The sequence below is a fragment of the Vicugna pacos genome, chromosome 30 (assembly GCF_048564905.1).
Source record: "Vicugna pacos chromosome 30, VicPac4, whole genome shotgun sequence".
NCBI classification, from domain to species: Eukaryota; Metazoa; Chordata; class Mammalia; order Artiodactyla; family Camelidae; genus Vicugna; species Vicugna pacos.
In genome coordinates, this window is record NC_133016.1 from 35,496,730 (window position 1) to 35,568,818 (window position 72,089).

The window sequence follows — 72,089 nt, forward strand, 5'->3', positions numbered from 1 at the left end:
ACACAATTGGTGGTCCATAATTTTTCTAGATGTATTCCTTTCTTTCCTCCTAATGGTTTTGGAAAGTGGATCAGCCAGTGTGACAAGGGCATTTGTATATAATGTAGACCAACTTAACTTGTCTTTATTTGGAATAGCCAATCCTTCATCTATGCCTTCTAAAGAGGCAGAGTTAAGTAAAGGGTCATTTTGGTGGTTAGAGGATGACTCACATGTCATACCAGAATCTTGTTTAAAAGTTTTTTCCAGACCTCTAAGGGTAATCTGAAATTGAATCATCTAGCCTTTGTTTGTATTGTTGAATAACCAATCTATGGCTTTTGGAAGAAACTCTGGGATAAATTGAGTAATTTATAGCTAATATTTTGCCTCTTATTCCTTGTTCCCAACTTCATATTTAGTAGATACCCAACAACTCCTCTTTTTTTTTTTTTTGGAAACATTCTTTCTTTCAAGATTGAGAAATAGTAAGAAATATTTGATTTTCAATAATGACATTTAATAGCAGTGTGATCTCATCAAAGTTATGTCTCAGTCAGATTCAATCTGAAAATGAAAACAAATATGAGTATTATGTAAAAAAGGGTTAGATATGTGATAGCACTTCCCCAAATTGTGTGTATTGCTGGGGTCATAAATTTCTAAAAGGGAGAATTGGAGGATCAGAGAAAAGACAATAACCAACCCTTTGAAATAAAGCAGTTTGGGCTGCCCAAGTGGGTCTGCAAAGGAGACCTGGTGGAAAAGATTATGGAAAGCTGCTGTCTCCACTTATCTGTTGGGTCTCAGTGGCTCTTGGTCAGCAAGATTTTCATTTGGGAAGATGATGTGGGTGTGGAGTCAAAGACAGCAAGAACTAGCTAGAATCCACATGTATCTCTTTGTTTGTTACTCATACCTCTAAAATAACAGATTTCAGATGAGCTGCTTTATTTTCCCCTTCCAAAATTTGTAAAAAGAATTTCTTATTTGGGCCAGTTAACAAAGTATAATACAGGATAGGGGATTCTTGTAAACTATTCTAGCTTAGCCAAGATGACATTGCAAAAAATTGCTGCAAGTCAATTAATTTTCCTGTACTTTAATTTCCTTATTTCTAAAATGTTTGATTTTGCTTCAGCAACTTAGTGTCATAGTTGTTGGAATCACATGTGAATATACACTGAAAATTAGGATAATGATAAAAATTATTGTTGTTTCCAAAGTAATTGTGACAACATATTTTAAAACAATTTGCCTAAACACATCAATCTGTGAAAATAAATATTTAATATATTTTAAAAATAGGAGCCTCTTGAAACAGTGTGGGCTTAACTTGTCTTCTGTATATCTGCTTGTTCTATAGTCTATGATTGTAGATTTCAAATTTTTACAGTGCAGTACACAAAATTTACATTAAAAAATCAATAATCATCTGTTAACTAAATCCTTACTTGTGACTTCTAAGATAATTTATTAATAATTTAATGTTCATGACACATACAAAGAGGTGGATAGCTTACAAATTCTATTACATGGAATTCTAAAGTTCATGTACTACCAAGAAAATTATAAATATAGATTTGTATCTTATGTAACTGCTGCTCTGATAAAATTAGTTGGAAGAAAATTCAGAGCCTTGAGTTTTTAATTGTTATTATTTTTAATACTTATTTACTTCAATTTTAGCTAATGAAGAGTGGAAACCAACACACATTTAAGCCAGTAATTTCTACTTCTAGACAGAAACACATAGGAACTGTATATAAATAAATGCAAATGCCATTAATATATAGATTTTTAAAGTTCTACTACATTTTTCTTGGAAATGAAGAGAACTTTCAAAATTATCTTTCTTAATCCTATCATTTGATAGCTAAAAATAGAAAATTACCCAGATAAAGTAAGAAAAATTATATAGATCATAAATAAAAATTTTGCGTAATTTACTGAACATTTCATGTGCCTGTTTTATATTATTATTGTTTTTTGTAATACAACTGACTTCTTACACCAACCACAGTGGTATATATTTTACCAATTGTGCACATATTTCTATGATTCAGTCATACAAATGTTGATTATGGTGTGCTCCAAATTCATTTGGGTTTGCAAACCTAATCATAACTAAAACAACTGAGGAATTAGAAATTCACTTTAAGCAAAAATCAAAAGAGACTTTGCAAGAGATTATCCCAATCAAACCTATGGCCCTATTGCAGAAAACAGATTTTAAACAAATCTGGACTAGGCCTTGTTATGTACATGGTATATAGACTGAGGTTCAAACCACAGTGCCTGACGTTGGGAGTATGTGGTCTTATTAAGATAGTGAAAGACATGTAGTCAGTAGTTACAGAGCAGTGCAAGTATTTGACAATGACTGTTTCATAGGAGAGGCAGTGAAGAATTCATTTCTGTGTTTTCATCAGAGACATAGAGTTCAAAACAATGACTTTGGTCCTAAACTTAGATTTTATACTACAATAAATAGTAGTAAGGAGGACGTGTAGATATGTTGTGTTGTGCATGTGGGGGCACACACACACATGCCTGTTGTGGGCAAAGATAATGTGTTATAGGCAGGGTTAGCTCATTTAGCCGATACTAAAAAAAAAGGGGGGGACATAGATCCCAAGTGACTTTGTGATTTTTACTACTAATAATTATAAAGAAAAACACTGGCAAAATAAGTAAAAAGTACAGAATTTTCCTAGTTTTTTTATTATTTTTTATTTTCTTTTTTTAACATTTTTTATTGATTTATAATCATTTTACAATGTTGTGTCAAATTCCAGTGTTCAGCACAATTTTTCAGTCAAAAATGGACATATGCACACTCATTGTCACATTTTTTTCTCTGTGAGTTATCATAACATTTTGTGTATATTTCCATGTGCTATAGAGTGTAATCTTGTTTATCTATTCTACAATTTTAAAATCCCAGTCTACCCTTCCCACCCTCCACCCCCCTGGTAACCACAAGTCTGTATTCTCTGTCTGTGAGTCTACTTCTGTCCTGTTTGGTGCAGCCACTATGGAAAACAGTGTGGAGATTCCTCAAAAGACTAGGAATAGACTTACCATATGACCCAGGAATCCCACTCCTGTGCTTGTATCCAGAAGGATATCTACTTCAGGATGACACCTGCACCCCAATGTTCATAGCAGCACTATTTACAATAGCCAAAACATGGAAACAGCCTAAATGTTCATCAACAGATGACTGGAAAAAGAAGAAGTGGTATATTTATACAATGGAATTCTATTCAGCCATATAATCGACAACATAATGCCATTTGCAGCAACATGGATGCTCCTGGAGAATGTCATTCTAAGTGAAGTAAGCCAGAAAGAGAAAGAAAAATACCATATGAGATCGCTCATATGTGGAATCTAAATCACAAAAACAAAAACAAACAAACAAAAGCAAAGAATTTTTCTAGTTTTTAAATCCAAAGTCTGTTTTTTTTTCAAGCAACTGTTATACTCACTGAAGGGGAGTAACAGTTCCTGCCTTTTACAGTGAAGGAATAAAGAGTATTCATGATGTGACTTTTCATTAAAATATGAAATTATCCATCCTAAGGTCCTAGAAAATGAGTTATTCTACCCTGATCAAAAATGGTCCTCTGGGCATTGACTCATATGGGGTAATTTAATGGAATTTCACATTCTGTAATCGAGACTATATGTTCATCTAATGATGCCACACATATTTTAAAAACCCCTCAAAGCTGAAGTTTCAGTCTCCTGCCATGATTGTTCATACCTCTCAGTTGATTAGTGATTCTAAATGACAATGCAAATCAAAGTGAATTTTCATATTGTGTTTACACCATTAGTGAAAATCTAATTAAATATCTAATAATTAATGCAACTTCTTCCAGGAGAGTTAATACATCAGAGAATGTCAATGGGGAATATAGTGGGAATATTACCTTCATTGTTGTGTTTCATATTGTGAATTGAGTGAATTATAGTGTATATTATATTTTATATGCATATTTTTTAAAAGCTGCGTGGGCAAGACAATCCAGTTCTTGGTACAATAATGTAACTTTCTTTAGTTGGACATTATTTTATTGATAACATGTCTATGTGTCTGACACCAGGTCACCAGCCAGCTAGCCAGTAAACATTTAGAGAGTGCCTAATACGTGACCAGCACTGTGTTAAATGTCAGTGATATTGAAAGTGTTAATATAGAGACCATTTTCTAAAAAAGATCTTTTTTAAAATTACTAACCATTATAAATAAGCTTCTAATTTTCAGTGGGGAACTTTTGAGTGGAGGTCAGAGAAGGTTATGGTGTGTATTAGAATATCCTTTGGCATTATATTTCCACATGAGGAGTATTTATCTTCTACTTTTGGGCTTGAACTTGTAACTTGCTTTGGCCCGTAGGCTATCAGCAGATATGATGTGATGCAAGCCAAGGCTTGAAATGTGCTTATGCACTTGGCTTTCTCTCTTGTACTCAACCTCTACCATGAAGACATGCTGAGTAGGCTGATTGGTCTCAAACAAATCAAAGGCACTTAAGATAAGACCTGAACTGAACCCATGTCCTAGAACTAAACAAAAGTGAGGGCATCAGAGGTCTCAGCAGAGCTGGCCCAGTGGGTCAGCAGTTTGAGGTAGAACCCCAGCTGAACAATTAGTCAGTGCACAAGAATATTTATCTTTATAAGCCTCTAAGTTTTGGGATGTTTTGTTGCAGACCCATAGCTGACAGACACAAACGAATCTGTGTTTTATAGTGATTGCAATAACAGATATGTTTTTCTTTTTTGATCTTGTATTTAAAAATATTTACAGGAGTATAAATATGTGTTCTCGGTTTTAAGGAAACAGAGGCTTCATCATTATTTAACTGTAATTTAAGAACCAAGCATCAAAGGCAGAAACAGTGAAAACATCAATGGTATAAATGTAATAATATGAATGATTGTATTCTACCAAATGTATCCATGACAACTTCTTAAGTGATCATCAAAGTATAGGCAAATTATTCTCCTCAGAAGGCCCTGTAAGCTCCCTGTGTAGTTAACCAGTTTACATAAACATGGAAGACAGAGATGGAGTCGCTTCTTGGTTTAAAAAAAGTTGTGTCAGTGTGTTTAGGTAATTTTTTAGAGTTGTGTTTGTGTTTCATCTGAGTTGGCTCAAAAAATGACAAATAGGCAACGTAAATATAAAAATTCAAGGCCACTAAGAGAAAGAAATGTATGCTAGACATAAAGCCATTAATATGTAATTGTTAACTCCTTAAAATAAAGCAGACTCTTATTTTATATTATACACCTCTAGTCCTTAGAGCTATATCTTTCATGATGTTGGTATATCATGTATGAGCAATAAATAGTATTACGTGATTAAAACAATTATCACACAGAAATATATTACTAATGAAAAGTTAAATGTTTAGGGACCTTTGTATTGTTAGTCCTTGTATAATGTACTAAATTTACTAAAACAACCTTTTCATGTACATATTACATTAATAATAGAAAGTCATTTAGCATAAATTAACTGTGTATTTTCAGTGATTATAGTCACACCTCAAATCTCTGGAAGCAGTTATTTGGTACATTTTGACATGGACCCTTTTAAAATTAGATTAAATTATTAGTAACTCTAAAATCTCTGACAAGAATATGCTCCTTCCAGCACATTTTATATAAATATAAAATTAAAGGAAGGATGTACCAACCTGTGAGAAAAGCAAATGTAAATATCCAGTTATGTGGATTAGGTGAAGCAAGGACCTGGTGTTCACTTTACATAGTTTTATAGTGGGCATTTTTTCACCATGACTCTTTCATCACAGGTTGAATAAATGTGACTTGTTCATAACTCACAATTTAAATAGTTTGAGCTCATGTACCCCTTATGAAAAAAGTGAGATTCAGCATTGCATATTTAATTCTTAAAGCGTAAACTGTCTCATATTTATTATCACACAAAATAACAGAACAAAAATAGGTAAATACAGTAGAAAAATATGAATCTGTAGGCAAAATTGACCTGTAAAAATAAATGGGATTATTTCAACAATGCAAATTAGTTTGCCTGTATACAATAAATTAATGTAGTATGGCACATTAATAGATTACAAAACTACAAGGGGAAAAGCAATTGATCATTTCAGAAGATGCAGAGAAAGTGCATGATTAAAGTCCAATACTAGTCCTGATAAAAAGCTCTTAGAAAACAAGAAATGAAAAACTTCTTTATTCTGACAAAGAATATCTGAAAAAAAAAACACCCAAAGTAAACTATTGTTATCAATACAAAAAAGTAAAAACATTAACTTCAAAATTAGAAACAAGTTAACAATATCCTCTATGACCTCTTGCATTCATCATTTTAAGGGAGGTACTTAAGAACTTAGTAAGAAACAGAATCAAATGTATTATTTACTAGAATCTGAAAGAGATAATCTAAACTGTTTATGTTAAAAAAATAGGTATAAAAAGAGTAGTTTACAGAGACTTAATATCAGGTGTATTTCTATGCCTAGAAACAAAATGTTTGAAATGCAATAAACAGATACAATTTTAACTACAGAAAATATGAAGAAAAGAAATTCACCAAATAAAAGTCTTGAGTGCCATCAGAAAAAAAAATATGACTGTGTGGAAATGCATTAAAGATACAAAAGTAACTGGAGAAATATAGCTTCTACATGAATATGGAAAGCCTATATTTTAACCATATAAAATCTTACCAAAGTGATTCACAGATTTAATCTCTATGATCAAATCCTGGCAGAGGTTTGAATGGTACTCAACAAACTTACTCTAAAATTTATATGGAAAAAGACACAGCCAATGATAGTCAAGTTATTCTTGAAGAAATTTAGGTGAGTGTAAATTCCAGCCATAAATATTAGACAGTAACACTTAGCAGAAAAGATAGAAAAACACTTACCCAAACGTGAAACTTTAAGTTTAAACTTTAAACTCTAAGTACAAGAGATGTGGTGTTGGGGCAAGGAATAGCGACTTTATTTGGAAAGCTGGCAGACCGAGAGGATGGCCGACTAATGTCTTGGAGAACCATCCAGAGCCAGTCACAATACAGGCTTCTTTTATACAAAACAAAAACAAAAACAAACAAGAACAACAAAGAAACAAGAAATAAGGGAGGGTGTATGGTTGGTTGCTGCAAACATCTTGTTGTAGAAATTCTTTGTTCTTGCAGCTGTCCATGTGGGTCAGTTCATGGTGTCCCTGTAAACCTCCAACAAACAAATGTTATTCTCTATTCTACAGCTGGTTATCTTTATGTGAGTGCAAAGCAAGCACGACTAAGCCTCGGAAACAGGGCACAGTGGTCAAAGCTAAAGGAACAGATCTAATAAAGAGTAAGATTTGTTCTCCTCTATTACATTAACTTCAGAAAATTATAATACCCTTATAAATTAAAGGTGTCAACACACGAACTCTAGCAATTTCTTTCCTAAGTTACCTTCAACCTTCTGCCTGTGTTCAGTGTGCACCAAGATAATTATACAAGTATGTTCATAACATCATTGCTTATAGTAAACAAACATTGTAAATAACTCAAATATCCACTTTTTGGAAAATGGATAAATGGAGTAATTTTTAAGTTTCATTCTAAAAATTTCAGTTTTATAAAAATTAATAATTCTAAATATAAAAATTGTAGTAAAGAGATTGTCTCAGGGGAAATTGAAAAAAATATAACATTTAATAAATATAAATGGCAACTTAAACTAAATGATATCATTTTATTGATATATATGTGTGTTCAAGAAATTATAAAGAAAAGCAGAAGAATGCATTTTAAAATCTCAGGATACTCCGTAGTGAAGAAAGAGAGGTAAATAGGATAAAAATAAAAGCACATTAAGGGCTTTAATAATAAAGTACATGTGTTAGTTAACGTCAAAAAGAAGGTTCATAAATTTCAGTTAGCCAGACAATTAGCCATTTTTGTTGTTTAAATTTTATCTTACTTATTTTTATGAAAATAGTACAAATTTAGCATCATGAAATTTGTGGACACTTCGTTTCTGACTTACTATATAGTTACTTTTTGTCATTTTTATATGTACATATAAAAATAAATATTCTGTGAGGTGTACAAATTGTTAGACAAAGGTTGGAAAGTCTATAAGAAAATCCTCTCTGTACATTTTTTGTCTAATTACTCTAGAAATCTTCAAGGGATTAGTTGGTTTTTATTATTGTAAATCTTCTCAATTTAATTTTGAGTTTCTCAATATCCAGACATTCTTTTTTTTATCAGTCTACCCTATATCTACATATATGAGAGGACCAAGACCCTGATGCAACAATCATTCTTCCCAGAGAAAGCCCATGTCCTGGGATATATAGGACCCAGCAGCATGTATAAATATATACTTATCTACACTGGCACATTATCCTCTGTGCTTTACCTAATCAATCTTCCCTTTCTCATAACACTTCGCAACTTTTCTTCTTTTTATTATCTCCATACTATTGTTTTTTCCAGAATATCATGAGGTTGGAATCATATAATACATAGCCTTTGTAGATTGGCTTCTTTCACTTATCATTATACATTTAAGGATCTATATTATCTTTTTATGGCTTAATAGCTCATTTCTTTTCAGCACTGAATAATAATCCATTGTCTGATTGTACTATGGTTTATCCATTCTCCTACTGAAGGATATTTTTGTTGCTTCCATGTTTTGATAATTACAAACAAACCTGATGTAAATATCCTTGTTTAGGTTCTCATGTGGACATAGTTTTCAGCACCTTTAGGTAAACTGCAAAGAGTAGACTTGAAGGATTTTATGGTAAGAGCACATTTAGTTTTGTAAGAAACTGCCAAACTGCCTTCCAAACTGTTTTAATCATTTTGTATTTCCATCAGCAATAAGTAAGAGTTCCTGTTGTTCTACATCTTGGCAGGATGTTTGGTGTTGTCAGTGTTCTACATTTGGTTAGTCTAATAGGTATGTAGTAGTATCTTCTTGTTTTAATTTGTAGTTTCCTAATGGCATATAATGCTGAACATATTTTCGTATGTTTGCTTGCTATCTGTTATCTTCTTTGGTGAGGTATCTGCTCAGGTAATTTGCTCATTTTTTAAATCAGGTTGTTTAATGTTCTATTGTTGAGCTTTTTAGAATTCTTTGTATATTTTGGCTCATAGCCTTTTATCAGATATATCTTTTGCAAATACAGCCTCCCAATCTGTGGCATCTTATCATTCTTTTGACAATGTCTTTTGCAAAGAAAACCAATTGTAATTTTTTTTAAAAGTCCAGCTTAGAAATTATTTCTTTTGTTGATCATGCCTTTGGTGCTATATCAAAAAGTAAAGTGAACAAAGTCAAAATATGGACTAGATAATCCTTTAAATAGCAGAACCAAATTTCCAAAGATGGAGCGAAATACCATAATGTACTTATAATATAAAAAATAGTTAACATGACTATTTTCTTGATATAAAGTAGAAAATATATAAAAAATATATAATTAGAAAAAATTTAACTATCCTTGTGTAGGATAGAATAATAACTATGAGAAAAAAACAATAAACAGGCTGTTTTTTATATAATATTGGCAAAACTGGATTAAAGAAGACAGCTTCTTGAAATTTATGTTTTATAGAAAAGTCATCCTGAATTTTAAATTCTAGAAATAGCCAAAATATTATACAATAAATTAATGAAATTATCTTCAGTGGTATAAAGAATGAGGTGTTTAATGCCTGAAAAACACATCTGAAGGAAAAACAAAAGAAAGTCACTCAAAAAAATGAAAATTAATGAACAAAGTTATATGTGGAAAACAAATAAAGTCATAAATAAATTAGTCAATAATACATATGGATAAGCCTAAATTGAGTCAATTTTCCTATTAAAAGACATTAAAATGCATACATTCTCAGATATTTGGGGGGAATCTCTAGGATATTTGCAAGAGGAACAATTAAAAATGCTGCAAAAATTATTGAAAATAAAAATATAGAAAAAGAAACACCAGAAACAAATACCTATTTCTATAAAATGTAGTTATAACAATTTTAGTTTTAAGCAACATAAAAGAGCAAGGGTAAATATATTGGAAATGTCATGTTTTACTTCTCAGTTTGGGTGGTAGAGTAATGGATATATATTTTATAATAATAACCTGTATGTATCAAAAGTTTCATAATTTAGAAATGAAAATAAAAACTATAATCAAATCTTACTGTAATGTAACAAATGAAGAATTAAACATTCTTTTTTGTATGTAACTCCTGGGTATTAGTTATGTGTGTGTATATTATATATATGTATGTTTTTGTCCTTGAATCAAATTATGCACACAATTTTGCTCTATGAACATTAGACATTCTATATTGAGAATCCCTTATGTTTTTAAAAGACTGTAAATACAATTATTAATAACAAAATAACTTTTTATTTGTGAAAACCATAAGAAATATAATTACTCAGCTTTACTGATGTTGTTACATTGTTTTTAATGCTTCACACTGTCATTTTTCTATTAAAATAACCATTCTAATATCTCTTTATTTATACAATTGAAATGATTTTAACTTTGAAATTAAATTATTAAAAATTTTTAGTGAATAATATAGGTTATGAAATTTAGAAACAAAAAAAATATTACTCAAAGCCCATAATTAACAAAATTTAATCTTAGATATAGAGACTTCCAGAATGGTACCATTAAAAATATACTCAGTATTGTAATCATAAATTTTGCACAGAAATTTTAAAATGTTTTACATATCCAAGAAGTCATTAACTCTCTTTTCCTTTTCTTCTTTTTCCCCACTACTTATACCTGATACGGATCAGTCTTGAAGGGATCATCAAGAGGACATGACTACTGGAATGTGTTTCGCTTGCCTTCCCTGCAGAAGCCCCACCAAGTACTCAGCCTTGTGACAGTAATGTGCTTGTTGCCGAGACCATCGGACAGTATTTTAAGGCTTCTATATAAACTTTTAAGATTCTGGTGGGGTTGCAGGGAGACTCTTGTGGCTGCTCAAGACAAGTCTCATAAGTAAGTTATCTTGCTGATAAAACCTGCCGCCCACTAAGCTGCAGGGCTCTGCTTCTTTCTATGGTCTCTCCCTCCCCTCTGTGTTGGACCAGTTCGTGGATCATCAAGCAGACTGGGCTGAAGTACATCCTCCAGAAATTCTCTCTGTGAAGATGTCTGGGTGTAAATTTTTTTTCATCCTTTTTATTTCTAGAAGTATATTTGGTTATTACTCTCACAACTGCTAATTTGTCCAGATGCATAGTTATAAGCTTAGAGTGATTTATCTTCCCTTCATCACGCTGAAAATATCTCTCCTTACACAGATTCATTATCATGGTGGCCCAGGTTATTTTTTTTTATTTCAATTTGAAATTATATAGGCAGAGGTATCTTTTCACCAATTGTGACATCAATGTTTTGAACTAATTTAATATACATGCTGTTTACTGAAATAAAATTGTATAACATGAGAGTTGTGGATTAAGTTTTATTTGGGGCAAAATGAGGACTATAATCTAGGAGACAGCACCTCAGATGGCTCTGAGGACCTTTTCTGAAGAGGCAGGGGGAAACTCAATATTATATATGTAATTTTAGTGAAGGGGAGTATGTGCAGTCAAACACACATTGAGTTCTTTTGCCAGTTATGAGGAGCAGATGTCACCATTAATGAATTTAGTGCTCTTCTAGATATAAGGAGATGCAAGAATAGGGGCTTATAAAATCTTCTCCTGAAAATATTTATCTGAAGCTCTATTTTGTCAGTTTTCCAACAGCACAAAGTGCCCCATTCCTGATCTCCACTGTGAAATTTCAGGGAGTGTTGGAGGTCAGCGGCTACAGTGGCTTGTGATTGGTTATAGTACCAAGCAGAGGTAGATGGCAAATGTTATAAACGATTATTCCCCTTAGCATTTTTATTTGAATCATTTTTTGCTTACTTTTTCTCCATTATAATTTTCTATTTTACTGAAAATATAAAGACTTATGATTGATAAAAATTCACTGTTAAATCTTTAATATGTAAATATTAGAAAAAAGTTATTTTTTCTATCTCAACTTTTTTATAATATTCTTTTAATTGTATCTGTGTTATTAAGCATATAATAATCAATAATGCAAATTGATATAAAGTAACATGCACTTACAAAATCAAGCAAGTTAGACGGAAGTATCATTTTAAGAATTATTTTTATTTATTGGCATTTATTTTGAAATATTTTCAAAATATTTTCAAAATAGACGTAATCCTTATTTTGTCTACCTGTAGATTCAATACCCTTTAACATAGCATTTACATAATCATATCTTACTTCTTAAATTTTAAAAAAATGTATCCTTTTCTTAGTATTTATTTTTATTTTTTAGGATAAATATATAGTTACCATTCCTTCTGATTCTTTGAATGTCTTGGTATTACTTTGGCTTAACTACAAACATAACAACCTTAGTGGTAACACAATTATAGAATTATAATATTTTTTCTCAAAGCTTTATAGCTATTTCCATAATATTTTGTGGCTAGTCAGTCTTTAATAGAAGAAGACAAGGCTATTCTTTGTTTTCTCTATAGAAGTAATTTTGTTTATTTTTTTTTCTGGTCCACTTTTAAATTTAACATTTTGAAATAGATATAGATATATATCTATTTTGCATTATAATTAAGCTTTAAACATGGTATATTCTTTTACTTATCTTGATATGCCTATTTCCCTGCCCTGGGAACAAATCTGGGTATCCAACAGTTTGTCACATTTTCTTGGTTCTTCTCTGATTGCTTAGAGTCAGGTTATACCCATGCTTTAGATACTGCACTGGATGACTGAATTTCTAATGCTATTTCCGTCTTTTGAGCTGCACTTTCATTAAATTTATGTATAATTTATTGTAGAAGCAAATAAAAGCTTATATTTGTAGGTAAATGGCATAAGTTTTAGTGGAATGTGGAGGTCACAATACAAATGTTTAGTTGATATAGATCTTTACTCTAAATAATGATGAAATTTTTGCATGTTAAGTTGCCTTCCTGCTTTCCTTCCCTCTTCTTTTCTTTCATTTTGATTGGTATTTTTGGCTCTAAAATTTATTTTTTTGGCAAAATCTTATTTGAATTGATACAGAGATGAAGGATACACACACACACACACACACACACACACACATAAATGTCTATATAAACTCTGCTAAATAAATAATCATAAAATCTCTGTTTCTCGAATCAATTCAAAATATTTTAAGAATGCTGCTTTCCTTGAATTATACTTAATTCTTCTCACTTATTTATTAAGCAGCAATCCTTTGTCATGCAGTGACTATAGCCTTGTTCTTCCACTAAGTAATTGTGTTTTATAATTTGTAAGCAACCAGAGTGATTTCAGAATTTGTTAAAGATTTACAAGAAATTGACATGATCTTAACCACATGCTGCTATTGCCAATATGCCCTTTAGAGTGACGATTTTACTAAAAGCAATGTCTAACTCCTTCACATTCCTACAATAATGGCCTTATTATTATACTACAAAAGATGACATCTTCAAATAAAATTGTCTAACTCTATAACAATATTCCATGAATTCACTTATTACACAATATTAACAAACTACTTAAAGAATGAATCAAAACCATGTAAGATATTATTTCTCATGTATTGGAAAAAATAATACGATGAAGTAAAGGAAATCTAATAGTGTTAAAATATTCAAAGCCTTTCTAATGATAAAAACTTTATATATAAAATATTCTACTTCAAAAACGCTTTCAGAGATGTTATAAATGGTGAGATTATATATCATATATAGTTTTCTGTTTATGAATTTGATTATAGCAATGGAACAGTGTAATATTAAATTTTAAAAAATGCATATCAATTGAAGATATAAATTAACCTCAAATTTGGGTTGTTAATAATTTTATATTTAGCTTTCAGTTTTCTTTATGTGTTTTTATATAATTTCAGGAAAATAATTATCATATACAAATGTACAGATCTGAGCCTTAATCTAATATGTCTCAATCGCAAGACTTCTAAAACCCCTCCATTTCCTTCTTTCTTTCCTTCCTCTTTCCTTCTTTCCTTTCTTGGTATAAAAGTTAATTGTTGGCAATATTTTATCAGAACTTATAATGTGAATGAAGGATGAAAGATATATACATATATACACACACACATATAGTGATGATCCAACTTGGAATAAATATTTCCATATATCTATGAAAAATTTTGAATGAATTTAACTATAGTATGTAATTCCTTAACATTTTTCATAATATACAGTATATGTACTTACAACTTTATACTGTGAAATTAATTGTTTAATATCTACCTTCATGCATGGAAGAGTTTTTATGTTATTATAAAGTATACTTTAATAAGTGTGATAAAGGAGAATTACATGGTGTTAAGGAATTATGTTAATGTAATGGGCTTTATGAATTCACAAATTAGCTGAACACTGAGAGTGATTGGAATTAGATAGGCAAATTTCTTGAGGGGAGTAGGGGATTGATGTGTAAACGATTATTTCTAAGAGTGAGAATAGCATGTGTATGCCCCTGTAGCATGAGGGAACATAGTTAAGTACAAGGATTGTCAGAAGTATATCTATGGTAATGATCCTGAAGGTGAACAAGGAGTGATTTGAGGCTACTAACAAGGGTAAGGCCAAATATGTAACAGTCAGCATATTATAGCAGGCTGTCCTGCGAGCAGGCCCTCCGCCCGCGTCGCGGGGTGGGCAAGCGCCCCGCGGGGGTCTCGGGCTCCCTGCCACATGCTATGCGTCATCCGGGGACGCCCCTCGCCAAGAGAGACCCTCAATCACAAGTCACCCGCCCTCCCCACCCTCCTGTCCGTGCCTTGCAACCCCGCCCCCGAACCGCCCTCCCGATCCCCGTGCAGTACCCCCCGTCCATCGCCGGGAAGAACGGCAGTAACTCCAGCAGCCGTGGCGGCTCTTTGAGCCCAAGGGGCGAGCAAGGCAGCCATTGGCGGAAGCCTCTGCCTCCGGCTGTGAATCCCGCGGCCCGGCCTCGCCCCACCGGCCTAGTGTGGCAGGACGCAGGGACACGGGGACTGTCTGAACGGCTCCAAGATGGCCGCGCGCTTGGGTCCGCAACTGCTGGCGGCCCCGAGCCCCGTTCACTGCCACCGCTGCTGACCAGAGACGACGGTCGGATCGGCGACTCCGGGGGCTGTCCCCGCGTGGCGGGAGGCCGCCATGGCGACCCTGGAAAAGATGGTGAAGGCCTTCGAGTCCCTCAAGTCCTTCCAGCAGCCGCCGCCGCCGCCTCAGCCCCCTAAGCCGGCATCGCAGACGCCGCCGCTTCAGCTCCTTCAGCCGATACCGCCGCCGATGCCGCCTCAGCCCCCTCAGCCGGCACCGCCGCCCGCCCAGCCCCCTCAGCCGGCAACGCAGCCGCCGCCGCCTCGGACCCCTCAGCCGGCACCGCAGCCGCCGAACCCCCAGCCCCCTCACCCAGCAACGCAGCCGCCACCGCTTCAGCCGGTACCGGCGCCGATGCAGCCTCAGCAGGCACGGCAGCCGACGCCGTCTCAGCCCCTTAAGCCGGCATCGCAGCCGCCGCCGCCTCGGCCCCCTCAGCCGGAACAGCCGCCTCAGCCGGTAACGCCGCCGATGCCGCCTCAGCCCCTTCAGCCGGCACCGCAGCCTCTACCGGCACCGCCGCCCGCCCAGCCCCCTCAGCCGGCACCGCAGCCGCCGCCGCTTCAGCCGGTACCGCCGCCGATGCCGCCTCAGCCCCCTCAGCCGGCATCGCAGCCGCTGCCGCCCCAGCCCCTTCAGCCGGCACCGCAGCCGCCGCCGCCTCGGCCCCTTCAGCCGGCACCGCAGCCGCCGCCGCCTCGGCCCCCTCAGCCGGAACAGCCGCCTCAGCCGGTAACGCCGCCGATGCCGCCTCAGCCCCTTCAGCCGGCACAGCAGCCTCTACCGCCACCGCCGACCGCCCAGTCCCCTCAACCTCCACCGCCGCCCGCCCAGCCCCCTCAGCTGGCACCGCAGCCGCCGCCGCTTCAGCCGGTACCGGCGCCGATGCCGCCTCAGCAGGCACGGCCGCCGACGCCGTCTCAGCCCCTTCAGCCGGCACTGCAGCTGCCGCCGCCTCAGCCCCTTCAGCCGGCACCGCAGCCGCCGCCGCCTCGGCCCCTTCAGCCGGCATCGCAGCCTCAACCGCCATCGCCGCCCTCCCAGCCCCCTCAGCCGGCACCGCAGCCGCCGCCGCCTCCGCCCCCTCAGCCGGAACAGCCGCCTCAGCCGGTAACGCCGCCTCAGCCGGTAGCACCGCCGCCGCCGCCTCTGCCCCCTCAGCCGGAACAGCCGCCTCAGCCGGCACCGCCGCCGATGCCGCCTCAGCCCCCTCAGCCGGTACCGCCGCCGCCGCCGCCTCGGCCCCCTCAGCCGGAACAGCCGCCTCAGCCGGTAGCACCGCCGCCGCCGCCTCGGCCCCCTCAGCCGGCACCGCCGCCGCTGCCGCTTCAGCCCCCTCAGCCGGAACAGCCGCCTCAGCCGGTAGCACCGCCGCCGCCGCCTCGGCCCCCTCAGCCGGCACCGCCGCCGCTGCCGCCTCAGCCCAGTCAGCGGGCACCGCAGCCTCAACCGCCACCGCCGCCCGCCCAGCTGTGGGTCAGGAGCCGCTGCACAGACGGTGAGTCCCTGCGGGCCCCTCCCCAGCCCTGCGGGGGTCTCCGTTCCTCCCTCGGCCTCCCACGAAGGCCCCGATGTGGTCCGGGCCCCAGGCATCTGCTTTCCCAGCTGCGAAACTCGGGAAGGAACGGGGCTGTGTTGTGATCCAAGGCCGCGCGTCCCGTTCGGCTCCTCAGTTCAGATGCAATTACAAATCCAGGTTGTCACCTGTGCTTCTGAATAACTGGCTGTACATTGGAGTTTCCCATCTCTTCCCCAGGTTCAATGATTTGCTAGGATGGCTTAAGAACTCAGGAAGGATAGTTTGCTTACTAGATTACTGGTTTATTTTAAAAAAGGATACAACCTATAAACAGCAAAATAGAAGAGTTGCATAGGGAAAGATACGGAGAAAAGCGTGTGGAGCTTCCATGACCCCTTTGGATGTGCCACCTTTTAACAACCTCCACATATTCATCAAGCCAGAAACTCTCTGAACCCCTTCAGTTAGGTTTCATTTATTTTTTTAATGGAGGACTTCTTAGATAGATATGGTTGAGTAAACTATTGGTCATTGGTGATTAACTCAACTTTCAACTCTTCTCCCCAGTGGTTGGAGCATCAGGCTAAATGTTGCAACTTTCTAATAACATTGGTTTCTCTAGCAACCAACTCCATTCTATAGTGATCTAGGGGCTTTACAAAATCACCTCATTAACATAAACTCAGTTGTGGTTGAAAGGTGCTTGTTATAAATAACAAAAGACTCTCCTTTCATCTTTATCAGTCTGGAGCTATTTTAGGAAATGAGAACAAAAGACCAAAAGTTACAAGAAAAATAATTTCATCTCTCTCATCACATAGGGTTTTAAGAGCTATATACCAGGAATAAGGACAATGATCAAATTTGTATTTCTTATTATAAATCTCAATTTCACACACCCCATAATATCTTGTCATAGGTGTCTGCAGGTCATTCTCCCTGCAGCTTTCCCAAGCAATGCCCACTGCTTCTCCCTGCCTAAGATCCGAATAAGGGAATAGATAACAGTCCTTCAGGAAGCCCATGAGATATCAGAACATTGTAAATGCAGTCTGCTCTGCTCTGTTTATTTTGAAAAAGGGAATTGGAAACTCAATTGATGCCTTAGATAGTCTATTTTATATATTCACTGGTAACCTCTTGCTCTAGGCATCTGTGGAGCTCTCTCTCCACATGTTTCCTTGAGAAATACCTGCTGCTTCTTTCCATCTGATATCCAAGTTTTACCACCACCTACCCCTCTGCCACCCTTCCCTGAGTTTCATGTGAGGTGAAACAGAGACCTGAAGAGGCAGCCCTGACAGGTTAGAACATTATAAAATTCCCTCTCTCTGAATCAGGGGAGGGAATTGGGAAATGATTTACCACTTCCTTAAAGACCTTACCACAATGGGGAGCAAGGGCAACAGAAACACCACAGAATTTCCTACCATTTTGAATGAGGCTGTTTCTTGATTTGGTATTTGGTTGGTTGCTTTGGACCTTTGACTGTTTTATGGAACTACTGTGAGGTTATTCTAGCCAGAATTTTGGTTGTTGTTTATGTCTCCTTGGGGAAACAAGAGCTTAGAGCTTGCTAGACTGTCATTTTGCTCAAGTATGTAGATTTTTAATCCTTGCTCAATGACATTCACTCAGCCTTTGTGAGAAACTTTTACCTCATTTCCAAAGTCATTATATTAATTTCTAACTTTCAGTCTCTTGTGAATATCAGTTTAGCTGGATATGTAAGTTATTATCAAAGGGCTTGGTATATTGTAGGCCTTCAGTGCATCATAACAATAACTTTAATAATATTATTATTTTGAAATAACACTTTGGAGAGTGATATTATATTATTTCACTACCAATATCATGAGAGACTTGAGGGTATGATTGGGGAAAACCTCTGCAGTATGCTAATTCTATGTTACATTTTGTCTCATGGAAAGCACAGAACTCTTACTTACCTTATCCTAAGTTCATACATGCTTTGTATAAGTCTGAGTTAGAGAATGACTTTATAATCTGATTTCCACTAAGAAGCTCTTCTAGGTTGGCAGTTTGCCATGGCATCCAGATCCAAAATGATGGGCCCCATTTGTCTGCTGGAAAGTGTCAAGGTGCTGTCAGTGAACCAAAACTCTCTGCAGATTCTTGGTGAGATTTCTTTGCCAGTGCTGGTCTGGCCATTGTAGGACCGTATCATACGGGCAAATCCTACTTGATGAACCGTCTTGCAGGTCACAATCATGGTGAGTGTTGTACTGGGTCAAGGGCCAATTGCTTGATTCTAGCTAATATCTCAGTTTCTTAATTTTTGTCCTGATCATGTGTAGGGAGAACCAAACTTCTCTTAACAAATCAACTTTCCACTCCTATTTCTTACTGCTAAATCACTGTCTTACTGTAATTCATTATCATATTATATGTTTTATTCCTGTAAAGCAAAATTTCTCCTACCAATTCACACAATCTTACCTTATTTTACATGCTTAAGCACTTTACTCTTGCAATTGTGTCTACTCTCTCTTGAAACACATTTTGCTTTTTTATGGAATATTCTCATCAACATATAAATGTGATCAAATGTCTATAATCTTAAAAATATTTCCTGTATGACATATACTTCTGTGGCTAACACTTCTCCCCTGTTTTGAAAAATTTGTCTGACAAAAAATATAATCTTGATTTTTTTCCCACCTTTTTCTCTTCCCATGTCTGTCTTCAGTCCATTTCTCTCTGGCTTTGAACCTCACAGTTCTTTCAAGATACTCTTGTTACGGTTATCAATGACTTCCATTTTGTATGATTCACGGATTCCCCTTTGCATCTATGTTGAGCCCTTGCTTGGTTATCTTTATCACAATTAATATTCCTTCCTCCTTGAAACAGATGACACACAAAGTAGGACATTCTTGAGGAAATGGAGAAAACACCAACTCGTATGCTGGGATATTGACATTCCAATAGATCTGTAGCCCCTTGGTTGTTTAGATTATCTGCTCTAACTGAATGCTGCTTTCTCCCCTCTCCTCACAGGCTTTCCTCTAGGCTCTACAGTGCAGTCTGAAACCAAGGGCATCTGAATGTGGTGTGTGCCTCACCTACACAAGCCCAGTCGTACTCTGGTGGTCCTTCTGGATACTTAGAGCCTGGGGAGTGTGTGAATGGTAAAGCAGAAAGTAACAGTTAAATCCTTTTTATTCTGGATTTTCCCCTTATCTCTCCATGGCCCTAGAAATTTTACTGCTTTAATCTGTAAAATCTAGAAATCAATTATAGTAAATAAGGCAAACTATGATTTGTTTGAATCTCACTTATAGGTAAGATATCATGGTGTCTCAGATAAATTCTTTTATTTCTTGGCACTGTGTAGATGACTTGATTATATTTAGTAAGTCATTATTGAACAGCTGAGTTCCAGGCCTTTGAACTTAGAATTATAGATATCAGTGACCAAAGTAAAGGTCCTGCCCTAAAAGAGTCTTTAGTTCAATTGACAAGACCACATTATCTGCAGTCAGATTTAATACCATGTAATTGGGAAAGAAGCAGGCTGGAGAGAAGAAGAAATTACATTGCATTGCAATCCCCAATTTCTGGGAATTTCATGGGAGCTCCATGTCTGGAATGGCTTTTTCGAGTTATCCTGAGTTTGGGACAGGGGTGCTGATACATTTTTGAAGAGCTGCTCCAGAAGCCTTTCTAATTAAGAGGGCTGACACTTGAAGACTGTCTTCCACCAACACTCCCAACAGCTGGGGGAATAAGTCCTTCAATTTTGAAAGGCAATCCAGGCAGCACCTGACTGATTTTGAGAACTAACAGTTAAGCATAAATAAAAAAGAGGAGAATCTGTGAGTGAGGAAAAATTTCTGATTCACCTTCTTAGCTACAAGGTGAAGAGTGTATTTGAGGGTTGGATTTAAGAGACAGGTTTACATTTTCCATGATGAAGTTCATCAACTACTCACAGAGTGTTCTGGAAATCTGTGAGACACCTCTGAATGTACAAGTTCTATAAAAGTAGGTGTTGTCCTACAAGAAACATTTTAAAATGGATTTTTGGTGTTTTAGCTTTCTGCTAATGGGTGAAATGAACTATCCCTCCTATCCCTCCTTTCCCCCTTTTGAGACTTATTTGGAAATAGTACTTACATTTTTATAGCTCTCTATTTTTCTCAACAGGAGTTAGAAAGTCTGTGCTTATTTTTAAAGCCATATATCAAACAATGATATAATCTTGTTGTTGAAATAATTGTTTGTCATAACTGCTACGTCTTATCCTAATTGATTATTTTTAAAAACTGGGTTTTGGGGAAAGAAAGTAATGAATAGACTCTTATCCCCTCAAACTCCCATTTAGAATCTTCTCAACATAAACCACAGTTTTTGCATTTGCACTGGGAGCAACTTTACATGCCATTTATAATAAAAAACAATTTCCAGTTTATGCCATTATTTAGACAATGCTACGATTAATACAAATTAGCCTGGGCTTTAAGGTCCTTGATTAGGCTGCATGAAAGCTCACCTTAACTTCTCCACTTGCCCTCTGCCCTCAAATGACTCTGTTTTAACTACAAAACCCCTGTATTTTCCCATCTCTAATTTTGTTTCTCTGGGTTTTCCTGTCTATGGGATCACCTTCATTTCTTCAGTTCCACATTTACCAGTTCTTTAATATTCAGCTCAAGACTTTGAGAAAGCTTTCAGATCATATATTCTTTCTCCAAATTTCATAGCTCTGTTCTTCCTTGATAGACTTCTAAATTTTAATTTAGTGTTATAGCTATAGGTTTCACTGCTTATATACATTACTGAGAGTAAGCCTTTTACAGATAATTCTATCTTTGTTGCACTTACTGTTATGGATGTTTGTCCACTGCTTTGAAATAGTCATGTTGAAAGAAATACTTTTCATTTTTAGCATTGCTTTTTTAAAATCTAAGAACAGTTGGGGATATTTAGTAGCTTCCTGCAATTATTTATTGATTGGATATAATTTAAATACCCAGTTATGCCAACTATGGTATATTTTATATGGACTCTGATTAATAAATATATGCAAAATGAATAAGTGCCCACACTCATCACTGAATACCTAATTGCACCACAGGTACTGTATTAGTTTTTCTGTATATGTTATTTTACTTTATCCAATCGAGGAAAAAGAAAGCACTGTGAACATTAGAATCCTTTTATATATGAAAAATTTGCAAACACAAGAAATGTCTCTGTAATTGTCAAAGTTGATACCTGCATTTAAATCTGTCTTCAAGCAATTTCTTTGCATGCTAAGTATGTTAGCTGAAATAATAAATAAAACCATGATTGAAGAAGTGTACAGATGAATTTCTAATGTAGGGGTAAACTTCTAACTCTCTTGTTCTAATGTGCTTTCTAGGATGAGTCTAAGAAGGATTCATGGATCTTTGTCCTGGCTGTGCTTCTGTGCAGTAGCTTTGTCTAGAACAGCATGAGCACCATCAACCACCAGGCCCTAGAGCAGCCACAGTATCCTTCCAGGTCCTGAACCACCATGTTTCACTGAATTAATGGGAATGGGGATAGAGTCACTCTCTCCTTTACTGTCATTTAGTTTTCTTGGGTGGAGCAGAGGGGACCCATGGCAAAAGAGAGTGTTTATAATATTTTTATATTAGAGAAATGTGGGAATTGTTGGTAGTGAGTTTCTCTTCCCTAACCAAATCTTAGTTATGCCACAGAGCTTGCAAAACATCAGGGCAAAGTCCTCTCAAACACCTGATAGAGTAGAAGATTCCACAGAATTTATGAATTTCTTTCCAGACTTTATCTGGACTGTATGGGATTTCACCCTGGAGCTGCAGTTACATGGTCATCCTATCACAGAAGATGAGTACTTGGAGAATGCCCTGAAGCTGATTCCAGGTATCAGAGTATGGCCTGGGCAGTGTATGGTCCAATAGAGGGTGGGATCTACTAAACAATGTCCCTTATCTCTGTGATTGCATTTGTATTTGAGGCTAAATCAAAGTCTGTGGAAATGGTGGCTGGAAAGTGGGTTGCAAAGATCTAGGGGCTACAGTTGAATTTTACTTAAGAAAAGTAAAGTGTAAAGAGAAATTACTTAGAGCCAATTTGTTTTTTATACATCTTTAAATTTAGCATCCAGATTTAAATGGGTGCTGAAACATTCTAAAGACCGGACACTGTGTTTCCTATTCCTTCAATTTGTCTCTGTTAAAGAAAACAACTAATCAGCTAATTGTTAGACATGAAACTGCAGTGAAAAGCTTATCTAATGAACAAAATATAGATTTCACATATTATTCTTTTCAAAGAGGGATATATAACTTTCTAATCCTGTATAATTATATCATCTACAAAATGATTGTATGTTCTAAATAAACCTGAAGTAGTGACTGTCTTTACAGTCTATGCCTTTTCAATAATACTGACAATTATTAGAACATTCATTTTACCTTCCACATCATAGCTTTCTCCTAATTCCCACATGTTTACCCATGATTTAATTACAAGGTAATAAATTATTTTCATGGGTTACATTTACAAGGATGTGTGTCTATTGAAACCTTGAAAGAAATATCAATTCCAATTTATTCATTCTTACTTTCACATTTCTATTTATGATTTCTTAAAACAGCTATTGAGAAATTGGCTGGCAGGAGAGGACGAGATCTAATCATTTACCTCAAAGAGTTTATAGATTAGTGGTGATACCTTAAAATTACATTTCAGGTACATTTATACTTTAGAGGTTTTTACTGAAAAAAATAGATAACACTGCATCAATTATTTTTAGCATCAAAACAGTTTTCCTTAGATAATGAGGATGTCATTCCTAATATTCAAATTACTGTCCATGATCCCTTGTTTGTAGCTCTCCTTTTTGGTTCCACAGCTCAATTCCTACATGAGGTTGAGTTGAGCAGAAAGTTTCATTTGACCTTTCATCCTTTTAGCTGCTAGTTAAGCAAACACATCATAGACAACCACTCTACTATGTGCATGTCTGGAGAGACCAGCCATAGGTTTCCTTTACTGGATCAGATGTCTCCCTAAATTTCTCTGCAGTTATATCATTGGTATAAGTCTGATGTGCAAAGAAGTATTGAATGTCTATGTTAAAGGAGTTCTATGTGTAGAAATGGCAAAGACACACAAATCCCTGCCATGAACACCTGTAGCACCCTCGCCTCAAGACTCTACACACTCTAATCACTGTTTTTCTGTCCCTCAGGGAAGAATCCCAAAGCCCAAACATCCAATCTACCCAGGGACTGCATCAGGCATTTATTTCCAAGATGGAAGTGTTTTGTCTTTGGCTAACATATGAAGAAAAAAACTTCTAGCCACTATTGGGATGGTATCTGAAGACCAACTGGATCCTAAATTCCAGGAGCAAACAAAAAATTTCTGTTCTTACATCTTCGCTGATGCAAGGACCAAGACCCTCACAGAAGGAATCATGGTCACTGGGAAAGGTGAGTCTCTATTTCCCATTTCCATGGGGACTGCTATGTGTTGAATATTTTATGTAATGTGCTTTCTAGTATTTTTGTTTGATTCTATAAAAAAATTCTGATTTTACAGACATTTATATTCCATGAAGAAATCTGTATACTTTATAATTATCTTCTTTGGGGGCTTTACAAATTCCTTCCCCAAATTGCAATTTTTGTCAATGATATCGGTGGCTCCCATTTATCTGAAAACATCTTCCACTTAGAATATAATCACTCTCTTGGTGTAAAAACAGAATACTGCATGTTTTCAAAGGAAGTCCTATACAGTAAGTGTTCTTCACAAGGTGAATTCAAAAGATATAAAAGAGTGGCCCAAAAAATAAATATTAGCCCATAAATCACTGAAAATCCATTCAAAGCCTCAGAATTAGGAATACATTAAACATGGTACACCTTGCCTCATCTGTCTATCTATGTAATCTATATTGCTTTCAATTTTTAAATTGAGAAACTGTATTTTCCAGGTAGCCCCTAGTATGTTAGATAGAAGTAGATATTAACTTTTTCAGTCCTATGACCTGGAAAACCATAAAAATGAAGAGTCAGTAGGAAAATGAAGGTGATAATGGTAGAAGGAGGTAGGGGTGCATGTGTGTGTTTGTGTGTGTGCATGTATAGTATATGACCCTAGAAGCATAGTCTCAGAATCCTGGAGCCATTGACTGATAACTTGATATTTAGCCCCTAAATTTCCTGGCTTCTTCAGGGCTGAGGACTCTGGTTGTGACCTACATGGATACTATCAATAGCGGAGCAGTACCTCACTTGGAGAACGCAGTGACAACTCTGGCCCATCTGGAGAACTCAGCTGCCATTCAGAAGGCAGACAACCACTACAGCGAATAGATGGCCCAGCGAGTGAGCTTCCCCACAGACATGCTGCAGGAGCTGCTGGAGGAGCACGCTGCCTGTGAGAGGGAAGACACTGCAGTCTTCATGGAGCACTCCTTCAAGGATGACAAGCAGGAGTAACAGAAGAATCTTGTTGTAATCTGTCTTAGTATTTACCATATGTCACCTCCCCTTGAAGAATGAAGCCTAGAAGTGTTGTTACTGGTCCAACGGCTCATCTCTCACTCAGGGATAAAGTAGTCCATGTTCTCATGAGGGACAGAGTTTCAAAGGACTACATTTCCTTCTTTTTTTACTGCCAGGCCTCAGGCAGTTTATCTAGAACTCTCTTTGACCTTCAGTGAAAAATCAGTATGGATATCCTCTTGAAATAAATACTTCTGTGGATTCCAAGCCTGTCCAGAACACCCAAAGACATTCTTTAGCTAGCTTCTTTTTCTGTGAACACACTCCTATGCCTGGGAACCAAAATTTCTCTTTTCAGATGCACATTTCAGGCCACTTTCAGCTTAGGTTGCTCCTTGTTGTATCTATCATTGAAGACAGATAGAATCACTGAATGTGGCAGCTTCAAGGAACCACAGAGATTAGGTAATGCAACTCCAACAGCTCAGATGAAATACCCAAGGAGGTTAGGGAACTTCCCCATGGTCTTCCAGAGTTTTCAGAGCTGTGACTAAATCACATCTTGTGACTGCTGTTTTATTATATGTCCTCCAACAGAATACTTTTCTCATGAGGAACACAGTAAGACTAATTCTTCTACCAGATCCTTTGGAAATTTACCTCCTCTGTTCCTTGTTTCTGGTGAGAGCTCTCTGTCTTTTTTCCCTCTAGGAAATCATAAAGAATAAGAAAGAGGATTTCTTGATACAGAATGAAGAGACATCAATCAAATACTGCCAGAATAAACTTGATCAGCATTCAAAGGCACTAATAAAAAGTATGTCAGCAGGAACTTTCTCTGTTCCTGGAGGTCATGATCTCTACAGGAAAGCAAAGGAAATTATTGAAAAGGAATATCACCAAGTGCATATGAAAGGAGTGAAGGTGAGGAATAAGGGAAACATGGGGAACCTACAGAATAGTCAAAGTGGTCTCCTGAAAATCTGAGAGCACAGCTCCATGCATGCATAAAAAGAGAGTATGGGGCCATTCAAACAGCTTTGGCTCTTAAGGTTCACTGCATGCTATTTATTCCTGAAGAGAGTACAAATGTCAACTCCCAACCATGAGTACAGATTTCTTAAATCCACAAGAGACAGAACAGAAATTACTCTTTTTTTTTTACTCAACAACATATTTGATGTGTTGAGCACTGATAATTTACAAGTCAGTCTTTGTACACAAGGATGATCACAAGTGAGACAGGAAGTCAACTACATAGACAAGTTATAACACTCAGGAAAGAGTTACTTAGGTGTTAGAAACAAATATTATAATAATAATAAAAAACAATACAACTAATACATATTGAACTCTTGTTTCCTATAACCAAAATGTTAAGCTCTTTCCCTAGACTCTTTAACTTAATCTTTCAAATAGCATTAAGAAGCATCTACATTATCAGCATTTTAAAGATCTGAACTGAGAAGCATAGGCAGGTTAAAATAAGTTGTCTAAAGTTATTACCAGCTAGTGGCAAAGGAGAACAGCAGCACAATTTAGAGGCACTATTTCACACTGGGAAAGCAGATATGTAAAAGCACCAGAGATTTGAGGTTTGTAGACCTTAACAAGATTCTGACTGGCTGGAATTTAGAGTGGGGAGAAGGAAGTAGCACTGGGCAAGAGACTGGAGAGAGACAGTCACTCTAAGGAGCTTGGACTCATTGTAAGGAACCACTGTGGAACTTTAAACATGAAGCAAAAGTTACATGGACTTAGTTGTCTTTGCATCACTAATTTCCCTATTGGAAATCTAATTTCTGTGCTCCTCCTTGGTTCCTCAGGCAAATGAGTTCCTCCAGAGATTTCTGCAGTCACAGGTGGCAATAGAGAAATCCTGCAGGCAGATAAAGCCCTCACTGATGGGCAGAAGGCCATAGCAGGTACAGGGTTGGGCTGGGCTCACAGTGGGATGGGTATGTTCTTACAGTGATCTCTGATATGTGTGAGAGCAAAACTTTCCCAATACCGGAGCTTCCTCCCTTTCTGTGGAGCAACACTGCTGCATCTGGAAACAGCAAAGGGAACTGTGATTGGACACCAGACAGAGCCTTTTCGCTCACATTATGAAGTGTGCTCTCGATGATGTGGACACATTGTGTGGGGGGAGGACTTCAGAGATTTCCTACCTCTCTCTTCAATTTGGTTTGGCCTCTGAGCTCAGGAGGGTGGAGGTCAATCCTTGCCTATTTTTTCCCTCTCTAATACCTCCCTGGGGCAGAAGAGTGGACCAGGAAGGAGACAGCTGAGAAGGAACAGGAGCTGCTGAAACAGAAACTACAGGAGCAGCAGCAGCAGGTGGAGGCTCAGAAGAGAAGTCTCCAGAAACACATAGTCCAGTTGATGGAGGAGCTGGTGAGGGAAAGAGAAAACCTGCTGAGAGAGGCAAACAAGATATTGGAGCATCAGCTGAAGGTGAATCAGGCTGTGGCAGTAGTAGAGCTTGATAGCTTTGCCTTGGTACCTCAGGAAGGGATGGGTGAAAGTTACAGCATGATTATTCAGAGATCACAAGTGCACCTACTGCTTGTGATTTATTAAAACCCTGAAGCCTTTGAATCCTTCCAAAACCTTTAAATTCGGCTCTCTAAGCAGACTCTGGAGAGTTCAGGATGGGTATGCCCCCCCTATTCCAAGCCCTCAGAGAATATAAATAGGGTTGTATAGCCATTTAGAGAATTTTAAAATGATCTCACAGGGCTTGATTGAACAGATATTACAACTATGTGTGTTTAATATGAACAACAACTAGTATGGTCTACCAAGATCACTACCTTTTACCAGGAGCCCTGCTCAGCCAAAGGCCCTGAGGTAGATCTGTGCTGATATAAAACTACCAGAAATGTCCAGACTTAAAAACACAGGGAAATGATAGATTTTACACTTGCTGCATTGCCTCCAGGTGTGGACAGATCCCCAAGCTATCATGTGGCTTGGAGGGATTTCTCTCACTGTTCATCTGAACATGATTTATAAGAGATTTCTATAATTTGGGGGCCATGTGTTTATAACAGATTTCTATAATATGGGTGACAGTGCCATCCTGAGTCGGACTGAGAATTAGTGCAGTCAGACCAAGGCTACCTCTCATTTGCATTTTTTGACAGGAAAATATTACATTTGTCTTCATGCCAGGCTTAGCCTCCTGGCAAAACCCTAGGGCATATGAATATTATTAAGACTGTAAACTACACTTCCTCTTAATATTTTGGTCCAAACCAGGAAATATTCCTTGTTACAAGAGTCTCCTTTCATGATTAAGAGAGAACAATTTTAGGAATAAAACCAAGATAGTCTGACAAAGTTTTAAAGTTTGACAAAATGTAATCCTTGAAAAAATGGGGGATTTAAAAAGTTTTACTTCCTTTCTCATTTTTATTTTTTTTTAGGTCCAAGAAGATCTGTGTACTGAAGGATTTAGAAAGAAATGTGAGGAGATGAATACAGAGATAAATCATTTGAGATAGAGGATTGTTGATACTAAAAATGATGATAGTTCCTTGCTTGCACAAGCCTTGGACAACCTTGGCAAAATAATCACTTCGTTATTGCCTGCCCCAGCTAACATTCTTGGTAATGTTATGAAAGTAGTGAGCTCACTATTTAAAAAGAAGTAGCTCACCTTGTAAAGAAATCAGATACATAATATATTATACATGTATGTTCTCTGGCCTATTTCTGATGTGCCTGCTTTTCACTTTCATCCAGCAATGCTTTAAATATAAAAAGTGATTTCTAGAGAATATTGATGCCTGGCCTGCATTAGATAGAATAAATGCATGGACACTTTGATATAGTGTGTTCACTTTTAGGAAATATATATGTGTGTAAAGTCATATATATGTGTATGTACATATATACAAAAGTTTCACTGAGGCTTCACTTCTATTGGCAAAAGATTGGAAACCATTTAATGCTCATTTAATTTGGTAATATATATTTTGCATGCACATATACTAGAATACTAGGTTGCCAGTAAATAGTGGAGCTCTATTTGTATAAATATAGAACAATCTGGAAGGTAGATTGTAGAGTGAAAAAATGAGGCACAAAACAGTTTGTATAATGTGTTCACCATAAAAAAAAAGGCAATTATTATGGGCACTCATACACACATATATATAGTACATTTCTGGAAGATTCATTAGAAATTGGTATCATTGGTTCTTCCTGGGAAGGACAGCTTGGCATCAGGGATGGAAAGGACACATGCTTTTCATTATATACTGTATCTTTTCAATTTTGCAAAGATAACTTGTGTTGTTTCTCGAATAACAAAGAAAACAAAGTATAATACTAATAATTAAAATAGTAAATGGAATGTGAATAAATGGAATTGCTCATTGCTTCTAGAAATGACATTAGCCTGCTCAATGAGGGGTCTTAGACTAAGATCAGAATACTAGAAAATAACATTTGCATCCCAATCTTGTTTTTGCTTTGGCCTTGATTTTTAATCCCTTATATTTGCTTCAAAAATAAGGTATGAAATTTCCTGTTAACCCTTGAAATCTCAGCAAAAGTAACCTTTACTTCATAGGTTTCAATTACACTTTTAAAGTGTTTAGAGACAAATTACTAAACACTAAGAGTATTCACTGGTGAGAGGAATTCCCATCATCCTTAAGTTCAGTGGTGCCATCTCTGTTGTAGGCAAGTACAGAAGGTGCGATCCACCACTGCAGAAATGGATGCCTTGATAGTATTGGGGAATGAAAAACCCAGACACACGGAGGCCAGCTGTTGGCATTTAAACACCAGAATTCAAGTACATACAATGAGAGTAATGAGCATCGTGGTTTGTCTTAGCCCAGGCTGCTATAACAAATTACCATAGACTGTGTGGCTTACAAAACAAACATTTATTTCTCCCAGTTCTGGAGGCTGTAATTCCAAAAGCACTGTGCCAGCATTGTTGTATTCTTGGTAAGGGTCCTCTTCCAGCTTTACAGATGACAAGGTTCTTACTGTGTCCTAGCATGGTGAAGAGAGAGAGACAGAGAGAGAGAGAATGAATCTCATGATTCTTTGTTATACGGGCACTAATTAGATTCATGAAGGCCCCACACTCATTATCTAATCCCTCCCAAACCCGATTTCCAAACACATTGGGACATTGGTAGTTGGGGTTTCCTCAAATGGATTTTGGAGAACACATTCAAACATTCAATCTATAATTTGGTTGGAGTGGCAGCCAGCAGACCTGACCAGAGAAAATTCTGAAGATGGCAAATAAAACAAGGTGTCTGTAGAGAGAAAAAGAATGGGGAGGAAACAATTGGAATCAAGGATATTTATAGGAAGCTGAGAGGTAACATTGATAAAAGGTTATAATCCCTAGCCTTGATCTAAACCAATTTCAGATGATGGAACTATCACCTGGAGGAGAGGTCAGGATCCCAAGAGAGAGGACCTTGCAGCTCTGGGATGAGGATAAATGATAATGATTTTCACAGTGCCTCTCCTAGGGGACCTCTGTAAATGTACTTGGATCCATATGCTGGGAAATGAGAATGCCCAAACACTTCAAGGACTCTCAGAATCAGGATCCAAGCTAGGAGTGATGCTCAGATCCTGAAAAGACATCACAGTCTCCCTGTTAGAGGTACATGACATCCTGGTATAAACACAGTCTTGGCCCAGGTGCAACTAATTTGGTCTAGTATTTGTTTTCAAATAAAAATAAAGTTTGTCTGAAGACAGACACCATTATACATATATATATATATATATTATATATATATATATTATATATATTTTTTCTGTACATCTTCATAGTGTATGTTTAGGCACAGAGGGTACTTAGTAAGAAACTTCTGTAAAAACAAAAAGCTGACCCATGTGTGATTGTTTTCAATTGCCAGAATTCCACGATTACTCCAAACCTCTGACATAATAGATTGTTTGGATTTTAGATATTAGATTTAGGTCTCTAAGTTGACTTAAGGACCAGAGGAGCAGGAGAAACTCTTTCAGTACTGTCTCCCCCTCTGTGTTCTTATGTACCACAGTCTCTGTATCTCTGCGAGGATGTTAACTCATCTCCACTGGAGACTTTAAATGACTCCATCTAGCCATGGCTTCAAGTGTTCAGAAGGAAGAATGAATGGCTTTGCCTTTTAAGAAGAAACCATATAGTAATGAATATGTGACCAATGTATCATGGGGTTTAATGGAAAAGTAAACTATACAGAAATATCTGTATATCTGTTCCCACTGAGAGCTTGACTTAAGCAGATGTTCTAATCCCTTGAACTAGACACATCCTGCATTGAAGAGCAAAGAGAAGCCTTGCCTTTTTTAGATTCGACATGTAAGTGATATAGCACTGTACTTGTCTTTCTCTGACCTATCTCACTAAGCATAATGTGCTCAAGGTCCATTGATGTTAGCAAATGGCAGGATATCCTCCTTCCTTGTGACTGAATAATATTCCCTTGTGTATATGTATATGTGCCACATCTTTTGTATCCATTCATGTGTTGGGCATTTAGGTTGTTTCATTTCTTTGCTATTGTGGTTAATGCTGCAATAAACATGAGTGCAGATATCTCTTTGAAATACTGTTTCTATTTTCCTTCAATAAAAATATAATAAAACTGACAATGGTCACTTAGAAAAATAAAAAGGCTTTAAAAAATAGTTAACAATTTATTCACACATCTATTCTAATCCTCATTAAGGAATGCTTGGTTCTAATTATTTACATTGCTTGTTAAATTCTTATGTCCTCTCTGCCATTGTTCTGGGTTATGTAAAGAGAGAAAAGCAAAGATCTTGTCCTCATTCAGCTTACACCGTGTATGGGTCTTACATAATGTTATTTAGGCAGAAATAAATATTGTAATTATATACATGTATATAGATATGTGTGTGTGTATACAGATATGTGTATGTATGTGTATGTGTGTGTGTATATATATAAATATTTTATGTGTGGTGATCAAGAATCTAAGTAGCAACCAAATAGTCATTTTTTAAGTTTGGTTTCAACCTAGTGCATCTTGCCTGGAGATATAATTGTGTATTATAGAGTCCTAAGGACCAAATATGATAACTTTAAAGTAAGGTAAATCCTAGAGTGCATGGTGATTGAAACAATGAATAAATAGATTAATGTTTGGATGTATGAATAAGTGTGACATTTGTTTATTATTTCAAAGGGTAATAAATATTCCTCTTATTACCTATAGGCAAAAATGTAAAGACTTTGATGAAGAATTTTGTGTCCTTTGATCTCTATTCCTTTATCACCTGTACAAATTTATTATGTTTAAACAAACTAAAGTGGATTCTGTTTCTATGACTGTACTAGGACTGATATGACAACTCTGGAATATTCTTCCTTGTGTCTCTTTTTCCATGGAAGTGTGGTTGTGCCACTCAACAGTGTTATTTGGATGGAATTCCTTTTATTTCAGATACTGTGATCTTATTCCCTGACCACTGTTTTGTGGACAGTGGTCCCAGGCTGCATTGAATATGGTGCCCACTCTTAGCCCAGGAAACAGTCCCTGATCAAACATGAGTAATGAATTCCTCCCCTGATATATTTGGTCTAAGGTCCCAATCTCTCTCTGCCCCTGCTGACTATCCATTAATATAGAAAATGCAGACAATCAAGTTCTATTTCCCTCCCACTTAAAGTACCTAATTATTTTATTTTGATGAAATATGCACAACTATTTACTATTTTAACTATTTAAAGTGTACAATATAGTGGAATTAAGTATATTCACATAGATGTTACAATCATCATCACTGTCTACCTCCAATCCTTTGCATCATGCTCAACTGAAACTCTGTATCCAATAAACAAGTCCCCATTTCCCTCTCCCCAAGCTCCTGGTAAGTGTGAGTAAACTTTCTGTTTCTATGAATTTACCCTGGATACCTCATAAAAATGACATCATATAGTATTTTTCTTTTTGCGACTGGCTTATTTCAGTTAGCATAATGTCCTCAGGTTTATTTAGACTGTAACATGTGTTAGAATATCCTTCTTTTTAAGACTGAATAACATTCCATGGTAAGAATGTACTATATACTATTTTATTTTTTTAACTTTTAATTATTATAGAACTTTTACATTTCCACTTAATTTGCAGTTATTACAAAATACTGGCTATGTTCCCTGTGTTGTGCAGTACATATTTGTAGCTGTCTTATACTCAGTAGTGTGTTACTCCCACTCCTCCACACCTTTATTGCCCACCCCACTTCCCACAGGTAACCACTGGTTTGTTCTCTGTATCTGTGAGTCTGCTTCTTTTTTTGTTGTTGTTTTTGTTATATTCAATAGTTTGTTGTATTTTTTACATTCTACATATAAGTGATATCATATAGTATTTGTCTTTCTCTGTCTGACTTATTTCACTTAGCATAATGCCATCCAAGTCCATCCATGTTGCTGTTAATAGCAAAATTTCATTTTTTATGGCTGAGTAGTATTCCAGTGTGTGTGTGTGTGTGTGTGTGTGTGTGTGTGTGTGTGTGTGTGTGTAGTATACAATAAATATCTATACATACTATATTTATCTATATCTATCTATCTCAGTGTATGTGTGTGTGTGTGTGTGTGTGTGTATCATATCTTCTTTATTCATTCATCTGTTCATGGACACTTAGGTTGCTTCCATACCTTGGCAACTGTAGATAATGATGCTATGAACATTGACATGCATGTATCTTTTCAAATTAGTCTTTTTGGTTTTGGTTTTGGTTTTGGTTTTGGTTTTATATACCCAGGGGTGGAATTTCTGGGTCATACAGTAATTATATTTTGATATTTTTGGAGAAATCTCCATACTATTTTCCACAGTGGCTGCATGAATTTACTTCCCCACCAAGAGCCTACCAAGGGTTTCTTTTCTCCACTTCGTTGCCAATATTTGTTATTTGTATTCTTTTGATTACAGCCATTCTGACCAGCAAATACACTACAATTTATTTACCCATTCATATGTTGGTGGATAACTAGATTGATTCCATTTTTTTGTATTGTTTTGAATAATGCTATTATAAACATTGGTGTACAACTATATATTTAAGTTCCTACTTTCAGTTCTTTTGAGATATATAACTAGAAGTTGAACTGTTGAATCAAATGGTAATTTTATGTTTAATTTTCTGAGAAATTGTTATACTGTTTTCTACATTAGCTGTTCAATTTGTTCCTACCAATGATGTACAGGATTCTCAATTTCTCTACATCCTCACCAAAATTTGTTTTCTGTTTCTAAAGAAATGGCAACCATATTAATGTGTGTGAAATGTATCTTATTTCCTTAATGAATAATGATGATGAGCAACTTTTCAGGTACTTATTGGCCATTTATCTCTGTTATTTGGGGAAGGTCTCTTTAAGTCCATGACTATTTTTGAAATGAGCTCTTTGTTTTTGTTTTTGTTGTTGCTGAGTTAAAGGGTTCTTTATATATTCTGAATGTTAATTTCTTATCAAATGTATGATTTGTAAACATTTTCTCCCATCCTGTGAGTTTCCCTTTATTCTTTTGATATTGTCCTTTGATATGCATGAAAGTTTTAAGTTTTTGTAAAAACCAATTTATCTATTTTTTCATTTGTTTTCTACACACACCTTTAGTGTATATCCAAGAAATCATTGCCAAACCCAATAGAATGAAGAGTTTCCCCTATGTTTTCTTCTAAGAGATTTTGTTTAGCTTTTACTTTTAGATCTTTGTTCTATTTTGAGTAAACTTTTGAATATGGAGGAAGGTAAGGGTATAACTTCATTCTTTTGCATGTGAATATTGAATTTCCTCAGTATCACTTGTTGAAAATATTGTGCTTTTCCCACTCAATGATCTTGACACCCTTACCAAATCATTTGACCGCATATGAGAAGATTTATTTACTGTATTGGTCTATATGTCTATTTGGATTACAATAGGTTTTACTAAGTTTTGAAATCAGGAATTATGATATCTCCCACTTTGTTTTTCTGTTTTCAAGATTTTTTCTTTGTTTATTTGGGATTTTTGAAATTCCCTATGAATTTTAGAACTTTTTATTTTCTGGAAAAATATTGGAATGTTGATAAGAATTGCATGAGATCTGTAGAATCTGTTGAATAGTACTGACATCTTAACAGTATTAAAACTTCCAACCTATGAACATGGGTGTCTATTTCTTTATGTCTTATTTAATGTCTTTTGGCAATGTTTTCAGTTTGCAAGTCTTTCTTCTTCTAGGCTAAATTTATTTTTAATTAATCGTTTTGATTCTATTTTAAATGGGATTGCTTTCTTAATTTTTTGAATTGTCATGTCAGTGTATAGAAATGCAACTGATTTTTAATTGTTGATTTTGTATCCTCCAAATTTGCTGAATTTGTTTATTTTTTCTATTTTTTGGTGAAATCTTTGACATGTCTATATTTAATATCATGTCGTGTGTTAAGAGAGAATTTATTTCTTCATTTCCAATTTTAAATCTTTTTATTTCTTTCCCTTGTTTTATTACACTGGCTAGTACCTCTAATACTATGTTAAATGGAGGAGGCAAAAATGGACATTACTGTCCTTTTTGCTATCTTAGGGGAGAAGAGTTCAGTCTTTCATCATTGAGTAGGGTGTAGTTGTGGATTTTTCATGCATAGTTTTTATCATGTTGAGGAAGTTGTCTTCTATTCCTAATTTTTGAGTTTTTTTTTAACAGAAAGATTATTAAATTTGGTCAAAGGATTTTTGTGAAACAATTGGATGACCAATTTTTTTTTTGCTACCTTAATGTGGCATATTATATTGATTCATTTTTCTATTTGGAATCTACAGGATGTAGTCAACATTTATAGAATACCAAAAACATCAGAATATATATTTTCCTCAAGCTAACATGAAACATTCACCAAGATAAACCTCATTATGGATCATTAAACACAACTTAAAAATTGAAAGGAACAGAAATGTTATAATGTATGTCTCAGACTACAGTGAAATTAAACTAGAAATCAACAATGAAAAGATAGCTGGAAAGTCCTAAAATAACTGGATAGTAAACAACACACTTCTACATTATACATAGGTCAAATAAGTCTCAAGAGGGATTTTAAAATGTATTCAATGAAATAAAAATAAAAATACAACTCATCAAAATTTGCAAAATGCAGTGAAAGTTGAAGGAGACTTGTAAGATAATTTTGTCATGATATATAGTCTTATGGAGACCATAAACTCAGTTTTGGGAAGGGGAATAGGAAGACACAAAGCAGCAGTTCCCAGGAAGGGAAATGATCCTAAAATTTATTTAATAAATGGTTTCCAAGCAAAGAAGAAATCCAGGGTGTTGCCAGAATAGAAAAAAAAATGGAGGGGTCAAATATGAAATGAAGGCTGTGACTGAAGAGTCTTTTGCTTAATCCTCAGAATCATTATGGTTGCATCCTTGGAGTATGACATAATCAGAAAAAGACTCTCTGAGGAGATATAGTATGTATCATAGATGCTCTCAAACAATTGGGCTTCTGGAAAGTTTAAGGGAGTTTTTCCTCAGCCTTCTCAGCAAAAACCCAAGGTAGAGATAGGGTTACATTGAAAGGATTTGTGGGTTCAGCATTGTTGAGCCCTGACGAAGCTCACCTCAGAAGGCTTAGACCAAATCACAGGGTATTTGTGCTAATGAAGAGCTACAGGGGAACCTGTTGATCCTGCCCTGGCACTCCCATGCATGACTATACTTTTATATATTTTTCCTTATCATTTTATTCTCTTCTCTGTTTTTACCCTTTGTTTTTTCTTTCTTTTCTCATTTCTTCACCCCTTTTTGGACAGTTTTGTGAAATTAATGGACAGAGGACAGGCCTTGGAGACAGAGAGCTTGCATCTTAGACTAAGCTCTAGAACCAAGTTAAGTGACCTAGAAGATGTTAAGTCTAATCTCTTCACTTGCATAAATATAGGAATAATATCTAATTTACTGTGTGACCATGAGGATTAGAGATAGTAAGTGTACTTCCTTAAAGGCAGAAAGTTTCCAATGAGAGTGGCTGTTGTATTGTTTTTATTACTGTTGCTACAATTATGTTTATGTGGTTGATTTGGATTCTTGTAGCAGCTGTTAGTAAACTCTACACTGAGTTTCTTTACTCTACATACTCTTTACTATGATTATTTTTATGAGGTTGATTTAGATTTTGATAGCTGCTATTGAACTCTCTTAGTCTCTTTACAGCAGAGTATCCATCCCGAGATGCTCTGGGTGCTGGCTGCTAAAAATGCTCACATGATCTCCCTTGAGAAATGCCTGGGATCTTGCATCCTCCTATGTCTCACTTCTCTAAAGATTTCTTCTCAGAGGATTCAAGCAACAAATCATCTACAGGAATTGCCATCTCATGCTTTGCTTCTAAGATACTAACATTAGAAAATTATTTTTTAATTTTTATTTTTAATACTACAAATATATCTTAGGCCTTCTACTAGCAACCAAAGATACATTAAGCCCTCAGTTAAAGAGAATGCTAATCTATACTGGATCAGTTTCCCCTTCCTGGCTCCACTTCTGGCACGATGGTGTGCAACTCAGAAAAACTGATGAAAATTATTTTAAAAACACATTTAAAAATAGTTGGCTTTATGAGCATACACAAATTGAAATGCCGCTACAGATATACAGCAAATGAGGACACATTTACTCAAGAATATTTACTAAAACTCCAAAAAATGATGAGTCTTTAGTATTTGAAGATCCATACTTTTCTCCTCTCCACTCATTGAGCTGGGGACTCCACCCAGACTTGTACAACCAAGAACACAAGTTTTTGACTCCCTCCAGGTCCTGGTTGGAGGGTTGTCTTCCTGGGAAGGACATGACATTAGCATTTCTCATACTGCTCCTAGATACTTGTTGCTGAGGCAAAGTTCTGTACTACTGCAGCCAACAGGTGGGGGCCCCATTCTTCCACCAAGCTTCCTCTCATGGGACAGAGGTTCTACCTTGGGCATGGTAGGACACTGAGGTCCCAATTGCTATTGACTAAGCTCATAGGACAGGGGCTTGTGCTGAGGGAGACAAGCCAAGGACACCTGGGGCTCTTGCCCATATATCCACTGAGCACTTAGTTCTTCAAACTGGGCTGACACTTAGAATTGACCTATTGTTCCTTACTCCAGCACCAGAGTTGTGGCTCAGAGATTTTCCCTGGGAGGAAAGGCAGACCATAGAACAGAGAGCTCAAATTATCTCCCCAAAGGAGCCAACTTTATTTGCAACAGCATATGAAGTTCAAATCTAAGGGTGCTTTCAAAAACAGTAGAAGTGTTGGTGAGAGGCAATGGGGAGGAGAATGATAAATTCATTGAAGATACAGGCTAAATGATAAGCCAACTAGTTGCTGGAGAAAAATAAGAAACCAGCAGCAAGAACTAGAGTCTGAATAAATTTCAAACATTGACCATCAGGAACTGTCCCTTCATAGCAGCCTGAGTTTGACTGGATTAGGGTGTAAATAATTTATTCTCCAGGACATTTTTATGAACAATAGAGGTTTTAATCAGCAGTTAGTGGAGTTTCATAGGTTAGTGTGGTCAGGTAACTAGACCAACACTGCCAAAGTCCTGCTAAAACCTTGTTATCCCAGAGTGGCTTGGCATATCCAAGGATGAATCCCTGAGGTAAAACATCAGAGGCTTTATCCTGTGTCTGTTTAGGGGATAGAAGAGGAAGAGAAGGGAACAGACATCACTAAAATAATCCAGTTAGTCTTTAAACAAGTAAACAAGCTAACAACAATGACAAGCACTTAAAGAAGGGAGAGATGAAGCCAGTACCCAAAGTTGCTGCAATATCTAAAATGATCATTTTCCCAAAAATCTTATGAGACATGCAAAATAAGCAGGAAATTATGCCCTAGATACCAGAAGAAAGGTAGGCGATAAAAGCCACCTGCAGGAGCGACCAGATGTGAGAAAAGAAGCCATTATAAATATGTTCCAAGAAACAAAGGAAACCATGATTTTAGAAGTAAAGCATGATGACAGTGTCACATCACACAGAGAACATTAATAAAGAGACAGAACTTATTAAAAATAACCAAATGGAAATTTTGGAGCTGAAAAGAGCAATAACTGAAATTTAAAAATTCACTAGATGGGGTCAATAATACACTTAAATGGGCAGAAAGTAAAAGCACTTAAGAATAGATCAATAGAAATTATGCAATCCAAAGAACAGAGTGAAAAAAGAATGAAGAAAAAATGAATAAAGCCTCAGAGAAATGTGGGACACTAATTTATACCAATAGACATGTAAAGGCAGCCCCAGAAGAACAGAGGGGGAAAGAAGCAGAAAAATATTTGAAAAATTAGTGGCTAAAAATTCCCGTTTACTAAAAAATTTTAATCTACATATCCAGGAATTTCAACAAACTGCAAGTAGGATAAACTCAAAAAGACCCATGAATAGACACATAGTAAAAATGCTAAAGAAAATCTTGAAGGCAGCAAGAGGAAAATGACTCTTTGCTTAAGGAAACTCCTATAAGATTAACAATTGACTTATCATCAGAAACAATAGAGGGCTGAAGGCAATAGGATAACCAATTCTCAGTCCTCAAATTTTAAAAACTCTTAATCAAGAATCATATATCCAGCAAAATTATCATTTAAAAATGAAGATGAAATAAAAAGACATTTGGATAACAAAATCTGAAAGAATCTTCTGCCAGTAGACCTACCTTACAAGACATAATAAAGTTAGTTCTTCAGGCTGAAAACAAGTGACCCAAGACAGTAATTTGAATACACACACAAGCACAAAACAAAAAACACTGATAAAGGTAATTATGCAATTATAAAGGAGTATAAATGGATATTTCTTATCCTTTCTTCTCTTATCTTATTTAAAAAGCATAAAGCAATATATATTTATTTGTATTTGTGGGCAAATAACATATAGACATGTAATATATTTACCAATAGCAGGGCAAGGAAGTTGGTAAGAACAAACCAGCATTGGGTTAAGAATTGACTACAGATGTTTCACTTGAATCCAAAGGAACAAATGCATAGAACCTGAAATGGAAAGAAGGCTAATATGAGAAAAATTATACATATAACATAAAAATTGTGTTTACACTGGAAACTGACACTACATTGTAAACTGACTATAACTCAATTTAAAAAAAGTAAAAAGTTATACGTATAAACTTGCTCTCTTTTCTCCTCTCAGCTTCTTTAAAAGACATAAAATTACATAAAAGAATAATAATTATAATGATGTACTGTTGGGCTTATAACATGCATAGAGATAATACCTATGACAAGAATACCACAGTAAGAAAGAAGAGAGTAGAGCTATATGGGAATGCTGTTTCTACATTCTCTGAAATTCCTGGTGTAATTGTGAAACTGTTTTTGATAAGACATATATGGTAAGGCCTAAAGCAATCACTAAGTAAATAGCTAAAAATATATAGCAAGAAAATCTTTAAAGAAGTTAAAAAGTAATATTAGAAAATATTCAATTAATGAAAAAGAAAACAGTAATGCTAAAAAAAAGACTTGAGGTATAGAGAAAATAATAACTTATATGGGAAATGTAAATCCCATTGTTTTGCTTAGTTTTGTTTTTATGAACACTGGATACAAGTCCCTTATCAGATATATTATTTGTGAATATTTTCTACCATTTTGTGGGTTGTCTTTTCATTTTCTTAACATTACTTTTTTAATTAATGCTATGTCTCTCTTTTTTTTTTTTTTTTACTTAAAATGAATCAGAGCAAACACAACATGTGTACAAATTTATAGATAAAGGTGCTCTGGAAAAAAACACATAAATATATGGCAAAGAAATGAGACTTGGCATTTTAATGCTGATCATGCCATCCTCAATGCCATAACACCAAATCTGTGCTTGCAACACAGTAAACTATGTGTATCTGCTATACCCTACATCTCAAATCCAGAACTTATGAACTCAAATCAGAATATGCCATCAAAAACTCAAACTTGAATTCCTGTACTAGGAATGTCTCCAGTAGAGAGCACTAATGTTTTTTGAATATTCAGTGTAAGTAGCTTTAATTGAGATAAGGCTTAGGAAGGAGTTACAACCCTTTCCCATTCCCATATATCTGGGTACACAAGACATAGGCATTTATTCCATATCCATTAACAGTTTACAGAGCACCCACTGTCCCCAGGCACCACACTAGGCCTTGGGATCCTGAGGAGGAAAAGATACACTCTTGCCCTGAAGGAATTTGGCCTAGTGAAGAAGACTGTCTCAATCCCCTAATAACCTCTCCTTCCATCAATCAAGGAAAGCATTTACTAACTAACCATGCACTTTCCTATCACAAACTACATACATACATGTAGAAAAGCACATGGACTGTAAGCATTTGAAAACAGTAGGTTCTGGAGGGCCTTAGAGAAAATCTAGTCAAAATCTCTCATTTTATGCCTGGAAACTTTAAACCCAGAGTGGATAAGTGACTTACCCAGGATCATGACAAGAGCTAAGATTAATACAGCACTTCCTACATGCCTAGAACTGCTCTAACAGTATTGCTTATTTAATCTTCACCACAACTCATTTTTCAAATAGAAAACTAAGGCACAGAGAAATTAATTAACAACAACAATCAAACAGCTCAGAAGGGCAAAGTCGGGATTTCAATCTAAGTAGTCTTGCTCCAGAATCCATACTTTTAGTCACCATGCTATATTTAAGTAGCTATGTCTAAAGGCAGTCATGATTTTCTGACTCATGTCTTTACACTGTTTTGTTATTTTATACTGTCAAGGTTTCCAGCATCTCTAGAACCCATTGCTCAAAAATTATCAAAGAAATCTCAAGATGTTATGGTACTTCAAAGTCACAAGATCCTCGATTTGGGGAAAATGGCTCAATTCAAGATGGATGTATATGTTACCAGAAGGTGAAGGTGAAGACATGCACAGCCATGAGAAATATAATAAGTAATCTTGTAATAAGTACTTTTTTAGCTTACTTTGACAAATTTTGTCACTTGTGTCTCATTTCCTTGTTTTCCTGAATCACTTCCATATACTCCTTCTCACTTCCAAATCCCAGTCTTTTAAGTGTGTTGATTCTTCAATCAAGTAAGAACATGTTAATGTAGACAGAGCTAGGGATTAAATCTTGAGAGGACCCTGCACTACACAAGATAGAGAAGATGTGCATTTCAGAATTCTCAGACTTCATTTCACCCATTCATTTATTATCTAACAAATATTTATTTGGTGCATGCCATATGCACAACACTGCACTGGGTTCTGGGGATGTGCTAGTCTATGTGATGGATGTGACCTTTACCCTCCTAAGGTCCGCAGTCTTACAGCATTCCTCCAGAGTAAGTTACAGATCGATAGTTAAGCATTTGTCAGTTCTCAACCTGTTGGACCTCTGAATGAAGGCTGAGCTACAGGAGGATGAACAGAATGACTCAGCAAGACTGGGGACTGCTAATAGATGCTGTCACTCTCTGGTATGCAGACTACAGAGGAGAGAGCATATTATTTTGAAATGACAGTAATACACTGAGTGATATGCGTGAACTATAAAATAGTTTATAAATAGAAATTATTTGCATTATGATTGTGTTTTGTCAGAATGCACACATCTTTTTTATTGTGTTTGTGTCCTTGAGGACCCTGAAGAGCAAAATATTATATCTGATTACTGAATTGGTTAAGTAAATTAAGTAAATCCAGGGATTATTTTTTGATAATCAAGTTCACTCAAAGATGAAGGTAAAATTATAAAATTTACACCCACTTATATATTTATTTTCATCCTTTAGTATGCTTCCCCCCTCATTTTTACTTGTAATCAATCTGTCTGTAACTCCCCCAGTTACACAGAAGCCTTTATCAGACACCAAAAGCTATTCTGCTCACAAAAACAACAGGCTTCCTTAAGCCTTAAGTTTTTTTTTTTTTAATTTGCCCTTTAGGTCTCAATTTCTCTGAGAAATCTGGGAAATCCTCTCCACTTTAGCCCACTCTTTCATCTACCAATGTAAGACCCAACTACTTTTGCCCTTCAATTTTGTAATGAGATAAAGGACACCTGGTTTATTATCATACTGCTTTTTTTTCATAAGGTGACCTGGTTACATTCAGCTATTATAAAGCATATTTGAGTCATAGGCTATGAAACATGTTAATATCCTGTACTAGGAGATTTTACTCAGCCCTGAATTTGCTCATATATCCAGCTACATATTTGCCTCTAATATTTTTTTAAACTCTAAGTTTCTTGAGGGCACATGTTCATTTGTTTTTATATCCTCCAAAAACAATTTGGTGGAGAGACTGAATTGGAGATAAAGAAGTTAGCAGAGATAAATTATTAGAATAAGTGGATAATTGGAAGGTGTGCCTGCATTTGGATACATAGGATTCAGGAGACAAAGCCAAAGAGAACTGTGGTGTGGGGACACACTGAGGTTTGGTTAGTTTGTCCTCACTGATTTATCATGTGCAGCCTAACGGTCCCTGGAGGAATGCTTGGAGACTTGTGGACCCCAGGAGGGCAAAGGCCACATCCATCAAATGGACCAATGTATCCTCAGAAACCAGTCCAGTGTTTTGCACACAGTAGACATAGAATAAATATTTGTTGGATGATAAATGAGTGGTAAAATGAGATGAAGTCTGAGATATCTGGAACATGAAATATTCCAATCTTCTTTTCTGATATAGTCCAGGATAGTTACATTAAACACATAGAAAACAGAAACTCCGCCTAAACTGTTAGTGGCTTGCCCCAGATCTCACTGCCAAAAGAGCCACCAACAGAACCCAAGATACCAATTCTCATACACTTTCGGACACATATCTCTTTTTCTCTATCTCTAAAATGTTCTGAATCTTGTTGTTTTACAATTTATATTGATTCTTAAAAATTCTTAACAAACTATACATATGTGTGTATATATACATACATACATATACACACACATACATACACATGCATACATATTATGCCCTAGTCTAGAGAATCAGTTAAGTTTAGAATTGAAGTTCAGTATTAAATGTGTATTACAATTAAAAGATAGCCTAGTATTAGGCCAAGAAACACATATGCACAAATGCATACACACACAGTCATTGAGGAAAAAAGATGGGAGGGGCACGTAATCAAGGTCTAGCTGGTATTAGACCTGGGTTACTTCAAATCAAAGAAATGAAAGAGTTGACTATGAGGAACCTCAGAAACCAGCTGCTTTTGCAGTATCAGGAAAACTTTTGCCCAGATTTCAACATGGTCCAGGGAACACAGATTGAATGCTTACAGGGATCCCAGCAAGCACTGTCTCAGTCACTAGCAGAACCCATCAGGGTTTTTTTTAGATCACTTCACAGGAGCTAAGGAGCACCAACTGCTTTAATTCTAAGCTTTCAGCCTGGCTTCACTTGCAAATATATTCTTAGAAGTCTTCATTTTATGGATGGGAAAGAGACAATAGTCAATAACTGGCTGGCTCCTGTGTGGCAGATTCCAATATGGGACCCAGGTGACAGTACATATTCTTTAAATGGGATGCATGGGAAACTTTCAAAGAAATATTTGGACATCTTCCCAGAAGACAGATTAGCTGGAGATGGCGGGCATCCTGCTGCAAGAAATCATGTTTTTCCTTTGAAGAAGAGCCTGGAAGATCATCTTCCTAACACTTGTCATAAAAGAAGGGATGTCATATAGTTAAGGCAGAGGATCAATCAGCACAGTGGGTACTGAGAACACAGAGTAACTGGTAGTGAATATTTAAGACTGGGACTATGATAAGGGATCAGCTCACACAGAAGTGCATAGCTGGCCTTGCACAATTACAGTTTCTAGTCAAGCTACCTTATTCCAAAAACACGTGCAATGTCGACCTCATCCTGTCCTTGGACTTCTCACCACTGAGCTCATTCTCAGGGGTCATTATCAGAGTTTCTCCCAGTACCTAGGAGAGCTCACGTTAAACCTCTGCATCCAGGAGATTGAAAAGGTCAGGAAAACATGGTGAAGTCTTTGATCAAAAATAAATAAAAATTCTTCATCAATGACAATATGCTCAATCATACACAGTTGAAACAGCAGGATAACTTTCTGATAATGCAAAGCCATGAATGCCTTCTCACTATTGTTCTTTTCTTCTGACCTGATGTCTCAGTAGAAATAACAAACTTGAACCCTGATGTTGAGAAAATATTCCAAAGTAGTATTTCAATTGAGTAGTGTAAACCTAGCAAATTTTCCCAGACCCATGTTCCTATGCTCCTCCTTCAACCCTGCGTGGCCCACCAACCTCTCCTCCCCTTTCAGGTGCTGCATGCTTCCCCTGTAGAGTACATACCTCTGAGAAAAGGAATAATAATTCCTCTTTACCTTAGTATTCTGCCTCACCTCTCCAGAAATCCAGTGCTTTCTTTTATACACTGTTGACTTACAATGTTTTAATTAATTTAAAGAAATAGAGAATTTTCCGTTATCAGAAATAATTTTATAATACAGAATTGGAAAAGAACTGTTAATACTGGATAATATTCTGTCTTCCATTAATCATAAAAATTTTCTCATGACACAAAGAATACTGAACTCTTATCAAGGCAGCCACATGGAGCAAAGCTGATGACACTCAGAGTCTCTCTTTTTTAAATATTTTTTATTTTTTGGTTTGGTTTGGGTTTTATTGTTTTGTTTTGTTTTTCAGGGAATCAACTCAGAAGGGCCCTGCCAAACCTAGGAGTGAGTTGATTGTTCCATGTGGGTCATGCAATTAAATAATACAATTTGAAGTGATCCTTTTGTTTCTGTTATTTGTGACTCTGCTTGTGCCAGTGGGCAGAGGAACTGGCCACATTGCTGCTCAAAGTCATCCCCTTTATCATATGAATGTGAGGAGTCTCCCCCTAGATATTTCCCCAAACCAATGGGATGCTGTAGAAAACAGTATTTCTATGTCTGTTTCTTCTGGATATTCTCAGCTTACCAGAAACAGATTGACTGAGCCCTGAGGGTGGATTGGTCATTTTAAGACAATATTTGGGGCAGATAAGGCAAAGCTATAGAATTTAGGTCTTTCTAAATTTTGCTTCTCTTTCATGAGACTCTTTCTGATTATTACCACCTGCACTGATCCATCTCTTCATGTAAGTAGTACTTGGTTGTTTTCTATGTTTTCACCTAAGTTCTGAGCTGCTTGAGGTCAGAAACCAAGATTGATGCTTTTTTGATATTGTGCTTGATATCTAGCATTCTGATGGACACAAAATAAGTGCTTAATATTTATTATGAGACTTCTAAACAGAATTTTACACTTTGACAAATTTGGTTCTGGAAATAGTGACTGAGTCTTTTAGAATTTTCTATGAACAGAATAATTGATTTTCTTTGATCAAAATAAATTGATCAGACAGACCCTTAGAGAATTTCAGATATTCCTTTAAGGACTTGAGCATATTTCAAGACTTCACCTGTCATGTTTCAAAGAGATTGCAATGTAGTAGAAAAACTGGGAACAGACATAAAACACCTAGCAGTTTTGTATTTCTCATTATAAGGCCTACCCTGGGATGCCAGTAATTTCTAGTTCCTAAATACTTTCTTTTCTTTTTAGGCCCGAATCATGTGAGTAGTATTAAAGTTTTTCAAGAACAGTGTTTGAGGTTATTCAGTTTTCTCCCCACTATAATGCAGGCAGTTTATGTGAAGTGAAACAGGAGGAATAAGAAACAAAGAAACATGTATTTGATGCTACAGTTTCAGAGGAGGATTCCCAGTAGCAATATCCCAAATACAGAAGCCCACTTTTTCCAGTGTTAGTAATATGTGTTGTTACCATGGAGGGTGATTTAATTAATGAGAATTGGAATAAAATAAACACATTTATAAGCTACATATTTGAGATGAACCCAGAGCTGATATGATTCTAATGAACTTGAGCACTTTATCTTTCTGCTAATGGTGACTTGGGTTACCAAGCATGGGAGGCACTGTTTTACTTGTACCCTCATTAGAATTGAAATCTTAACAGATCACCTAGTTTATAATCTCTTATTTTATAGATAAAGAGATTGACTCCCAAGGATGTGAAGTGACTCCCCCAAATCACACAGGTAGTGATATTTCTGTGACAGAAGAATGCATTCTCTGTTCATAGATTTGGAAGGGGAGAGAATATTCCTTTCTAAATCTTCAAAGACACATATGGGAAATTAGACATTTTCAATTTTCAATATCATGACTTCACAATCAGTATTTCTCATAATACTCACTTTTTTCCCTGTTTTATATTTAATTCTGTAGCTTTTATCTTCCCCTCCAGGTTGTAATCAATTTGAGGACCAAACCCAAATCTAAGTTACCTTAAAAGATCTGTCCATAAACTCATACTCTCTTCTGTCTCACATTCATAAGCTCAATAAAAATTCTATCGATGACCAAAGGAAGGAATGCTCTTTCAGCCTTTCCTCCAAGGCTCAGGAAGGACAGCTGCCAGCTCAGAATGGAGTGGACAAATAGAGAAAAAGCAGTGTCACAAAGACAGCCTTCTTTCTCCTTTTTAGGGTAATTCAATCCGTAATCCTAATCAGTCTCTGTCAGGCACATCTCCGTCTCATATAACACAGTTGTGCCATTTATTTTCATTGATACAAACTGATCAGATATGCTTCAAATGCTGAGTTTTTTATCGTCTTTAATTTATTCCTTTGGGAGGTTCCTGTAAAAACTTTTTTTTAGTGGGAATGTGATCTCAGCAATCCTGAGATAGAGATGTTGCCTAATTGAATCAGAGTGTTGAGGTTGATTGTGCAAAAAGACTCAGTTAAATATGGGGTGGAGATGAGAGTAGGTGTTGAATGAGGATAACAGACATTTTAAATCCCCCGAATTCCTGAGTTTGGATTAATTTTATATTTGTTCTGCAAGGCTCCTTGTTAGTTTTCAAAGGAAGGCCACTCAACTGTAGAAGGAAATGAGCAGGGCAGTAGATGGGTGGACTGGCAGTTTATTAGCCATAAAACCCTCTTTAAGAGTAAAACAAGACCCCTCTGCCACGGTATTCCCTCCCCATCTTGAGGGTAACGATTTATGAGAGGCGGATGCTCCTGGAGGCCCAGAATCCTTACTTAAACCTCTTAGTTTGTTACAACTGTAAACTGCCACATGGCCCTGCAGCTTTTCTAGGCATGAAGGGGTAAAGCCCACAAAGGGACCAACATGACCTCCCAAGCAGGGTCATTGTCTTCCTTCTTTTGTGCTTCTGTAAAACGGCTTGGTTCTAGGAAAATGAAACTTACCCCTAAAATTCCATTGGTTCCCAAATGCTGACTCCTGAATGGTCCATTTCTAACACCTAATTTGCATATGGTGCAAACTTAATTAAAACCTAAAACCCTATAAAAGCCTCTGTAAACCTACAGACTGGGCCCAGAGCTTGGAGTGTTAACTCCTCTGGGTCCATTGGCATAATAAACCTGAGTTCTCCAACCCTCTGAGCATTGTTTGGTCTCTCAATGGGATTCAGGTTTCTGTAACAAGCACACAGTGTAAGAAAAGATCAAGAGATTTCTGTGTATGAGTAAGTTCTTTGATGCTCCACTGAGTCTTCCCTTAGGATCCAAAGCACATCTGTAAATAACAAGTTACTCAGGATGTACATGTGAGAAAGCGGAGGCCTGACACAAATACTGTACTTCCAAAGTCCCTTGCATGTGGACCTGGACAGTCCTAAGCCTCTCTTCCCAACTCTTGAAAACAGAGCCCTGCTTTTCTAGCCCATGAGATGTGTGCAGCAGTGCCCCGCTGCCCACTCTCAGCAGCCCCCTTCCCGACTCCCAAGAGAAGGACAGGTAAGTTTTAAAACAAAAGCCTATCCGTTAACTTTCTTGAATAACTTTGCTTTGTCAAAAACTTTTAAAAGTCAGTGAAAAGATATCAGTATGAAAATTTTAAATTGCAAATATGTGACCAACTTAAAATAGGCAGTGTTCACTGCTTTCCAAGAAGAAATGAAATGGCAAGTATTTTTTTTTCAGTCTTTTAGTTCTGCTAAAACTAAGTGTTAATTTGAAGCACACAGAAGCAACCAAACTGCAGTGTAATTAGTTAACTATTCCAATAACCTCCATGTGTTCAGGTTCCACCTCCTGATACCCCAAAATGCTCTTTGGTTTGTGAGTGCCAAGATGACTTTCTTTGCCCCTGGCTTTCCTAGTCAATAGCTTCACCCTTGAAGGAATATGAAATGGCAGCCAACCGCACAAGTAACTGGGTCTGTGTGATTTAAGAATATAAGTCATGACATATCTGACATTACTCTGGAATGGAGTAATGGAATACTCCATATACAATGGAATACTACTCAGCCATAAAAACTGACAACATAATGCCATTTGCAGCAACATGGATGCTCCTGGAGAATGTCATTCTAAGTGAAGTAAGCCAGAAAGAGAAAGAAAAATACCATGTGAGATCGCTCATATGTGGAAGCTAAAAACAAAAACAAAAAATCAAAGCATAAATATAAAAAATAAAGAGACTCATAGACATAGAATACAAACTTGTGTTTGCCAAGGGAGCAGAGGGTGGGAAGGGATAGATTGGCATTTCAAATTGTAAAATAGATAAACAAGATTATACTGTATAGCACAGGGAAATACAGACAAGAGCTTATGGTAACTCACAGAGAAAAAAATGTGACAATGAATATATATATGTTCATGTGTGACTGAAAAATTGTGCTCTACACTGGAATTTGACACATTTTAAAATGATTATAAATCAATAAAAAATGTTAAAAAAGTGCACAGTCTCCATATACCCCTGCCCCCAACTCATGTACATCCTTCCCCATTATCAGCATCCCCCACCAGAGAAGTACATTTGATACAATTGATGAACATACATTGATGCATCATTCTCATCCACAGACTGTAAGTAGTTTGCATTAGAGTTCACTTGGTGTTTTGTACATTCTATGTTGCATCAACAATTATAGTATCATCAGAGTGTGATAATGTACCGTATTATCGCTGACCTAAAAATCCTGTGCTCCACCAAAATTCACTGTTCTCCACCTATACATGTCTCCTTCCCACCTTACCCTTGGCAACCACTCATATGTTTACTGTCTTCATAATTTTGCCTTTTCCAAAATGTCATATCATTGAAATCAGTCTATAGCCTTTTTTATTGGCTTCTTACACTTAGCATTATGCATTTAAGTTTCCCCCATGACTTTTTATGGCTTGAGAGCTTATTTCTTTTCAGCATTGAATAATATTCCATTACACTTCCAAATTTTTTTAGACTGTGTGGGTATTTTCCTGCAGTGTCTTGAAATTAGTGATATTTTTGTTTTGTTTTCTGGGGTCAAAGGGTGGAAACATTTTAATATGTAGAAGATTCTTGCTTAAGCCAGTTTTTCAAATTTATAAACAAGGTTTTTTTAATTTAAAAATTCTCTTGATGGTACTTGAGTATTTTTATATTCCTTTTTGATTTTTTACTGCTCATACAAAAATAGCCTGTTTAGTCTAATCTCTGAAATTTATTTAGTGTCTCTCACATAGAAGTCCAAATATTTTTATTTGTTTCTCATTTCCAGCATCCATCTAGCATACACTGATATCATCAGGGAAAATGTACACTGAGGATTGAACCCAGGACCTCATGCATGCTAAGTACTCACTCTACCACTGAGCTACCCCCTCCCCCAGCAGCATGATTTTCATTGTCTTCTATACAGCATGTTCTTCTCTGCTTTCCTGACTTGGGGAGTACAGGATGCTCTGCAAACAATTCTGATCTGTGACCACTCCAAAGAAATTTGGGAGGTCCAATTATAGCATACAGTTTATTTAACTAGTTTTAGAATGCATTGTCATTTCTGTCATGTTTGCTTTCATATTACTGCCTTTCCTTTTTTTGCTATTGTCCACTTGTATTTTATTTCCCATCTATATTTTATAAATTTACTGTATACATTTATTATGATTTAGTTGTGTTTTTCCCCCCTCTGCTGTTTAAAGTAATGCCTTTGTCAGACATAACAACTTATCTTTCCCTTTCTGGACTATTAACATTGATCTTAAATAAAATTATGCCTAACTCCATTCACTGGAATGGTCTGCTAAGTTCTTATCAGTGCTGTTCATTTAGAAACTGAACAAAGGGTAATAAAAAACTCCCTGTTCTATGACTTCACCTCATTTAGGATTCCACTCAATTGCAACACAATTTAAATTCACTTCTTCAATGCTGTTGTGAATCTGTGTAAAGGAAATGAATAAAAATGAGTTGTCAGAGCTTCAACCTTGATCTTTCTTTTTGCCTTTTTGTGCTGTATGCTGTCTTTGATATGGGCCACGTGACTTGGCTTGTCCCTTTCCAGACCATGCATCTTATCTCCTGCTTCTCTGATTTCAGGTTTCCTTGTAATTCTTACTTATCTATTTCATCCTGTGGCCATTTCTAAGGCTGTGTTCCACAGTGCCTATTCCTCAGTCAGCAGCATGATGGAGACTACATTCTTTACTGTCCAGTAGCATATTCCCTTTGATTGTTTCTTAGGTATACAGAGTTGTGAGCATATTTGAACTTTCCTTCTTTTCTTCTGTCAAATTCTTGTCAGCAGTTTTACACACACACACACACACACACTCTTCCCCCACCACCAATCTTCTGCATATTATAAGCAGGAGTTCTTCAGGCTTCTGCCCAACAGTGTGGACTTTGCAGGCTGGTGGGCCTGGGTTTGATTCCTACATGATCACTTTGAATGAGTTTCTGGATTAGATAAAATTAGTTGCCAGTTACAGAGACTGCAAAGAACTGTGGCATAAACAAAGTGATGTTTGTTTCTCTTTCACATTAAAAAAAAAAGTTTCTAGAGAGAAAATCCAGAACTGGTATTATGATTTCACAAATCTCCTGAGACTTAGGCTAGTTCCACCTTTTAGGTTCACTAAATATCAGATGAGGCCCTGAATCTCATGGTCCTAGATGGAGCTTTATCCATCACATGCAATGTAGAAAGGAGGAAGGAAGGAAGGAAAGGAGACAGAGGAAGGCAAGAATATATGGTCTCTTAAGGAAATTTCCCAGAGGCTGTCATACAATTCCTGTCACACCTCATTGGCCAGAATTTAGTATTATGACCTCACCTAGCTGGAATAGAGACTAGGGAATATTGTCCTTATTCCAGACAATGCTCAGCTGAAATGTGGGTTCACATCCTTAGAAAGAAAGGGGGAAAGGAGCATTGGAGTAGCCAAATACTTGTTATTCTATACCTCTTTTTTCTTGACTGTTATTACTCATCTCACAGGAGCCTTAGGATTATTATGAAAGCATCTAATACAGTATCTAGCATAAAACAAGCTTTCGGTTAATGTTAGTTAATATCCCTCCTTATTCCTTTTTTTGTGAATTTTCTCATTTCCCTGCTACCCCATCATTGGCATCCAAATTCTGTTTTAAATACTTGCCCCAGTTGATGGTACTAAGCTGTAGTCTTGTACCTTTTCATGAGAGGGAGCAACAAACACATTATTATTCAATGTCAGCATTTATTTTTTAGCTTAAAGTGTGGCTTGGATGTAAGACATAGCTCTTGGAATCAAATAGACCAAGAGGTGAATCCTGGCTCTGCCGCTTAGTCAGTGTCTAACCCTAGCCTCTTGCTCCCTCCATTTCCTCATCTGTGACCCAGGGGTAAGATTCAGATATGAAAATTAAATGAAAATAATAGAGAGAGAGTACCTGACAAAGTAAGTGGTAGTTTTTCTTATCTTTTTCAATTTGGCCTAATCTGGGTGGACCTTTTTGAAAATGAACTCTTATTCCATTAAAAAAAGTTTTAAAATTGGTCATCTCCATACATATCCAAATGAGTGTTGTTAAATTGTTAGTCAAACCTTTTGATAATTGTCTCCAAAATCAGTTTAAACCCAAATAGCAGTAAAGCCTTTCTTGTATTTTTTTTAAGAAAAAAATAGCATAGCTGAGCCTTAACCTTAGTTAGCCTTGATTTGAATGATTTTTGGCAGATCCACTCTTAGAAGCAGAAACATTTCCACCAATGAGTCTATTTCATAGTATTTTCCCCCCAGTGGCTAGTTGTTAAGCCCCTACTGTGTGCCAGAAGCTGTGCTAGTTTCTGGGGACATATTGGTAAGCAGAAATGCACATGGTCCATGCTGCTGTGGAAGTTGAAGTTACTGAGGGAGACAGGTGAATCAATCACTGAAAATAAATGAAAAATTGCCATTATTAAAATTGTTAGGAAGGAGATGTACTGGTGCTGTGAAAGGATGTGCAAACATCTTATGAGCCGAGGTTGAACGGTGACTTTAGGAACAAAAATTTGCCAGTGAGTTGAAGTAAAGAGATGTTATGGGCATATGGTTTGAAATGAGCTCAGACACAAGGTGAGCTGCCCTCAGCATGGACCAGAGCCTGCCACAGTCTCCAGCACCACTCCAAAGAATGTATTTCATGGTTTGGGGCCGTCTTTAAAATAAGTGCCCGTGATATATAACTTCTCAATGGGATACTCTGAAATGGGCTACATAATTTAGGGATAATAAAATTATTTCATAATTTATTCATGCTATATTGATAAATATTAAATTCGCATACTTTTTTTTGATACACCAAGCAGAGACATCTGAGAAAATTGGCTGTAAAGTAGGATGTTTTCAGAGAGGGTCAGAGTGTTGACCTGCATTACCCATAGTGAGAATTTGAATATGAAGCCATTTGGCTGAATGGGGTGGCATAAGAAACACTGTTGGCAGAAGAATAGGTAGCCCACAAAGTAGCAGTGGAGGATGACCACAGGATGAGTGGTGTGAGCAGTGTGTTCCAGAAAGCAGCAGGACTGTGCTTGGGATGGCCCATCTCAGAGCCAGCAGGCAGCCCCATTGTCCCATCTCTCCAAGGCATTCCAGGTACCCATAGACAAGCAGTGGGGTATCATTTCTCCTTGTCCTGTCCAGCTGAGCTAATGGGGCATCCTTTGGGGGAAATGTGGCCTCTCTGGTCTCTTAGGGTTTTGGAAGGTGACTGGGGGGCTCTGCTCCCATGTAACATGTTAGGGCATGACTGAGCCTCGGGGGCAGTGCTGCCTGCCATTGAACTGTAGGTGGTTTCTTGTTCTGAACTGATAAATTTAAGATGAATTTCATTCATCTAAAGATTTTTAAGTTCATCTCTCTAGGCAAACCTAAATGAGTTTTAGGTAAATGAGTTATCAAAATAGGTAACTGAGCAAGGACTTGTCTTCCAAAATCATTTGTGAGTCATGATGCAGTTTCTAGAGGCATAGTGTTGTGCATGGTGGGCAGGTTCCCAGCCCTCCCCAAGAGTATTTATGCTAGGTATTACCCTAAGGGGTCACAAGCCTTTCACTTTCACCTTCCCAGGAATGCCATTGGAACTAGGAATTTCCCCAGCTCTTCACTTGCTCTGTATTTGGAATTCCTCCCTCAGGGTGCAGCAAACTTGGTTTGACCTCAGGGACTTCTCAATTGTTGTTCTCTGCCTAGAACATTCTTCCCCTAAGAATCTGAATGACTGCTTCCTTCTCAATGGAAGGTCAGCTTCAGTGTGACCTCAGGGATACTTTCCCTAATATCTAGATAAAGTACCAGTGCCTGTCACCTTCATAGTCCTTCACACCTGGGTTCATTGCTTGCTGACTTGTTCATATTCTGTTCCCCCCAACACAGGCTCAAGAATATAAGTTCTGTGAAAGCATGGTTCTTGTCTCCCTTGTTTACCTGTTCTTAAGCCTGGTAGAGAGTAAACTTCCCAACCTGCTGCATGTGATATTAGGCAAAAATTTTACCCCTTTGGATATAAATGGGGATAACATCACCTGTGCTTCCTGCCTCATAGAAAAAATGAGGACCTGTAGTTAGGGTGCTGAAGATACTTTTTCTCCCTATAACTTGTGATTAATTTTTTTGATTCCATATATATATATATATATAGCAAATATCAATGCCATTTACCAAATTACATGACCCAAAAAGACTTAGAACACATTTTGTGCTTCTCTTAGCTTTGCTCCCCACTGAACTACTCCTTAAACAATAGTAATCAGTTTGTCCAGAGGCCATATCCTTAAGGTCCCTCCCTTCAGCACCCTTCCTTCACAGCCTCTTGATTGCCTTGAGTCTTTCCAGGACCACTGCTAATTGTCTTCCAACCCAGTAGTTAAGTTTGTATTCTTTCCCCTCTTCCGCCTCCCAAATTTGTCATCCACACTGCAGGAAAATAATTGTTGTGGAAGGCAAATTCCACACCACTACTGCTTAGTTTAATAATCATGTAGTGACTTGCTTTGCCACAAGATCATGTCCAAATGCCTTGGAAAGCCATGTAAGACAGTCTTCCTCTGTGTGCTTCTGCAACTCTCCAGCTTCACCTCTTCCCCTCTGTCATTTCTAAGTCATCTGTGCACACACCATGGACACAATATGCACAGTCACATGCCATGCACCAGCCATCTCAAACTGTTTGCAGCACAAAGAGGAAGGTACTAGGTTGCCAGATGGCTTCACTCCCCTCTATTTGTGGTGTTCACCTTGCCTTGTCAAACACCTGCCCATCTTTCAAGAGTCAACTCAAATGTACCTATTCTGAAAGACCATTCCATACCCTTGCCCTCTACCCACCACTTCCAAGAGCTCCTCATTTCTTTCTCTGCACTGCCTCTGAGCCTTGTAGTACACCTATTATAATATCCATGCCAGAGATCATCTCTGCCTCCTCCTCATTGCTCCTTCATGGTCAAGTTATTTGATTCATCTTCTGAGCTTCCTGGGCCAGGCATTATACTTGGCTTGTAAATCAATATCTGGAAAAGAATGAAACAACCAAATTCAGTGTACTTATTATCTAGTAGAGGGCTTCATTCAATAACATACTTTTGACTGATATTTGAAAAATTGAAAGATCTCCTTGAAAGTTAGAGGTAGGAAGAAGGGATATTGTATTCATGCTGTTAATAGATATCAGTTGAATGGCCAAAATATTTTGTCAATGAGCTAGTGTTAACTGAACATTTACTGTGTTCAGAGCTCTGGATTTGGCCATTTGTAGGGGATGCTTGAAATAGCTTTTGGACATTTCTGAAATGACTCTGGCTTTATCATTTCACTGGGTCAAAATGTTAAATGGTCATCACAGGTTCTCAGCTTCCAGGCAGTTTAGAACAAAGTGCCTGAATGTTTTTTCATCCACTACCCTCTAAAAGGATTTTGAAATACTGTGTCCTTTCCTCATCCATTTAAAAAGATAGTATCTAAAAATTTTACCTTGACTTTAAATCATTACAAAAGATGGTGCTTCTGACATTATAAATATTGATTTATGAAAACTACTCTTTTTAATGTACACAATGGAAGCTAAATTAAATACCAAAGTGATTTTGTATCTACTGTGTCATCCATATTAAACAAAAAAAATTATAAACAAACTCTTCTGGAAAAGCCAGGAATTTTACATAGTTGTTTCCCTTGTGGAACTCATTTCATTCCTCTTCTCCTATAAAACTTAATCCCCATATAACACTCTTATGTTTGATATATTTTATTGATTACAAGTGCATTCTTAGTTCACTCTCATCCATGTACACCCACCACTTTGCTCAGGACACCTGCTGGACATTGGTTGAATATCAATTTCACCTTTTCTGTCTCTTGAAGTAAGGGACAGGAAAGGTCCTCACAAAATTGGGAAGGAGGAAAAAGAAAAATAGAAAAGGAAATCAGTGCAGGGTCTGACTTTTAGTGAGGGAGCCAAAAAGGGGAAAACACTCTTTTACTGGGGCAAACACAGAGAGATCAGTTGGGATTGAAGGAGATTCAGTGATGGTGAGAGAAGTGCACAGCAGATGCTTGGCTGACAGAACTGAAAGAAAACAGCACAAAATATCCCTGTAATCAATCCCCAGACCTTGACTTGAGCTGCTGGTGCTGAGCTAGGAATGTTTGCTGAAGCTGAGGGAGAGGGCTGAGGCTGATGGCACAGACTGAATCTCATTAGGTTGGAGTGTGCTGTTTTCTGTGATTGGTAGTGTCTACAGAACAGAACTGCCTGGGACCTGAATTCAAAAAGCAACATTGCTGATGCACATGGTGTGGATTATCTAGGTATCTCATGGCCATATTCACTATCTCTGCAGATCCAGGACCAAATTTGACATTTTTGCAATAGAAGAGAAGCAGGGATTTATCAGAAACATCATAATTTTGGTCTGAGGGACCCAGGGGAACTTCAGGTTGAAATCAGAATCCATGGCCCAAAAATTCTGCACATTTCATAGGCACAACTGTGATTTTTATTGGGTCCAAGGAAGAGGGTGTGGATATGCTCTGTGGTTGTCTTGATGGTCCCATGCCACAAGGAAGAGAGAACCAAGAGAAGAGATCTGGGTGCACAGAAGGGGAAGTATAAGCCTTTCCATCAACCTTGTCTACCACATGCAAATGTGACAATAGGGATGGCAATGACCTGGTACTGCACTGAGGACCCAGCTGGGGTACTGAAGGATCATTACAGCAAGCCCTAGTGCATGACATCTTTAGATTTGTTTCCACTGGTGTTTCTGTGTAGAATTTGGACATTCCCATGGCATTAGAAAGGACAAAGGAACTGTCATGAGTATGTATTGGAAACATTCCAACACCTGCACCCCAGAAATGGTTTGGAAGTCTTAATTCCAATAAAAGGAGGAGCCCTAGCAACTCTCCAATCTGTGATAAACACCTAATCAAAATGAGGCTCTGCTAAACAACAAAAGTAGATTGTGTTTTCCACAACAAAAACCACATCGGCACTCACAGAAATAACAGGCAATGCACACACAAGAATGACATGACATCACACCATACCAAAAACAGATCTCACAGGAATATCATGGAAATGTTCACAGCCAACATAGGAAATCTTCCACTTAAAAAAAAGCCCTTCAAGTCTACAATAGATAACTGACAATCTTTAACCCATTAAGATAGAGAGATATAATAAAATGAAAAAGAAGAACAATTCCCAGACCCAATCTCCATCACAATTGGAAACTGAACAAAAAATAAATTAAAAAAAGGAAGCATGTGAACACCCTTATCTACAGATCAGACTGAAATAAAAATTAGATTATGACAACTTTTAAAAAAAAGTTTTGGTTTTCTAAAATGTCTGAATTTTCAAAGCCACATTTTATATTCTCCACCATCTTTTTCTTGTCAATGAGCCTGAGTAAGGTGTTCACTCAGTGACCAAGAAGATCTCAGGTGTTGTTAGCAGGACCTAAAGGAAGCCTCTTCCTACTTGCTTCATCAAAAGAAAATCTACCTATAGTTCCTGCCACTGAGCCGAGAAAACAGGCAGTGAAAAGACATTCAACATTGTTAGTCATCAGAGAAATGCAAATTAAAACCACAGTGATATATTACCTCGTGTCTATCAGGATGGCTATCATCAAAAAGACCACAAAAACACAAACAGTTAACAACACTGTGGAGAAAAGGGAACCCATATATACTGTTGGTTTATAGTTTATACAGAGACTAGTGTGTGAGAGCTGAGTCCTGGAGGCCTGTAATTTATCCAGGAGGTCAAGTTATTGCAGGCAGCATGTGCTGCTTGAAACCAGTTTTCAGCCCTGGCTGTCCATGAGCATCAGTCTCCCCAGGATCTGAGTCCCCCAACATCACACACCCCCACCCAGAGATTCTGATACATTTGGCCCAGGCAAGCAGATTTGAAAAGCTTCCCACTAGATTCAAAGTGTAGTCACATTGAGAGACACTGTGAGCAAGTAGTTCACTCTAGGTTTAGACAGTATAGTTTATACACCCAAACTAGGAACAGTAGGAACAATAGAATTGCAAATTATTACAACCACTATGGAAAACAGGATGGTGGCTTCTCAAAAAAACTAAAAATAGAACTAATATATGATCTAGCAATTCCACTTCTGGGTATTCATGCAAAGAAAATGAAAACATTAACCTAAAAAGATATATGCACCTCAAAGTTCATGGTAACCTTATTTACAATTGCCAAGATATGGAAGCAAACTAAGTGTCTGTCAACATGTGACTGGATAAAGAAGTTGTGGTATATATAAAATGGAATATTACTGAGCCATAAAAAGAATGAACTGTTGCCATCTGCAACAATATAGTTGGACTTGGGACTATTATGCTGAGTGAAATAAGTCAGACATTAAAAACAAATACTGTAGAATATCACTGATATATGAACTCTGAAAAAGAAAACTAGTGAACATAACAACAACAACAACAACAACAACAGAAAACAGACTCACAGGTATGGAGAACAAACAAATTGGTATCTATGGAGACAGGGAAGAGGGAAGGGCAAGACTGGGGTAGGGGATTAAAAGGCACAAACTACTATGTATAAAATAAATAAGCTACAAGAATATGTTGTACAGCACAGGGAATATAGCTGATATCTTATAATAACTGTAAATGGAGTATAACCTTTAAAAACTGCAACCTGAAACTTATATAATATTGTACATGAAATCTACCTCAATTAGAAAAACGTCGTAGACCAGTTTGCCCCATGTGACCCAGGTCCCTCCAGTTTTGCCTCCTTTTCCTATCTGTAGGGCTCAGTGTCATCATCCATTAAATAAGGTACTCAGGCTAGAAGCCCAGCTCTACTTCTAGAATCCTGTAAATCTACTGAAAACAAACTAAATGATCAAATGAGAAAACTCAACCCCAGCATGAACAATCCTTACTGCTGGCAGAAGCTTCATCTCCACCATGATGAAATGAGGACTAAATAGTGCACACTTGTTCCTTGCTTTCATAGACAGGAAGACACAGCTAATATTATGTGAGATTTAATGAGTAGGGAAAACAAGACACATACTGCACTAAGTTTAATACTCTCATCTGCCTTTGCTTTCCCTTCCTTGCACAATTACTGGAGGTGAGATGTGTTTAATTAAGGTTATATACCAATAAAAACCAAATTATAATTTGCTTTTACCCATCAAATTTCTCTATATAGAAAATGTTTTCTAATAATAAAAATAACATTTGTTAACCATAAAATTTCAAATAATTTTAAAACACAAAGGGTAGAAAGTAAGGGTTATCCATCTCTTGCCCAGATATATTTTATTTCCTTTAAGGAGTTTAATACATATCATTCAAAACCTTTCCTTATATATATACATAAAGTATATTTTAAATAAAATGAAATAATACTATGTGTAAATTTTACAACTTGCTTTTTCATTTGACAATATATACTATAGACATCTTTTCATTTGAATTTACATTGCTTTACCTCATTCTTTTTAAAGGCTGAATAGTATTCTACTGTCCAGATGAAATAAACTGTATTAAGCCCTCCCTACTGAGCCTGGTCCTCTTCTCCCTAAGGTACTGTTCCCTGCATCTATGAAGGGGAGACATGGTCTGAGGGGAAGAGCAGGATGTGCAAACAGAGGTGAGCAGGCAGGGAAGAAGGGCCAGCTGACTGCCACTTTCTGCCCCTCCCCTCTGGCTTTCAGCAACACTTCCTTTATCCTACAGTTACATGAACTGCCTTTTTCTCCTTTCAAGTTTCAAAATTTCCTGCACTCAAAGAATTTTAGAGAAACATTACATGAGCATTTTCTGATTGTTCATTTCAGATTCCTCCTTCTCTCTGACAACAACACATCTGGCACTAATCTAAATACTCATGAAGCAAGACCAGCGAACTCACAGAAAGCAAGAGGGGAAGGACCCCTTTGATCTTTCAGTCAACATGGAGGGTTAAAATTGTCCAATTTAAAAATACAGCTGGGCAGATAAGAATAAGAGATACTAGAATATTTAAATCAAATACTTCTGGCTAACGGAGTCATATTGCCAAGCATTTCAGTCATCATCACTCCAAGAAAAATATTTTATCAGGAATCTGGCCGTTAACAAATCCTATAAAACAGAAGTCAAATAGGACTGTCTGCAGACTGATGGTAAGAGTCTACTATTCTCATAACGCTGGGCCTTTAATTCCAGAATGAAATCCAAGCATGTTACCCAAGCAGCTTATACCTTACACAGGAGAAGGTGGACATCGATGGGACAGTTCTGTATTACTTTGTCAACAACATTTGAGATGGATTCAATAAAATCTGGGTTGGCAAACTGAATTTTATACAGATATAAAAGAAACATTACACATTTCTCTCAACAACTTTTTAAAAAAGTAACTTTAACAAATATAGAATTCACTATGCCTTTAAAACTGTCACATTGGAATGAATGTGTCAAATTAATCCAAGTGATTCTATGCATGGAGTGATGGTGACATGCCTCCTCAAGAGATGAAGTGTGTGTTTAGAGAGGGAAAAAATCAAACAGTAACAAAGACAGACCAGCCCTGAATTAGAATACACAGTGACTCACACTTTATATGAGATTGTAAAAAGCATGTGCTCAGTGTATGTGATGTATAATGAAAAATATTGTGAGTAGGTAATGATCATGTGATGTATAGACACTAATGTTATGAAAAAGTTAGCCAGGATATAAGAAAAAACCTAGTCAGTGACTCATGCTGTAAATCTGAGCTAGAAGACTGGGAAGGGGGAATGGTGGTGGCTTCTAAGTGAAACAATCAATATGGTAACAATCATGTTATTGAGTAAAAAATCTTACATTCAATTCCACAAGTGAAATAAGCTAAAGTATAAGTAATTCAGTTACAAAATTCTGAAATATGCTTTAAAAATCATGGAAAGTGTTGCTCGAGGGAAAAAGGCACCATGTAGCTCTTCACTGGACGTTGTTGGTTTATTTCTATCTTAACTGAAGACTATCACAAGCGAATGAGTACCATGATATCATGTACAGTCAGACATACATTGTGTGCCATTTCCCTGAACAAACAGTCATACACATTGAAGAACAGGCAGTGGTTTGTATTTACCTATTAAATGTAAACTGAATGAAGCAGAAAATTATACCAAAATACAAATAAAATCCAATTTACTTAAACCTTAAAATATTGCCTCTTAGTTACTGCTTTTGCAAATGTAGTAATCATTCTTTGTGACTACTCATTAAATTGACGATATCTCTAATTCTTCTTTCCAAGGCTGTCCACAGACAGAAGCTTTAACTTTCAGCAGAGAACACAGCAGAACCAGCTGTCCTGGATTAAAAGTTGGAATGAGGACAGATCATCATGAGTGATGGGAAGGTTATATGTACGCTATCATACTCAAATACAGAGGCAAATTACAATCAGTCCTCGAGATTAACTAGTTTTCATATTAGCACGAGATGAATTTCAAATCTATTTTCTTCTATTGCTCTTAAAGCTTCTTCCTAACTGCTCTTGGTTTAACCAACCATTAACTGTTTAACAGATAGCCAGAGCCAACGAGGAGCACGCTGATACACCCAGTCAAATGGGTGGACCACGCAGGAGCCAGAGCAGCCACTGAGGCTGCAGCCTACACTCCCAAGATCCTCCCTGGAAGGTGGCCACCTCACTCGGGAGCCCCACGGGGAGCCACTCTTACACACACGAGGTGGCAGCATTGCTCCACACACGTCATTCTCTGCACATTCAGAAAGCAAATGTCTTACCTCTGGGTGAAAGAAAATTTCAGGGCCTGGGAACCTTTCCTAGCCAACATCGATAATGAACTTCTTTTGGCTGATGGCATTGTTCCCTGTGTGCTGTTTGATCCACTTCCGCGGATCTACCTCGTACTTGGCAAACTCCTTGACTATATTGGGGCAAATGTGACAGTACTTCTCCTGCAGACACACACACAGAGATGTCACCAGGCATTAGCCACCACCCAGTCTGCCCTCCAGCAAACACCCAGTAACACCAGCACCACAAACCCCCAACATCAGTCCTTCCCACGGCCACAGCTCCAAGGGACACTTACTGGGCTCAGTGATGTCTAACAGCTATACTCTGGCCACATACTCTGCTTTCTTTCCAGCTCTGCTGTTAGTCCCAGCCTCACTCTGTCACATGTTGCTGCCTACTATCTGAGATGATATCTGATAGTGCCTACCAAGTCCCTCGTATCCATCTCCTCTCTTCTTACTCCTTGTATGCCCCTATGTGGCACCTGCCCAGGCACTCGCTGCCACCCACTGGGACTAGAAGACCCACATCGCAACCCAACCCAGATCTGAAGGCAGCAGATCTGGCCCTGTGCTCACCACAGCCGATCAGCAGGTGGTTAACCTGCTTTGCGGCCTGACACAGCACACTCAGTGGCTCCACGACAGAGAATTAGTGAGTTCCTAGGCAGATGGGCTGCACAAGTAAATAAAACACACACAGACTCCTGCCCACTGGCCCATACACTGGCTGAGAGTCAAAGTAACAAGTGACAGTGATAAATAAGTAAATGATACAGCACTTTATAAGGTGCTGGGACCATGAACCAAAGAAAAGCCTGACTTTGGCAGGATGGAGCTGCCACACATTGGGGCATGACAACATGCTCAGTGCCAGCTCCAGCCTGTGCTGTGAAAAGTGTTTCCTCAGCTGGTGATGCCTGACTTGGGGCCTCTGGGTTGATCATCTGTCCTTAGAGCTAACCTCACAAGAACAGCAGGTGGCCCCTGGGTACCGGATTCTGAAAGTCAGCATCCTGTGGGCCAGATGGGCTTTGTTCAATGCCTGCACTGTATCAGGCCCAAAGCTGGTGCTCAGGAGGACCTCTGAAGGCATTTTCATGATATTAAGTGGAAAATTTCTTAGAATCCCTGAAACGAAACCTAATACCATCCTTGGTATACTCTGCACAACTGTAAGACTGATGGGCCAGACTTGCTACACACCCCTGTGCTCACTGATAACTGAGTGAGTGGGTCAGTCCATACAACTTCAAATCTACCAGGCTGAGGGCAGAAACAGTAAGTTGTCCTAAGACAACAGGTCAATGTCTCATAGTATCTCAAAGGCTTAACTGAAGGCAGGAAGTGCCTCCATAGAGTTGATGGTGTGCAGTGTGTCAGCCCCAAGACCTGGACCACCACTGCCCTCACCAACAGGACCCATGAATCCACAGGCCCCCTTCTGCCCACAGGGGCAACAAGACACAGGGTAACTCTGACCCACTCCCACAGAAAGAAGAGGGGCAAGAACTAACTGACAGCAGGGTTGGGGCAGCTGACCTGCAGGGAACACAAGGAGCTCTTCCACTTCCAAACTTCATGGCTGAGTGATACATTGTCACTGCCCAAATGGGTCAGCCCTGGTTCAGGGTCAGAGATGGACACCAGAGAGCCAGTGAGGAAGGTAAAGCCCACCACAAGGACTAGGAGAGCAGCCTCTGTCACAGTCAGCACACTCAGGGCCCCACTTACCTGCATGGCCACCACGACAGTCAGGAGCCAGAGGCTCTGAGGCATTTTGGTGACAGGAGTGGAGTGGCAAGGGAACTTGGGTCAAATATCCAAATTTATTTCCTTGAAGAAAGGCAAGGAAAGGACTAGGGGAAGTTCTAGGAAACATTTTAATCTAAAAAAGGAAAGTCTTATGCTACTTCTGTAAACCTTCCCCCAGGGGGAAAGGATTGACTCCCATGGGCTGCCCAGGACCACACACCCAACCTCTGAGGTGCCCCAGCCCTGGAAACTCTAGTCCTGGGCACACCCGGGCACCCAGCCACCCGACTCACAGGAGCCCTGACCCACACCAGTGCACCCTGTCCTAAAAATACCTCTCCATCCACCAAGAGTGTCGTGCAAAATGTAGGAGTCCTCCCAGACACTAAATTTCCTTCAACTAGCCTGTTACTGGGTGCAAAGGTGGGAGGAAAGAGGGGAGGCTAACCTCCCTTAAACCCTCCTGTATCTCACAAACTCTGTGTTCAAGGCCACATGTCACCTCCATGCTTAAATTCTTCTCCAAAAACAAAATCTTTGCTCTTTACATAATAATTATCCTTGTATTACTAAAAATCTCTTCATTTTGACTAAAACAAAAACAAAAACAAAACAGTAATTTGTCCTGATTTTGCAACCTGAAAAGAAAGATGCTTTGAAAGGGGTCTGTCAACTGCTACCTACAGAGAGACACAAAGACCAAACTGATGGATCAGTCAAATGGATATTTTAAATAAGGACAAATGAGCCATTTTCCTCCGAATCTTACTGATTTAATTTTAGAGCTTCCTGTAACTCCTCCAGCATGGCAACGGAGTCTAGAAATCACAGGAGGACTCTGTTCAATGATTCACCCTAGAACAGCATCACTCTGAATGGTAATTTTCAGGGTACAGAACCACACACAGCAAGAAATGTAAATGAGTTTGAATTCTGTCTGAGTGCACAGGATTCCTCACAGTCACTGCTGCTGCTGTCTGCTCCTTACTCGGGAAATGAAGCCTGGAGGGAGAGGTGCGAGACACATTGGCTAATTGAAGGTTCTGTCAAATCAGGCTCCAATTAAATGACATCGTAGTACACAGGATGCTCAATACCAGTTATCAAGCTGCTCTCATTTACAGCTGGAACCTCCACAAGCATCCATGTTCAGAGAAGAGGCTAAGCTTTCAACCCCTTAATTCAAGTGGTAAACAGATGGAGACCCACATTCATGGGGAGGGGAGGGAAGGCACGGTGGAGCAGGGGTGGCAGCCACAAGGGGAAGTGTGCAAACAACCATTTCTCTCTCACCCCCGAATCGGCCAATTTCCCAACTGTTTTTACCTTAATGGCCTTTGCAGTCTCCAGTGGTTGCTCAGGAGGGATTCCCACCTCCCTCTCCCTTGGCAGCTGTTGAATGAAATACATAATATCTCTACCTGCAACAGGGATGTGTTTGATGCATCTTCCTAGTACCTACCCTTCCACCTGGGGAGACAGAGAGGCAAATCACCATGTGAGCAACTCCAGGAGGGAAGCCCTCCCTGGACTCTAAGTAAGAGTTCTGCCCCCACCTGCCCTGGCAATGCAAGCATTTAATGAATCCCCACTCTGTGCAAAGCTCAGGACTGGGGAAGGGGGATAAAATGACCACACATGCAATTCTGTTAGGAGAACCTGAGATGCTCTGTAAGCAACCAAAGTGGCCTTTCCATTAGGAATGTGAAGACAAAACCACAGAAGGTAGTTAATTTCTAAAATGCTGCTGTCTGTCTGAACAATGGGTCATATTATTTTGTTCCTCTATCAAAAAGGAAAAAGTTTTAACTATTAATTTTTTAAACACTTTTGTTGAGTTATAGGCATTTTACAATATTGTGTCAAATTCCAGTGTAGAGCGCAATTTTTCTATTATACATGAACATATATATATTGATTGTCACATTTTTTCTTTTGCTGTTTAAGTATTAATTTTTAAACCAACTACAAATTGGCTTGCATTTTAAAGTCAACAACCTGGTTAACATGTGGGACTTAGAGTGTGACAACCTGAACTCAGATCCTGGTTCCACATCTGTGGGCAGAGTAACCATGGCCACACCTGTTAACACATATGTTTCAGCCTTGGCACCTTCACCCATCATATGGGGCGAGTGGGTGCACAGAAGAGACCCAGTGACAGGCAGCAGGTCAAGCACACAGCATGGTTTAGGCATGCATTAAGGACTCAGTAATTGACCTGCTCACTCTAGTAAGGGCTGCACTTGGTAGGAAGGAACAGTCTGGCAGGTTCCCCTCAACCCTATGCTACGTGAGATCCATGCTGAGGGGAGTTGGGATCTGCTAACCCAGCTGCCCTCCCGGGCCAGTGACCAGGCTGCCAGCCATCACCAGAAGGGCAGGGCCAGGAGCTGCTGTGTGGCCCCAGGGCCTCACCAGCCCCCTAGGGTTTCACTCAACATGCAGGCCACAGGCTGGGAAGGTCCAGCTCATGCTGGTGATAGCAGCCGGGCAGAGTTGACAATCCCCACCTGCACCAGGTAGAGGAGGCACTCTGAGCTCCCTGATGGCACTGGCTGCTTGTCACACACTCATGGAGACAGAAAGCTGGAGCAAATCCTCATCCATCTGACAGATGTATCAGTTCCACCGAGTACAAGCACAGACAGTTACCAGTGAAGTTGCAAGAAAAGGTGACTGAATTCCTCTTATGTCTTCTGAGGTGCCCAACTTCTAGAAGTGAAAGAGTGTGTAGCGTTTCTCTGGAGCCCAAGCCAATTGTAGAATATTTAAGAACAATATAAAAGTTATGTACACATTATTAAAATCAAAAACTTAAAATCATAAGAACAGTAGCTCTCACAAACAGAAACTATTCACAATTTCTATACTCAATATATTACATATAACATTTTCTAAAGTTAATTCAACCCATGTTGAGTAAGTATCAGCTTCATCACAGATTAAATATATTAAAACAACCCACAGCCAATGGTAGGAAAACAAGTAAGTGAATTGTGCTATACCAACATGATGGGCTGTTAGGTAGTTTCTAAATATTTTTCCACAGAGTACTTAACAATAAAGATACATCAGGGATAAATCAATATGCAAAATAGAACGTGAGGAGCACATTGTACAATTAGAACAGGAAATCAGATGGAGGGTATCCCAACTGTACTTAAAACATGTATCGTGTTTCTAAGAAAAAGAGCTCAGTAGATTATACCAAAAAAGTGTGGCACAGTCCTCTGGGTAGGTTTGTGGGTCACTCTATTTTCTTCTTTACATTTCTCCATTTTATCTAAATTTTGTACAGTAAATGTAATTTTTATAATTAGGGGAAAAAAACTGCACTAAGAAACAGAAAAATTTGAACAACAACTTTCTCTGTGGGCCTGCACGTAGTGTGAAACTTGTTTCAGATGCACAAGGGAGGCCAGGAAGCAGGCCCACAGGCACAGGCCCTGACCTCAGCCTGCACTGACCTCTGAGGATGTGACCTCAGAGAAGAGACAGGCAGGGCCACACAGAAAGTGGCACCAAAACGCCTCACACCCTGAGGCTGGCTGAAGGGCTGCGAGCAGAGATCATGCTCTGCAGGACTCCTGCCTCTCCTCACCCCAGGGCAAAGGGGACACTGGCAGGGTGCAAGGACAGAGGGGAAGGATTTGGCTTTTTCCTCCTGACTGTAGACACATCAGCTTCCCCCTGCAGTGATTTCTGAACTCTGAGGTATTAAAGCACCAGCATATTAGTACATCATCTCTGCAACATCCTGAAATAAAACAGTGACTATTTTTTAACTGAAATAAGTGAATTGATTTAAAAAAAACCTAGTTTTCATTTTTTAAATTTAACTCTTAGTTGATTTGCAAAGTTATGTTAGTTTCCAGTGTATAGCATCGTGATCCATTTATTGCATTTTTAAAAGGAGCTTAGCACATATACACACAGAACTATATTTGCACAAAAGATACTTGTAATACACAAAATAACAAACATCAGTATCAGGGGTTGCCTCCAAGAAGGGACCTGGAGGAGGAAAGGCAGGTCTGACTTCCCGATGTAATCCCCTCCAGATAGCTTCAATTAATTAAAAAAAAAACCTTTAAATAATTCATTTAACTAAACCATTGTACTATATATATATATATATAATATATATATATATATGTGTGTGTGTGTGTGTGTGTGTGTGTGTGTGTGTGTGTGTGTGTGTGTGTATAGTCTCTTGAAGCCTGAATTAGAAATCACTTCTGTAATATTTTGAAAATTAAAATGAAAAAATGACATTGCAGAGCATCCTGCAAGTCAAGGTGAATAATCTCTCCTTCTTGGCTCTTAATAATTTTTAAAAAACAAGAAGCAAGTCCTCTCCAGCCTGATCTTGTCAGAGAACACAGAATCACCCTCCAAATGGTCATGCACCACACCCACTGATATCCAAATGACAGTTCAGAATGAAAGCCAGGAAGACCCTCCTGGCAAAGTGACACCAGGGCCAAGCAGAGCCCAGGGACATCAGACGACTGCTGACAACCGACTGCACAAATCTGTTACTGCAAATTTCCAACTGCCAGTGCCACAGACACTAAGCATCTTCCATTTTCTCACACACCTGGATTAAAAAGCTCTTGTTACCTTTGCTAAGTACAAGTATGTCTTCAAAATTGGTGCTTTAATTAACAGAAGGGTATTGTTTTTTCACTGTTTCCTTCACCTCAAATCAGGTTAGGCCCACAGACAGTGTAGAACTCGGTGCCCTGCTGACCACTGGGATATTGTGAGTGACCCCATCTCTGCTGTCAATGATGATTCCTGTTAATGTGTGTTCACCAACTTGTCATGATGTCCAGTACACAGCTAAGGCCAGCAGTGCCTTCACAAATACCACAGAGACCATCAGCATGGGGACTTTCTCAAATGTTCCACCAGCCTATCTTCAGGTTTGAGCAATAAGCCCTTTCTTTCTTACTGAGTCTGAATGACCTTTCCCTTCCCTACCTTCTATCTTCCTTCCAAATCCAAATTCCAAAGTGGACAACTAACATGTAAGTTTTGTGCACTTAATCTGGAGGAGTCAACTCAGTAAGATAAACCAACGCTTTGCAGAGGAAAGCCAGATAGAAAGGAATTTTACTGTGGAATCAGGAGGTATTAATTTCTAATCCACTGGTTCCCAGCGTGGGTCCACAGATGGATTGCAATAAGACTACTTGTGGAGACTTTAGAAAGACAAAATACTGGACCTGGCATCCAGAAATACTCATATGGCAGAACCAGGATGGTGGTTCTAAACCAGGGGCAATTTTGCCCCCAAGGAGCACCTGGCAACATCTGGTGCCATTTCTCACTGTCACACTTGGGGGAGGGGAGGCTGGTGGTGGTGCTTCCCCTGGTGGGTCAAGACCTGAGATGCTGCTAGACATCCCACAACACACAGCTCAATACCCGGCCCTCCCCACAGGACTGCCCGATCCAAAATTCTGAGGCTGGAAACCCGTGGTCTGATATAAATTCTGAGAATGTGTATTTTGAAAAAAAAAAACACTTTTGAGGAGACCTTGCTGCATAGACCACTTTGAGAACCACTGGGCCACTGTTTCCTAAATTGTATCCTAGTCCATGGAACAGAAACAGCTTAGGTGTGGGGGAATATTTCTGGTTAAATTTGGAAGTGGTGGAATAAACAGAGTTTTCTAATGCAGGCATTTTCAGAGCCTTTAAGACATCACTGTGTACTGAGAATCACCACACAGAGGACACGGCATGTGGAATCTTCCAAGGTAATCATTTATGCAGCTCCTCCTCTTTTTTCCTACAAGTAAGGGAATAGAATATGCAGGAAACATTTTGGAAAACAATTTTATCATTTAGTCCCCCAAATTTCAGTCAATTCCCTTATACAGAGTGGCAGATACATTACACCGAAAACCAACAAAACCCCCCACGAAGAACAAGCAGCTTCAGGGGAAGTTCTGCAAACTCATGGAACCACAGGAGCTCAGATCCACAAGGGGCAACCCTTGAAAGGCATTTATTTAGTTTTGTTTTGTTTTAACATATTCTATAGTATATTTTCTTTTTTATGATCAGAAGTAAAAGAAGCCAAAGAACCACACCTACATCTTGATCTTGTCTCCCAGAGGATACCTGAGATTTTAATGAATGTAAACAGACAAAAGCTGGACAAACTCTACACCAGCAGTAAAAACATAAATCACAGAATTTGCTCTGTACAGTGTTTGAGCTTGGACCAGAATGGGATGACTTCATGTGCACTTGAGTGCGTGGGAAAGGAAACCACACCACACAATCTTACAGAGGCCTCTAGAATCACCATTTCTTCCACATTAGACAAGTAAGGTCACTTGGGAATTATGAAATTCACTTGTCCTTACCTGAACTGCAATGTAAAGTCCTGGAATATCAAATAATTTGAACATAATTTCTGTAAGATATTCTCTATTTTCTGGTGTATTCAGGGGAGGTTCTGTCTGTAAGGAAACATTCACTATATTTAGTGTTCACCCAAATTTCATGTAATTACATCAGAACCACAAAAACTTAATCTAAAAGCATGTTCATTAAGATGCTGCATAACTCCTTAATTTGACAGACAGAGTACACCCAGAGTGATTGATTAAACATATTTTGGCTATGGGGTTTAAAAATCTTTGAGAAAGCAAAGCCTCTCTAAACACTTCTGCTCTTACTAATCCACCCCAAAACAAGAACAAGCTACAGAAAAAGAAACTCCACCTCGGATAACAGAAAGCCCAAACACCTTGAACCTGAAGAGACGTGCAGTGAGCTGCCAAGGGCAATAACAGCCCCACTGAGACCAGATGAGTGAGGACACGGAAAGAGAACACCAGTGACTTCAGATATCAGGTAATATCCAGTTCTCCAGAGAAGAGCAAAAGCAGAGAGCCCTTGCTTGGAACCAGAGCAGTCTGAGCAGCACAGCTGCAGAAGCCTCACTCCACAGGCCCTCCCCTCAGAGCACAGGTGGCAAGGTGAGAAGTTACACCTCCACCATCTGCTGTGAGAAAGACAAGCTTGGGACAGAATCTGCTTCACCCAGACGCTGCCCGCCACCCAGCCTAAACTGAGATATTTCTTTCCCGGGAGAGGAGGCAGGCTCCCGGCTCGGCGGAGGGAGGGCTCCCAGAGGTCTGGGAGAGCCGAAGTGCAGTGTAGTTACCGCCGTCGTTGTCGTCTTTTTTCTTCGCTGACACTTTTATTAAGATACAGTTCATATCCTACACAATCCACCTATTTAAAGAGCACAGTTGATCGGTTTTTCGTATGTCCATAAAGTTGTGTCTCCACCACCTCAGTCCGGAGCATTCCATCACTGCAGTCGGCCGTCCCCTGTGCTCCAGGTTGGCCTCTCCTGGGAATTTCATGTCAGTGGACCTCATCGTGCAGGATGTGGCCTTTGGGGACTGGTTTCTCTCACTCATAATGTT

General features: G+C 38.1%; 1 protein-coding gene and 2 pseudogenes across 1 annotated transcript; 2 read left to right on the top strand and 1 right to left on the bottom strand.

Moving 5' to 3' along the window:
• The first annotated feature begins 15,029 nt into the window (after positions 1-15,029).
• Positions 15,030-17,281, top strand: LOC140690474 (uncharacterized). Its single transcript, XM_072952288.1, has 3 exons — positions 15,030-15,634; positions 15,905-16,601; positions 17,262-17,281. Exons 1-3 carry the CDS (start codon positions 15,230-15,232, stop codon positions 17,279-17,281), a joined length of 1,122 nt encoding a protein of 373 aa, XP_072808389.1. The 5' UTR covers positions 15,030-15,229.
• Positions 16,682-29,320, top strand: LOC140690515 (guanylate-binding protein 6-like; annotated as a pseudogene).
• A 31,991-nt stretch (positions 29,321-61,311) lies between these two features.
• Positions 61,312-71,060, bottom strand: LOC102539148 (actin-related protein 3C-like; annotated as a pseudogene).
• Positions 71,061-72,089: the final 1,029 nt, after the last annotated feature.

Coding starts and splice junctions, on each gene's coding strand:
- LOC140690474 (XM_072952288.1), top strand. CDS start 15,230: ATGGCGACCCTGGAAAAGATGGTGAAGGCCTTCGAGTCCCTCAAGTCC. Junction 15,635..15,904: donor CGGAACAGCCGCCTCAGCCG/GTAACGCCGCCG, acceptor CAGCCGCCTCAG/CCGGTAACGCCGCCGATGCC. Junction 16,602..17,261: donor GCCGCTGCCGCCTCAGCCCA/GTCAGCGGGCAC, acceptor TCTTCTCCCCAG/TGGTTGGAGCATCAGGCTAA.